This window comes from Helianthus annuus, chromosome 2, assembly GCF_002127325.2.
Source record: "Helianthus annuus cultivar XRQ/B chromosome 2, HanXRQr2.0-SUNRISE, whole genome shotgun sequence".
NCBI classification, from domain to species: Eukaryota; Viridiplantae; Streptophyta; class Magnoliopsida; order Asterales; family Asteraceae; genus Helianthus; species Helianthus annuus.
This window is the reverse complement of record NC_035434.2, coordinates 19,748,375-19,820,463: the sequence shown is the minus strand read 5'-3', so window position 1 is coordinate 19,820,463 and position 72,089 is coordinate 19,748,375. Positions and strand designations below refer to the sequence as shown.

At 33.8% G+C, this 72,089-nt stretch overlaps 2 protein-coding genes and 2 long non-coding RNA genes across 11 annotated transcripts; all 4 read left to right on the top strand.

The window, feature by feature from the left end:
* Positions 1–13,580: 13,580 nt before the first annotated feature.
* On the top strand, positions 13,581–17,918 carry LOC110909801. Of its 8 annotated transcripts, XR_002575638.2 has the most exons (8): positions 13,591–13,892; positions 13,991–14,111; positions 14,335–14,456; positions 15,694–16,119; positions 16,214–16,413; positions 16,545–16,613; positions 17,008–17,271; positions 17,572–17,918. It is a non-coding gene; the product is annotated as an uncharacterized LOC110909801 (long non-coding RNA). The 8 variants fall into 8 exon arrangements; XR_004872198.1 differs by adding an exon at positions 15,170–15,484 and having other exon boundaries at positions 13,581–13,892; positions 15,738–16,119; positions 16,214–17,271; XR_004872191.1 differs by adding an exon at positions 15,170–15,484 and having other exon boundaries at positions 13,582–13,892; positions 16,214–17,271.
* Positions 17,919–20,045: 2,127 nt separating this feature from the next.
* Positions 20,046–22,486, top strand: LOC110909812 (3-beta-hydroxylase-like). The gene is made up of 2 exons (XM_022154566.2): positions 20,046–20,934; positions 21,736–22,486. The coding sequence occupies exons 1-2, from the start codon at positions 20,053–20,055 to the stop codon at positions 22,345–22,347; spliced, it is 1,494 nt and encodes a 497-aa protein (XP_022010258.2). The 5' UTR covers positions 20,046–20,052; the 3' UTR covers positions 22,348–22,486.
* Positions 22,487–47,232: 24,746 nt separating this feature from the next.
* On the top strand, positions 47,233–51,532 carry LOC110909829. The gene is made up of 5 exons (XR_004872185.1): positions 47,233–47,564; positions 47,663–47,783; positions 48,007–49,793; positions 49,888–50,948; positions 51,254–51,532. It is a non-coding gene; the product is annotated as an uncharacterized LOC110909829 (long non-coding RNA).
* Positions 51,533–53,750: 2,218 nt separating this feature from the next.
* LOC110909840 (3-beta-hydroxylase) lies at positions 53,751–56,063 on the top strand. Its single transcript, XM_022154587.2, has 2 exons — positions 53,751–54,639; positions 55,354–56,063. Exons 1-2 carry the CDS (start codon positions 53,758–53,760, stop codon positions 55,963–55,965), a joined length of 1,494 nt encoding a protein of 497 aa, XP_022010279.2. The 5' UTR covers positions 53,751–53,757; the 3' UTR covers positions 55,966–56,063.
* The last annotated feature ends 16,026 nt before the right edge of the window (positions 56,064–72,089 follow it).

Here is a 72,089-nt window from a genome sequence, read left to right as displayed (position 1 = left end):
CGTTAACAGAAAAAATGGATGAAGTTAACCCAGTGGACTAAAATGGCAACTGTGAAACCTTTTTGGACCCACAGGTTAAAAATGAAACCTTTGGACTAAACTGCCAAAATGGCCCAAACCACAGGGACTAAAATGGCATTTAACTCTAATTTAATTTTCTTCTCAAATTAACCTTCCCCTATATATATATAGGGTAGGGTTCGAGAGTGAACACTAGGTTGAGAGTGAACTGTGTGAACTAATCTGGGCCATTGGATTACATCATCTAGAGATTTTTAAACAATGGCAAGATTGTAATTATAATGTTGTAACTTCCCTTTAAAATAATTGACAGAAGAGTATTTGCGTCTTTTCCAAATTGCATTTATTAAACAATATAATCAAAATCCCTAAAATTTCGCTAGTTTCCATATATACAAGATACACAGCTATTAGTGTATACACATGTGTACAGTCTCGCTAGTATTAGTTTATACAAGATACACAAATGTGAGTTTATACACATGTGTACAGTCTCGCTAACTATCAGTTTATACAAGATACACAGCTGTTAATTTATACACATGTGTACAATCTCGCTAACTATCAGTTTATACATTACAACTGTCAGTTTATACACATGTGTATAGTCTTTTATACATCTGTGTATTATATTCAAAAATAGTTACATATGTGTATATTAACAACATATAGTATATTATGCATACACACGAGTAGATTCATATAAAAATTATAAAATTAATGAAAACGAAACATATCACATGTATGCAAAATAAATAACTTCATCACATATTCAAAAAAAAAAAAAGTAAATGCCCAAAAATAATTATAATTTCAATCTCAAAGAAATTTTTCAATATTTATTGAAAATTATAAAAAGTTAAAAACAATATATTATGATATCTATATATACGGATAATAAAAGAAAAACAACATTCAAGTTAAAATTAAAAGAAAATCTATGGATAAAGAAATGATGGAGAAATAATTAAAAATGAAAGAGAGAGAGAGAGAGAGAGTTAATAGATGAGAAAATTAAGGGATTTTAATTAAACATACTTGGCTAATGTCAATCTTGCCCTTTTAATCTAAAAAATGATCAAGGGCCATGATTAGTTCACTCACTTCACTCTCAAGAAGTTGTTCACTCTTGAACCTAATCCTATATATATATATATATATATATATATATATATATATATATATATATATATATATATATATATATATATATAGAGAGAGAGAGAGAGAGAGAGAGAGAGAGAGAGAGTAGGGATCCTAAGAGAAGTCCACCATATTTGAGAAACTTGAGAAGCATTCTGAACCACAAATCTCCCCAAGCTTTTTGTAATATACACATATGTATAGTTTAAAATTGACTATCTATATATATACTATATTATAATGCATAAGAGAGGGGCATTTTAAAGATACCTAAAAAATAAGAACACTTTCACTTTAAATTTATAAATACACCCTTAATATGAGGGTAAGTTGTCTTTTAAACAATAATTATATTTTAGCTCTCCATCTTATTATACTTAAATCCATAAGTTTTAACATAATTATGAGTAACTAGTTACACATTTTCTCCATTCACAACAAACTTATAATTTTTTTACGTATTCTTGTAATATTTTATAAACCATAATGTTAAAAATATAAAATCCAAAAGTACCGTGACGACCTATTCATTTTTGTCGATGTTTTGATAGTTGTGTTGATCAGTATTGACGTCTAGATTAAAAGGTACAAGTAGATGATGGCTTAGTGTACAAGTGACTAAAGCCTAACGTACTTAGTTATTATCGAAGAATGTTTAATAGATACAAAATATCAAGTGATCAAACCCTCATCTTTAACAAATTATAGATAACTAGTTATTAGTTACAGTTTATCCCCTTAAAAAAACTAACACCCAATCCCCACATTTTTTAAACGATCATAACTTTTTGGTACACTAATATATTATTTTTTAAATTACGCCATATAAATGAGTGTTTTATTCTCTTTAATTTGAGTATTGTATTTCCATAGTTTTTTAATTAAAAAATTGATACGTTACGTGATAACAATGTTTAAGGGTGAGTAATAACTGAATTGTTAATCGAAACGGAACCGAAATCAACCAAAAATTGAGTTAACTAAAAACTGATTAACCGAAATCCGAATTAACCAAAAAACTGTTATCGATTTTTTTGTACCCTCAACGAAAACTAACCGAACCAAACCATTCATATTTTCATATATTTCTAGCTTTTATACCTTTAGTCATGTATTTCATATTTATACCCCAATTTTATGTATTTATACCTCCATTTCATGTAAATATACATCTATTTAATTTATTTATACCTAAATTTCATGTATTTCTATTCAAAAGTTTTATCCCAAGTTTGGTTTTGGCTATGAACCAAAATTAAATGAATCAAGCCAAAAACCGTCAATGTAACTGAATAAACCAAACCGATTAACTAAAATAGGTTGGTTAATAAAATAGACTAATCAACGACCTCGATTTCGGTTGAGGATAATAATCTAACCAACTGAACAATGCCCACTGTGGCAACGTTTGTGTTTCCCACAACATCGCGCACGCACCTGTTGGTTATTAACCAAAATCGGTTATCGGTGAGCAATAACTAAATCGTTAACCTAACCAAACTGAAAATAGACAAAACTGAACCGAAAGCAACCAAAAATTGAATTAATTGAAAACCTAAATAACAGGAAATCGGTTATCAATATTTTTGTACTATGGTTTAACCAAATTAACAGAACTGAACCGAATCATTCATATTTTCATATATTTCTAGCTTTTATACCTATGGTTAATATATTTCATATATTTATACCTCAATTTCATATATTTCTAAGCAAAGGTTTTAGCCAAAGTTTGGTTTTTGGTATTAAATGAATCAAACCGAAAACCGTCAATTTAATCGAATAAACCAAAAACCGATTGGTTGATAAAATAGACTAACCGATGACTTTGGCTACGGATTTGGTTGAGGATAATGAACGAACCATGTACAACACGATGAAATAGATTACCCGATTAATTCGCTTTGAATGTATATCTATCACAATAATGCAAAAACAAATATTATATGAATAAGAAAACTACCAAAACGAGTATCGCAATACGATATGTCGCTCCCGACGCCTCGCGCGGGCATCCTTCTAGTATACATATATGTATATTGTCAAATCTTAAATTATACACATATGTATATAGTTAATCTTAAACTATACAAAGGTGTATATTATGAAAACCTTAGGGAAAATATTTGGTCTATAATGCTTCTCAAGAAATTTAATGTGAGAAGAAAAAGAAGAAAGGGCATATTAGTAAAATACTATTTCATTTATAACTTATATCATTAATTTTTAACTCTTTAATTAATTAGTCAACTAATCATTAATTATCCTACATACAATCTACAAAACCTACACATATTAAAATTTTCCTACATATACCCTACACATTATAGAATTTTATCGTACACAGTCGAAATTTATCATACACATCTCGAAATATATCCTACACAACTCGTAATTTATCCTACACAACTAATAATTTATTATACACTTTAAATTAAGTTGTTTTTTTTTAATTTGGAAAAAGTATATATTTTGAAAAGGAGTTACAAATTTAATTTAGTTAGTTATTAAAGGGGAAGAATACAAATTAATGATTTTTGTAAGTTTACCAATATACCCTTATATTAAAATTAAATGCAAATATTAAATGAAGTAAAATGAAGCATTCTTATTGGTTGAAACTTCTTCTTTTTTCTTCTTACAAAAAAATTCTTCTCATTTGAACCCTTCACTATATATATATATAGGGGAAGGTTCAAATGAAAACTACTAGTTATCGCGAAAACTCGAAAACTAACTAAAAAAAACCTAAAAAACATACAATTTTTTTTTTTGCATACCAATTTTCGCTATTTAAATTATATAAAAAAAAATTTCAAAAAAAAAAATTGTAGTACACATGTGTAATAGTACTGCACATGTGAATTATTACACATGTGCACTACAAATTGTTTTTAAAATTTTTTTATATATAAAAACTAGCGATTTTTAATAAAAAAATTGTAAAAAAAATTTTTTTTTGGTGTGTTTTTTAGGCTTTTTTTAGTTAGTTTTTGAGTTTTCGCAATAAAAGTGGTTTTCATTTGAACTTTCCCATATATATATAGGGGAGCGCTAAAATAAAAACCATCTCCAGTTGTAAGAACTATGAGAACCACTTTCTAGCCATTAAGTATTTTTTGTTTTATTATGTCTTTAATATTTTAGTCCAAAAGGGTATTTTAGTAAAATTACTCTATTTTGTCTTTTTGGTTTTATTGTTTTTTATTACTTTTTGTATTATTATATTAGTTTTTATTTTTTAAACATAGTTTTTTTATTAAGCATTTTCAAATTCAGATTTTTTTACAGATTTTTACGTTTTACGTTTTTACACCCGGCTTTTTCGCGCCTCGTTTTTTAACGCGCCGTTTTTACGCCCGACTTTTTCACGCATCGTTTTTTCAACGCGCCGTTTTTACGTTAACATTTTTTACGTTTTACGCGCCGGTTTTTTACGTTAACCTTTTTTTACGTTTTACGCGCCGGTTATTTACGTTAACGTTTTTTACGTTAACGTGTTTTACGTTTTTACGTTTTACGCGCCGTTTTTTACGTTAACGTTTTTTACATTAACATTTTTAAATTCAGGTTTTTTACGTTAACGGTTTTTTACTTTTTACGCGCCGGTTTTGAATTCAACCGTCGTTTTTACGTTTTACGTAAAACTTTTTACGTTTTTTACGTTTTACGTTAAGAAGTTTACAGTTTAACCTTTTTTTAGAAAAACTTTTTTACGCAAAAATGAACGCACCCAGAAATCTCACACTCGGGAGGTGTCTCAGATATGTTATCATCATCGACTAGGGGGGGGGGGAATAAAAAAAACAACAACATCAAAACAAAGTGTATCTCGAAAATAAAACGGGGTTTGGTTCAGATTATCCGATAATCAAAAGGCTGCAAAAATGGGGTTGCAGGTTCAAAAACCTACCCTCCGCCGTCCTTGCCGCGCCATCGTCATCTAAATCTACGTTTTTTTTGCATCATCGCCCGCCCAATCCATCAACGGCAAAACGAGATATCTCGACTAAAATACCAACAGATCAATACCAACAGATCAAACCCACAAAAATTCAAAGAAACCCGCAAAATTTCAAAGAAATACCAACAGATCAATACCAATAAATCTAAACCACAAAGAAAAATATAGAGATCAAAATGGCAGTAGCAACAAAATGACAGTAACAAAAAACCCAAAAGAAAATATCATTCACAACTTTACCAAAAATCATCAAAATCACCATTGAAGCAGATAAATCAACAAGTGGTGACAAAAGGTCCAGTCGTCCAGAAGTTCAGATCTACGAAGAACTAAACGCTATACACCGATCTCTGCACAAAACCCCCCACCGGTCTCCCCACAAAACCACCACCGCCTTCCGCCTCTGCACAACTCCCACCAAACCACCACCCCCACCACCGCCTTCCGCCTCTGTTTGTGGCCACCGGTTCAGATCTGAGCAACCCTAACCCATTTCTAACCACTGCCGCCACACCCGTTCAGATCTGAGCAACCCCCCATAAAGTTTGACGGTGAAACGAAGAGAGAGAAAGTAGAAAGAGGGGGTAGCCGGGTGGTAATAGTGATCAGATGGTGGTGAAGCAAAATACACAGAGTTTACCGGAGTTTTTTTAGCTCCGCCGGACTTGTGGCCGGAGAAGGAGGGGGTACAGGGGGAGGAGGGGCGGCATTAACCAATCACCACCACTATTCACTGAGCCCGGGGTTATCGGTGTGCATGTCCGTCGCCGGAAGCCGCTACAAACAGAGAAGAGGGGGTGGCCAAGGGGAGAGAAGATGGTGGTGAACGAAGCTTGGGAGAGAGAGAAATGGGGGATTCAACTTTTTTTTTAGGGGGGGGGGTGATGATTTATGTCTGTAAGTCAGACTAAAAGGACAATTGACAGGTTTTAAGTAAATAACCAATATACCCTTTGAGGTGGTAAAATCTAATTGGTGGAGAGTGGTTCTCGTGGTTCTTACAACTGGAGGTGGTTCCTATTTTAGCGGCTCCCTATATATATATATATATATATATAGGGTATATATATATATATATATAGGGTAGGGATCATAAGAGAAGTCCACTCTATTTGAGAAACTTGAGAAGCAATCTAGACCGCATATTTTCCCTAAGCAAAAAATTCAAAAAAAAAGGTGAAAAAATGCATTTTTTTTTGAAAAATCGGAGTTTTTTCTTTAAGGTTTTTTTTATATTTTTTTTGGAATTTATACACATGTGTATATTGTTAATATTTTAACTATACATATATGTATATTGTCAATTAGGGAGCCGCTAAAATGAAGACCACCTCCAGTTGTAAGAACCGTGAGAACCACTCTCAACCAATCAGAAAAAGGGGTATTTTAATCATTTACCCCAAATGTCTAATCTTCCCTCTCTCTCTTTATTTAATGTCCCTGACATCTCTAATTTACTCTATTCTCTCTGATCTCCCATTTACTCTCTCCTCTCTCATCTACCATTTTAGATCTGGTTTCCCTTTCTCCCTCTCGTTTGAAGATTGGCGAACCCCATGGAGGTGTTGGCAAACCGGCAGCTGCCGGCGATGAAACTTCCGACACTGGAGCCGGTGATGAAACCTCCAGAAGTGGACCCGCTAGATTTCCGGTCAGAACATCGCCGACAATCAGCGACAATGGAGCCGGTGATGAAAACTCCAGGTCAGGGGGTGTTTGGGTGTGTCCTCTGGTCGGAACATCACCGACAATCGCCGTTGGAATCCGGCGAGTTTGCTTGAAGGGGGGTCGAGAGGGAGTGGGAGTGTGTTGTACATGAAGATGAGGATTTTTTGGGGTGTTTGCCGGTATTCCGGCGCCTGAATCTGGCCGGCGACCAGACGTGCAGGAAGAGAAGAGGGAGTAAGTTATTTGATTTGTTGATTTTTATCAGAATTTGATGAACTCTGTGGGTTTGATATGGTGATTTTTGATTAGTGAAGTATGTTCTTTGATTTTCTGGTGATTTTTGATTTTCTGGTGAATTTTGGCATGTTGTCTTGATTTTCTGGTGAATTTTTATTAGTGAACTATGTGGGTTCCTTGAATATGTGGGTATTTGATTCTGATGGTTTTTTTGAATTTGATGGTTTTTTGATATGTTAGGGTTTTGATGGGTTTTGTTGGTGATTTGTGAATGTGTTGAATGTTGGTGATTTGTGAATGTGTTGAATGTTTGAACAGCGATTTCGAATGTGTTGAATGTTTGGATAGTGATTTCGAATCACAACAGTTTTTGCTGGGTTTTGTTGGTGATTTGTGAATGTGTTGAATGTTTGAACAGTGATTTTTGGTAGATTCGAACAGTGATTTTTGGCTGGGTTTACTGGTGATTTTGAATCTTTGAATATGTGGGTTTTGATATGGTCGATTTGGGCGGCGATGATGAAAAGAAAAAGCGTAAATTTAGATGACGATGGCGCGGCAAGGCCGGCGGAGGGTAGGTTTTTTGAACCTGCAACCCCACTTTTGCAGCATTTTGATTATCGGATAATCTGAGCCAATCCTATTTTTTCGAGATACATTTTGTTTTGATGTTGTTGGTTTCTCCCCCAGTCGATGATGATAACCATATATATCTGAGACACCTCCCAAGTTTGCGATTTTTGGGTGCGTTCGTTTTTGCGTAAAAAAGTTTTTGTAAAAAAAAAAAAATTTAAACCGTAAACTTTTTAACGTAAACCGTAAACTTTTTAACGTAAAACGTAAAAACGTGAAGCGTAAAAAGTTTTACGTAAAACGTAAAAAGTAAAAAGTTTTACGTAAAACGTAAAACGTAAAAACTAAAAAGTTTTAACGTAAAACGTATAAATTTTAACGTAAAACGTACAACGTAAAACGTACAACGTAAAACGTAAACGTAAAAACGTAAAAACGTAAAACGTAAAAACGTAAAACGTAAAAAAAGTAAAACGTAAAAGGTAAAACTTAAAACGTAAAACTTAAATCGTAAAAAATTGAGCTAAAAAATTTTATCCCGTAAACCGTAAATTTTTTTTTTGGAAAAAAAAAACGGGCCGTAAAATACGGAACGTAAAAAACGGCGCGAAAAAAACGGGGCTAAACGGGGCGGAAAAAAATTGGGCAAAACGGGGCGTAAAAAAAATTGGGCGGAGACGGAACATAAAAACGGCGCGCAAAAAACGGCGTGCAAAAAAACGTGTAAAAAACAGCGCGTTAAAACGACGTGTAAAAAACATGTAAAAAACGGCGTGTAAAAAAACGTGTAAAAAACGGCGCGTTAAAAAACATGTAAAAAACGACGCTTTAAAAAACGGCGCGTAAAAAACAAGAGGCATGAATGTGGTGCATAAAAACGCCGCGAAAAAAAAGGGACGTAAAAAACGTCGCGGTAAAATGGGACGCACAAAACCGGCGCGCAAAAAAAATCGCTTTGTTAAAAAAATCTGAATTTAAAAAATGCTTTTAATAAAAAAATTCTTCTTGAAAAATAAAAAGTAATATAATAAAACAAAAAAGTAACAAAAAAATAATAAAGACAAAATAGAGTAATTTTACTATACTACCCTTTTGAATTAAAATATTAAAGACATAATAAGACAAAATCTATTTAATATTAATTTTTGTTACTTTCAATCTCATCCATCCATCCTCTTGATCTAAAGGCTCGAAAGTGGTTCTCTCAGTTGTAACAACTGGAGGTGGTTTTCATTTTAGCGGTCCCCTTGTCAATTATACATATATGTATATAAATGTTTAAAATTGAAAAATAAGTGTTATAAACCTTAAACCTTAAATCCTAAACCCTAAAGCTTAGCCTTAATGCTAAACCCTAAACCCTAAAGCTAAACCCTAATTCTAATCCCTAAAGCTAAACCATAATGCTAAACCATAAAGCTAAACCCTAACTCTAAACCCAAACCATAATGCTAGACCCAAAAGCTAAAGCTAAACCCTAAAGCTAAACCCTTAATGCTAAACTCTAATGCAAACCCTAAAGCTAAAGCTAAACCCAAAAGCTAAAGCTAAACCCTAATGCTAAACTCAAAAGCTAAACCCTAATGCTAAACCCTCAATACTATTGCTAAACCCTAAGGGTAAGAGGTATGGTTGCGGGGACCTCATTCGGGGATGGGGGTCACCGATCGGTGAACCACACCATGGTGATGAAGGTGTTCAGTGAGTGTATTCGGTGTATAGTCACCGATTTGATTGAGTGGTGATTGAATGAAATTTGACCATTAAAAAGTTAAAACTAGCCCTTATAATAAAAATACAACTTTTCCAACCACGAATAGTTAAATTAGGTTTTTTTTTAAAATTTATTTTTATATTTTAGTGTCATGTTATTTATTTTAATTTTATGTAATGTGTTTTTTTTTAATTAAAAGTACCTTTATTTACATTAAATTATGTTTTATTTATTTATGAAATTTCTAGAAATAAAAAATATATAACTCAAACACCCTAGATTGATTGAACCATACCTAGAGATTGAGTGTAAAATGGGAAGTAGACTGCGTAGTTGACATGACATGCTATTATTGGGTAGAGAATGACTCAAACACCCTAGAGTGATTGAAGCATACACTCCACCCTAATGCTAAACCCTAAAGCTTAACCCTAAATACTAATGCTAAACCCTAATGCTAAATCCTAAACACTAATGCTAAACCCTAAATAACACTTATTTTTCAATTTTAAACATGTATATAGATATATGTATATTTGACAATATACACATATGTATAGTTAAAAGAATAACAATATACACATGTGTATAAATCCAAAAAAAAAAAAAAATTAAAAAGAAAAAAAACAAAACCTTAAAGAAAAAAGCTCCGATTCTTCCAAAAAAAAAATTGCATTTTTTTACATTTTTTTTTGCATTTTTTTGCTTAGGGAAAATGTGTGGTCCAGAACTCTTCTCAAGTTTCTCAATTAATCTACTACTTCTCACATGATCCTAATCCTCTCTCTCTCTCTCTCTATATATATATATATAGGGAGCCGCTAGAATGAAAACCACCTCGAGTTGTAAGAACCGCGAGAACTACACCCCATGGAGCGCCGTTCGCCATGATTTTTTTTTTACAAGTAGATGTGTATATTATAAACACAGCCGTAAAAAATCATGGCGAACGGCGCTCCGTGGGGTGTAGTTTTTTACACCACAAGTTTGGTGAAAAAAAAAGAAAAAAGAAAAAAAATTAAAAACACCAAACTTGTGGTGTAAAAAACTACACCCCACGGAGCGCCGTTCGCCATGATTTTTTACGGCTGTGTTTATAATACACACATCTACTTGTAAAAAAAAATCATGACGAACGGCGCTCCGTGGGGTGTAGTTCTCGCGGTTCTTACAACTCGGGGTGGTTTCCATTCTAACAGCCCTATATATATATATATATATATATATATATGTAGGGTAAGGTTTTTGTAAAAAAGACCAAAAGTGTGAGAAAGGTAAGAAAAAATCTCAGCAATTAGATCTAAATTAATTGAAAAGGGTAAACAAGTAATTTTATCATTAATTCAATTAATTAAAAACTTCCCATAACCGCCACCGTAATTATAGTAAGTATATAACACCATTCAGTAAGTATATAACACCATTCAGCAAGTATGTAACACCATTCAACAAGTATATAACACCATTCAGCATTCAGCAAGTATATAACACTATATATATATATATATATACATATATATATATATAGGGTAAGGTTATTGTAAAAAAGACCAAAAGTGTGAGAAAGGTAAGAAAAAATCTCAGCCATTAGATCTAAATTAATTGAAAAGGGTAAACAAGTAATTTTATCATTAATTCAATTAATTAAAAACTTCCCATAACCGCCACCTTAATTATAGTAAGTATATAACACCATTCAGTAAGTATATAACACCATTCAACAAGTATATAACACCATTCAACAAGTATATAACACCATTCAGCATTCAGCAAGTATATAACACCATTCAGCAAGTATATAACACCATTCAGTAAGTATATAAACCATTCAAAAAGTATATAACACCATTCAGCAAGTATATAACACCATTCATTGACTAAACATCTGATTGAAACATATTTTTTTCTCTATATAAGTATAGCAATATGGTACTCATATTAAAGATAAAAAAACGCTCGTTATTATGGTGTAATTTTTTTTTAAAAAAAAGTTACGTACAAAAAGTTATTGACGTTTAAAAAAGACGAGGGAAAGTTACATGTGCATTACCTAATTTCTAGTGGGTTTAAAAGACTATATTGCCCCTAGATATTTCAAATCAGTCCAAATTAATGAAAATATTTTACAATTTGGTCCCTATTGATCTAAACCATTAAATCAAAAGATCTAATGGCTGAGATTCTTTCTTACCCTTCTCACACTTTAGGCCTTTTTCACAGGATCCTCTACCTATATATATATATAGTGAAAGGTTCATTTGAGAAGAAAATTAAATTAAGAAGAAAAAGAACAAAGGGTACAAATGTAAAACATTAAATATTTTTTCTCTCAACTCATTTATTATTATCTTTGACTAATTATTTAGTCATAAACAGTATCATCCTCCACACTTAAATTTTTTATTGCACACATCAAAATTTATCCTACACGTTTTGAAATTTATCCTACACATATTGAAATTTATCCTACACAGCTCGCAATTCATCCTACACACCTCATAATTTATGCTACACTTTAAATTATATATTTTTTTCTTTTTTTGAAAAAAATATGTTTTTTTTTAATAAGTTACAAATTTAATGTAGTTAGCTAATAAAAAGGAAGACTACCAATTAATAATCCATCTAAGTTTATCAATATACCATTACACTAATATTAAATACAAAAATTAAATAAAGTAAAATAAAGCATTCTTATTGGTTGAAATTTCTTCTTTTTTATTCTTACAAAAAATTTCTTCTCATTTGAACTCTCCACTATATATATATATATATATATATATATATATATATATATATATATATATATATATATATATATAGGGGGCTGCTAGAATGAGAACCACCCCGAGTTGTAAGAACCGCGAGAACTACACCCCACGGAGCGCCGTTCGCCATGATTTTTTTTTTTACAAGTAGATGTGTGTATTATAAACACAGCCGTAAAAAATCATGGCGAACGGCGCTCCGTGGGGTGTAGTTTTTTACACCACAAGTTTGGTGTTTTTTAATTTTTTTTCTTTTTTCATTTTTTTTTCACCAAACTTGTTGTGTAAAAAACTACACCCCACGGAGCGCCGTTCGCCATGATTTTTTACGGCTGTGTTTATAATATACACATCTACTTGTAAAAAAAAAATCATGGCGAACGGCGCTCCGTGGGTGTAGTTCTCGCGGTTCTTACAACTCGGGGTGGTTCTCATTCTAGCGGCTCTCTCTCTCTCTCTCTATATATATATATATATATATATATATATATATATATATATGATATTTTCAGAGTTTGTAATGGTATATATAAAATTAATCCTATTACTAATGTTTTCAGAAACATATTTTAAAGAATATTGCGAAACATATGATATAATGCGTGTAAAATGAATCAGTCTTCACATCCAGATATCTAGTCATAATAAATTAATACATGTGGTTCAATCTTCCTGTCTGTAATGTATTTAAAATCTATCAAATATTTTAAATCGATTTGAAAATAATAAACCGTTCTGATAGTACCGTAGTATTAACGATGTTGTTTAGAGTTGTTCGATCGAAATTGACTTATGATACACCGAATGATGGCAAGTTGGATATACTTGGCGGCATACGTGCTTATGTGACACGTATAATTATAGAAGACTAATGCTAATGAAAGCATGATTAATGTACTAAACTAGCCATCAGGACCGGCCCTGAGCAAGTGTTAGGTGGGCGACTGTTCAGGGCCAAAAACATTCGAGAGCCCAGAAATTTTTTAAAATTTTATATTGTATATATGATTTTGACAGTGTTATTGCAGAATTTAGAGAGAGGGAGAAAGTCTCATTTTCTTTGGATGTTAGAACGTAAAGAAAACATACCGGTCGATTTGGTGAAGGAGAAGATGAACATTAGACTATTATTTCTCAACTTATTTATGTTATACAGTCTTAGTCAACCCTTATAACTGAATCACTCATTACCTATAACATAATTTAAAATATTTTAAGAAAACAGATAAGGACTACAAGAGTTGAGTAGGAGTACAAAAAGTTATCTATACTATTATAAAAAGAAGAAGTGATGGATATGAATGTAATTTTACATCACATACAACTGTTGCAAAATGTACAAATAAAAACAATACATTTGAGAGGGATATAATAGTAATTAACATTAATTTTTAAGACACTAGAGGGATATAATAGTAAATTAATCATGCTCCTATAATTAAAATCTAGATTTCATTTCCACGTTTACCCTCTTGACCCTTTCTCTACCTCAAAACTGCTGCTGCTCTTTATTTCTTTAATATTGGACTTTATTTCTTTCAGTAAGGGTCTTTTAATACTGCCCTTATCGACTACCTTGTCAACATTGGAATCCACCTTATTTCATCATCGTGAACACCAAAAAGCCAAACAATGGCAGATGGTGGAGTTTGAAAAGAATAATTGAGACTCTTTGAATGGCGATTGAAGTTCAACTGATACTCAGACCATGTTGCTTGAAAGATCCCAATAATGAGGTTTTTTAATACCGGAAACTGTAGAGGGTTCTTTGTTTCCGGCGGTGGAATGGACGCATCAATCACTGGTGAGTTTCTATTACTTTTCAATTTTTCAGTTTGATTCATCTTCAATCTTATTCGAACCCTAGAATTCGTATCCATGTATATGTAAATCAATATGCAGGGTTTGAAGAGGGGTTATCGCATACATGGTCAGCCTAGGGTTAGGATGAAGATGCAGTGAGATGACGGCACAGGACATCTTAATTTATGCAAAAAAATCTGATTTGTTTCGATTCAGTATGGTGAGTTGAGATTTCGTTCACATTTTCAGTCTAAATTCTTCACTATCAGTATGAAACATATAGCTCGGAACTTCATGTTTTCTTTAATTGGGTTTGATTAAATTTTGTTTTGATTAATCCACTATTTTCATGATTTCATTGTAACACTGTGAATCTGGATAGAGAGTTTTGTACTTGTGGTAGATTGATTTGGTGATTTTAAACTTTGTTTTGATTATTACAGGAGACCACTCCAGTCGATCGATGAGGTATTTGAAACGTTGAAATTACAAATGAGGGATTGACGAGTGAAGAAGGGAATAAGAGGCTTAATGTATTGGCCCTAACAAGCTAGAAGAGAACAAGGTAGACCAATAACTACTATTAAAACATTATATTTGGTCTTTGATTTGGCATCATCATTGATATATAGTGTTTCTTTCTAGGCATATACTTCTGTGTTATACCTCAGAAAGAAAGTTTGAGAACTTCAAAATTCATTTTAAGAGGGAAACCTTAGGGTGCAAACGAGTAGAGCGGCTCGCGAGCTACTCGAGATCAGCTCGAGAAAAAGCTCGAAACGAACCGAGCTTGAGCCTAAAATAAAAGCTCGTTTGTTTATCGAGCCCGAGCTCGAGCCTTACTGTAAACGAGCCGAGCCAAGCTGAGCTTATTTAAACTTGTTTACGAGCCGACCCCGAACCTAAAAATAAGCTTATTTAGTAACGAGCCCGAGCCCGAGCTTCACTTATCGACCTCGCGAGCCTAAAAAGTCTATTATGTATATTTTCTTATTTAATATATTAATTATAAGATAATAAACGAGTCGAACCCAAGTGAGCTCGAGCTTTGAAAACAAAGCTCGAATCTAGCCGAGCTAGAGCTCTCATAAGTTAATCGAGCTCGAGCTTGGTCAAGCTCGAGCTTGGCTCGTTTGCACCCTGAAACCTACATGTTTTCTGTAGAACAGGTAATATTGCACTATATGATATGTGTTTAGGACCTTGTTACAAGATTTGGCTGGAAACTACATATCTATATCTATAGTTGTATTGTTTTTCGTGATCTATCTTATGTAGGCTGTTGTAGAGACAACCCTGGGATTTATAAAAGAAGCACCAGCTACTAGAATTACTTGATTTAATGTGTACCATAAAAAAAGTGTATGATTCGTGTAGAATCGAGGCTTTGATTTAATTTAGGATGTTTTTAAGTTTATTAGTCAATATGTCAAATTATTTCAGCCCTACTGGAAAGTAACCGGTGAGGGACATTCGAAAGGGTATGGGCATGAAGCAAATTTCACAGAACCGGCACACGACAAGCAAGATTTTTTGTGTTTTTACGGCTGGAAATGAAGCTAAAAGTCTAAAACAAATGCAATTGAAATACGGGTTTGTTTTTCTTTTTTAAACACAATTACATTTTAGTAATTTACATTTGAGATTTTTTTGGTAAAGAACACATGAGACCATGATTGGACACGTAGTCGAAATGGGGGTTCATGCTATATTATTGTTGATTATTGATGTTGCTACTTATTTTAAATCTCTTGAAATGCAAAAGATAACAAGAGTCCTTATCTGTCGGGTATTATCTACAGATGGACTGTACAAATGATTCACACCCGAATTTTATTGGTGGCAGTAAGGATGTAGAGTTGCCTATGCAGCAAGTCAAGTCTTCTTTTTTTTTTGGGTAAAGTGCAGCAAGTCAAGTCTTCTAGGATTGCTTCGGCAGTTTCAAGGCAAAAGGTGTAACTATGTATAGTCTGGTGTTAGTTTTGCATCTTTGCTCGCTTGCTGATGGCTCTTTTTCTAACTATTAGTTAAATTTTGTTGGTCATGATGCTGCTGCTGAGTTGGATAAAGCACCACAATGTGAAAGAAGTATCAAGTGATGCACATTTCTTAAATTAACAAGTATAGTGTGCAGATTTAGTTTGTTGTGATGGGCTTCTTTGGAAATTCATGGTGAGCAGTTACCGCCAAACATCCAGAAAGGATATGCATAAGTTGCTCTGAATCAGGTGAGTGGAGTATTACAAGCTGGGTTCTCTTTACACATTGTAGTACGAAAGATATAATAATATTAACTGATGTTAGTGTTATTTAATTAATTAGGTTGTCTCATTTGTTGTTCCACACTCCCATAGCCATCTTCTTGTCCTCACAAACAGATTTCGTATTGGATGCTCTAAATGATTCAAAGACGGGTGTTGTAGGGTTTCTCTTCAGTTAGCAGGCCCTGTTCGTTACACGACGTTTATACAATTGTCGCTCAGCTAAACATTATTAATCAATGAATTGTTTAACGTTACCGGGTCAGCCTCCTTTCCGTTTTCGTATGCCTAGCGCTACACTAATGATGTATTCAATGCACGGTCTTAGTCTTTACCATCGCAACTAACCGCTACAGGCTTTTTTTTTTTTGCTTTGAATACATGGGGTATAGAGAAATCTGCTATAGACGCACATGAATCGGACAAACCTCAAGTTCAAGAAACGATTGAATGTGCTAGGGGTAATCGACATGTTTCAGTAATGCCCACCGGGTGTTTGTTAATATATTTCAATGAATTTAGCCATTATTGTTTTTCAAAAAGCTATGATTAGTTTCTTACATTAGATAGCAAAACATCTAATCTCATAGAATTATAGAATTATGAATAAAATGTTGGGATGCTACAATTTTTGGGCAGGTTAGTTATTTAAAAATACAGAGATTGAAACAAGAAATTTTGTTTTATTCTATCCTATCAAATATGGCAGAAGAATCTTTATTAACAAAGTAATAATCTGCCCAAATTTATGAGAAAATTGAAGCGTACATGAAAAGATAGTGAAAATGCACCTTTCTCATGGGTTTTAAAGTCAATGACTAATCGTGTGACTTTTTTTTTATGTAATTTTTTTAGGTTGAAATCTTTTCATGTTGCAAGGAGATTGTTTAAATATGACACATTACAAGGTGTTCAGAACGAGTCTTGAGGTTAATGAACTAGAAAGAACAAAGAAGGAAGGAAATGAATAATATGTCCTTTGCTTAATAATCTTTGAAATTCAGTTATTTATCATGTATCTTAATTTGTAGTGACTAATGTTTTTTCTTTCTTTTTAATATCTTACCAATGGAAAAAAGTGACAACATGAACTACAATACTCATAGGACGGTATCTCTGGTAATTGCTACTCTACTTCATTTATTTTAGAGGTGGTAACTTCACCTGTTCAGTTAAGAAGCAAGTCAAATGAAAATATATTTTATCGCTTAACTGGTCATATAGCATATACGTAAAATAAACAAGATAAAGTGGGCCAAGTAGTCTAAACTCAACACAAACGTGTAATCTTATAGAAACGTTGACACTAATTATTTACAGAAACTTGCCTTTGCTTAATGTCTTTATTCATTTTATTGATCGTCTTTCTTATTTTTCATTACTAATGCTTTTGTTTCTTTTTATTTTAAAATCTTACAGATGGAAAAAAAAGTGACAGTATGAAGAATTCCAATGCTGCTAAGATGGTACCTCAGATTTAGCTTCCTTATTTTAGAGGTGGTCTTATGTTAACAAATGAGTCAAAACCAGACATTTTAGATGTGGTCATTATTTTAAGAAATGAGTCAAATGAAGTAATATTATATCTTCTAACCAGACAGATGGAAAATTTCTAAACAGACAAGGTCAAAAGGGCCGAAACCTCATTTGTATGCATATCCATGTCCTTTTATCTAGATGATCATTTATATAGTAAAATGGCACAAGTTATGTAAAGTCATTATTTAAAGCTCAAATTGAGAAAGTGATTATACTTTGAGAGGTAATTAGTACTTCTGTTTATGTGGGATAACTTTTTCATTGTAGATTTGATTGAAGCACATTGTTAACTTTTTCCTTACATGTTTCCTTTTTAATTGCAGTATTTTATAATTAACTCTTGAATTTGCTATGTTTGGGGTGGTGTTTGATCTTAAATGTGGTCAAATGGGTTTAAAAAGTATTCGGTAAAAGTTAACCGGGTCAATGGGATATACATGTATTGGGGGTAAATGCACCGTCTCTTTGCTTCCGTGCACCATCGTATTTCAAACATTTTGTTGTGGTATAATTTATATACAAGGTAGCATGCTATTATTTAACTGTCTTCTGTGGCCGTTAAAAACTTAACGTTTAATGTTTGAATTTTTTTCTCGCCTCACATTGTCGACCCCGCCGCAGCGCGCGGGCTTCCCACTAGTAGAATTAAGATAGGGGTGAACGTTTATTTTATTGTACTTTTTATAAATTGGGAACTAACTTACTGTAAATTAATATTTTAGTTTTTAAACTTTCATGGCTATAGGGTATGGGGATCATGGTTGGGACATGATTTGCCACATAGGAACATGAATGGAAGGCTATACCACCCCCTTGATTGATCCACCATGGTTTGCATGGATTAAACCATGACAACCATGACCCTTCTTTCCATTTTTCAACAAATCATTTCCTTTTTCTTTAGTGATTTGGATGGTGATTTGAGTCATGACCACACCCTTAGGGTAGTGGTTTTAGATGATGGATTAAAGATGAGTTACATGGCACTAACATGAAGGATCATGGTGATCATAAGGGTCATGACCACACCTTGGGAACTAAATTACAGTAAATTTATATTTTAGTTTTTAACCTATCATTTATTGATTTTTCTAATTTAATATCTTATTTAATTTTTAATATATTTAATAAGGTTATCTTTTTGTTTACATTTGGATTTATTAATTTTATTTGATCTTTCACTAAATTCTTTTATCCGTCAACAAATTATATAATTTAGCAATAATTTTTGTTATCTCCGTTAGGTTTTATCAAATTTATTTGCTTTTTTTTTCGTATAGTTTTTTTTTTTTTTCCATCTTTTAACATCGGATTTTAAGTTCTTATATTCCGGACCCTTCTATTTAAGTGTTTAACTTTTATATATATTTAAAAAACTATATTATAGGACTGGTAGGGTTCAGTTTTTTATCACGTCTAAGACCATGTGTAGTGGTAACACCTTATAATGCCCCCACCATGGGGTATTATCCGACACGTGACGTCCTAGTCAGCAAGGGGGCATTATAGCAAAAGTGGCGTAGTGGGGCATTATGCCAATAATCCCCATTCAATCATTTCTCATTTTTTTTAAACTTAAATACTTCATTAAATAAAAAAAAATACAATACACGTGGCGTCTTATTTTTTTCTGCTTGGGGCCGACGAGAATGGTTGACATATCTCACCGCTAGTTGACATGCACTCGTAACCGCCTCTTGCTCAAGCTCCTCATCGGTCGAACCATCGCCATCCGCAAAATACTCGTTGTAGTAAAAATTTACCATGGATGAAGAACTAGGAGAATCCATTTTTTATAAAATGGTGGTATTTTTTTAGAGAGTTTTTGAGAGTTTTGGTTGAAAATGAGTGAGATTTGATTGTGTTTGTATATATATATATATATAAAGAAAAAGGTTAAAAAAAATATTATAGCCGTTAACTAGCCGTTAAGGCTTTTGATTGGTTGGTCAACATCTCAACAGCGTTTTAGTAATCACGCCGGGACAATTTTTTTTCAAAAAAAACGCCCCAAAACTCCCCATGTAATGGGAGTTTGGGCGTTATACGGCGTTATTTTGCAATTTTTAAAAAAAAAAACGCCCCAGTACGGGCGGTCTAAGGCCCATTTTTTAACATTAAAGATGGTCCTTCTTGCCATTGTTGACATGTTTCATTGACTCAACCAACCAACTTGTAATATAAAGTTGCACTTTTTGTCCGTAGTAACGACCGGAGTGTTTTATATTATTAATAACTGTTTAATTTAATTTATTAGTGCTCCTATTAAATAGTTCATTAAGTTCAGACGCAGCCGAGTTGAATAAGCCAATACTACAACAAATGTTACATATCATTTCAACTCTCACATTTTATTTCACAATGCCTATAATTATTGTAGCCTTCACCATAATATCAATCTTCATCGTCTTCAAATGGTATTCATCTACTTCAAACCCTAAAAAAAACCGACCACCATCCCCGCTAAAGCTTCCAATCATTGGAAACCTTCATCAACTAGGCTCGAACCCACACCGCTCTCTCCAAACCATAACCAAAAAACACGGTCCACTCGTACTCATTCAACTAGGCAATGTGCCTGCACTTGTAGCGTCATCGGCTGAAACAGCCTGTGAGATCTTGAAAACCCATGATCTAATCTTTGCAAGCAGACCAAAATTAAGTATAACCAACACGCTTACTTACGGATCTAAGAGCATAGCATTTTCCCCGTATGGAGAGTACTGGAGGCAGGTGAGGAGCCTTGCTGTGCTCCAACTTTTGAGTAACAAACGAGTTCAATCGTTTCGACAAGTTAGAGAACAAGAGACCCAAGTTATGATCGATACGATTGCTAAAAGTTGTGGATCGGTGATTGATTTAAGCGAGTTGATAAGTTCATTTACAAATAATGTAATTTGTAGAGTGGCATTAGGGAGAACATATGGAGAACCGGAGTTTATTGATTTGTTGATACGGTTTACTTATCTTGCTGGTTGTTTTTCTATCGGGGACTATATTCCGTGGTTGTCATGGGTGGATCGATTGAGTGGTTTAGTGGCGAGAACTAAACAAGCTGCTCAAGAATTTGATGAGTTTCTTGAGGGTGTTCTTGAAGAACATATAAGTAAGAAAAAGATGGTGGATGGTGATCAAAATGGAAGTGACAAACGCCAAGATCTAGTTGACATCTTACTAGATCTACAAACAGAAAAGACCACCAACTTTATCCTTCATAGGGATGTTATTAAAGCTGCCATCATGGTAAGTTTGCTGAACGTTGCTCTAGTTTGAATCTAAAACTTTCTAGACCATGCATTACTAAATTTGTGATCTTCCTAGATTTGTCTAATTCTAAATATATGGAGTAGGGGTGAGCAGAAAACCGAAATAACCGATAATACTGAACCAAAAAAACTGAACCGAAACAAAAACCGACGATTCAGTTTTCTGGTTTTTAATAACCGAAAATTCCAGTTCGGTTTTCGGATAACCATTTTCAATAACCGAAAAAACCAAATAAACGAAAAAAAACATATATATTGTTTAAGTTTAAGTGTTTAACCCATACTATTAGAAATTATTCATTTTATTCTTGAATATTAAGTATTTATAATAAAAACATTAACATGTTTATTTATATTTGAGATGATTTATCTATCTATCGCTTACAACAAATAACAAAATTTAATATATAAATTACATAATCTTCAAAGTATTATAAAAGAACTTGTCTTAAAAACACTTTGAAGAAACCTAAAAATATATTAAAAGTTAGGTTTATGTAATCATTATTAATTAAATTGTAAACATGTACAAGAAAGATTGTTAAATTTTAAATTATACTTTATATTTTTGAATCTTACATAATTTTGTTTCAAAAACCGAAATAACCGAAAAACCAAACCGAAGAAACCAAAACTTAATGGTTTTAAAAAACCGAAAGCCGACATTTCAGTTTCGGTTTTGCCTGAAAACCAAACCGAACCGAACCGTGCACGTAGGGATATAAACATAACTTTTTTTGTAGTTTAAGAATTGTTTTAAATTTGGTAATTCTTGTAGGACGTATTTGCTGCTGGAACTGATACTACATCCACCGCAATCGAGTGGGCAATTAGTGAGCTAATAAGACATCCAAGAGTTATGAAAACGTTACAAAAAGAGGTCAGAGAAATAGCTAATGGAAAACCCATGATTACCGAGGATGATTTGGAGAAAATGACCTACTTACAAGCTGTCCTCAAAGAGGCTATGCGATTGCATGCACCACTTCCATTACTCATTTCCCGAGAATCAACAAAAGATGTCAAACTTATGGGGTACGACATTTCAGCAGGTACACAAGTATTTGTTAATGCATGGGCGATAGGAAGAGATCCTTCACGATGGGTGGAACCCGTGAAGTTTCATCCAGAGAGGTTTTTAAACAATCCTATCGACTATAAAGGACTTAACTTTGAGTTCATTCCATTTGGTGTGGGAAGGAGAGGGTGTCCAGCTATTCAGTTTGCAACACCTGTTTACGAGCTCGCTATAGCAAACTTAGTGTACAAATATGACTTCGCATTGCCAGAAGAGGTGAACGGTGAAGAACTTGACATGACTGAGATCACTGGCCTTACACTTCGTAGGAAGTCCCCTTTATTGGTTGTGGCAACTCCTCATTTCGGATAGAAGCGAACTTTACAAGTACATGGTTGTAATAATTTTCTAGAATAATGAGAGTTGTCAAACACTCAACCCCTTGTTAATAACTGATTTGTCGCAAAACACTGAAAATAATTATCGAGAAAAGGTTAATAACTTTTATAAATGGTGAAGTCTAGCACACAAGGTGCACTTTTATAAGAAATTCTAAAGTTAGAGTGTGTCAAATTTTCGATATTACAAACTATAAGTTAAATATTGAAATTAAGAAAATTAATAGACGGTTAAGTTATGAAATCAGTCAATTACGCATTTTACGCAATGCAAGAAAATGATTCAATATTGAAAAATTTGTCAAAATCTCCTGGTCGACGAAATTGTTTCCAACTGGGCTAATTGCCTATGACCATTTTTAAGATAATCCAACTAACTAATCGAGACCTTTACTTGCATTAGTTACGGGCCTCGTAACTCCAGTCTTATCCCACTTATGCTCATTTAGGGTATGTTTGGCAAAAGTAGCTGGTGGCTGTAAGCTGGTAGCTAGTAGCTGTAGCTTTTTAGATATATTTGGTGTTTGGCAGAGTAGCTGAAGTTTTTAATAAAATGTATAAAATGACCAAAATAGACATAATTAAAACTTTAAAAAGTTTGTGCATTAAAAAGTTCATTGTTTTTAAAGGTTAAAATAGTCATTTTTCACTAAAAGCTTGTAGCTCTTTCTAAACGCTACTAGTAGGAGCGTTCAACCAAAAGCTTCAAGCTCCTAACCTAAAAGCTTCAAGCTCCTTCAACCAAACAAGACTTTTTATTGAGTAGGAGCTTTTTCTTAGAAGCTTCAAGGTAAAAGCTCATAAAAGCTTCATGCCAAACATACCTTTAATGTTTAGACACTTTCTACCAAATTATCTAATGTTCAGTTGGTCTAAATAGAATTTTGTCAACTTTTGGACCAACTTTTAATCACGATAACTAATTAATTGTATTTTCTCACTACAATAAGATTATAGAAATATATTTTTCTTTGATAAAACCCAATTTGTCAAAGAAAAACAAGTTTTAACGTATGCTTGATGATACACTACCCGACTGGACCCGGAAAACCTAGGATTACTTCCTGCCAGTTCTGCTGTACGTTTACATTTTAATTACGTTATTTATTTCACGTTTGCATGTTCCCACGTTCTACACTTCTACGGTTTGCATTATCCCATTTTCCCATATTTTCATATTTTCATGTTTCCATATTTTGTATTTAAGTTCCTTAGTTGAATGAAAAAGGCAAAGAAGAAAAATTGCATTTAAAGTTTAGGTACTTTTTTTCATTCTTGTTAATTTGGGAGATTCGTTGCCGATCTCGAATCCGGCACGCAACATTGGTGCTTTCATTCCTCGTTCTCACCTTCCATCATGCTCGTCGTGAAAACACAACTGACACCTCTTCCACCGATGAATTGATTGCTTCCCTTGCCGAATCGGTCAACAAATTTGTCACCTCCACAACTGCAACCACCGACCAGATTGTTTCTTGTCAAGAACAACACAAGGCTCATCTAGATATTATCGTCAAGCAATTAGCGGCCAGTATGAGCAAACAAACAACCTAATTGCTACTCTCCTGCGACCCGATCCGAACAAGCCTTGCACCTCCGGGTTAGGCCCGCCACCCCCACCCCCGCCACCACCACCACCACCTCCTGCCAACCACAATCCCAAACCACAGAAGATTACCCTTCCCGTGTTTGATGGTTCAAACCCGTTGGATTGTCTCTTCCAAGCCAATAACTACTTTACCTACTACTCTGTTCCAGACGTTCAACGACTTTACTTAGTTGTGTTCTACTTCACCGGTGATGCACTAAGTTGGTACAAGCATCTCTCCAAGAACAGGTTACTCGGAACTTGGCCAGAATTTTCAAGAGCTTTGGAACTCCGCTTTGGTCCCTCTTCCTACGAATACTATAACACCCACCGCGTAAAATAACAAACCACGGCGGAAACATCTGTGAGTCACGTTATAGAACTATTGTTCACAGCACATGGTACATAAAGTTTTGTATTATTAAGTTAATTGTTTACATTTTCTTGGAAATAAAACAACAAACACAAACAATTGTCTTTCATGTTTTAAGATAAAATAAGGCCCTAGTCCGCCCTATGTGTAGCATGCTCAAAATCAAACGTTAGCTCCTGAAACATATGTGAAAATAAAACATTAGCATAAAAATGCCTGTGAGTAATATAGGTTTTGTGATGAAGATTCATGGCTTTGAATGTTAAAATAAAATGTTTAACTATTTCAAAAGAAGCCACGAACCTTTAATAAAAGTGTTTCTTTTATGAAATCATATGAAAAATCATGTGATTTAAAAGAAATAATGCATGGTTAACTTAATAACCAAAATATGTCATGTCTTGTATAAACCAAAATGCCTTGTATAAATCAATGCTTTGTATAAACCAATGTCTTATATAGTAAACAAAAGGTCTCTGTTTAAACCATATGATAATGTCTTGTATAAATAACCAAAATGTCTTATCTTGTCTTGTATAAAACAAGTGTTTTGAATAAACAAATGTCTTGTTTAATCAGAAAGTTTTGTCTTATAAAACAATTGATTTTATTGTGTAAACATATATATATATATATATAGGTAAAGGGTATTGTACAAATTCCCTTATCGTACATTACGTACGCTATAATCTCAGCCGTCAGATCATCTTCCCGCAATGAAAATCGCATGTTGTTTTTTTTGTAATAATTTCGCATGTGATAATTTTGATAAAATAGCAGGTTGTTTTTTTGTAACAATTTCGCATGTGGTAATTCAATTTCGCATGTGATAATTTTGATGAAATAGCAGGTTGTTTTTTTTAACAATTTTGCATGTGATAATTCAATTTCGCATGTGATAATTTTGATGAAATAGCATGTTGTTTTTTGTAACAATTTCGCATGTGGTAATTTTGATGAAATCGCATGTTAAAAAACCAACATGCGAAATTGTTACAAAAAACAACATGCGATTTTCAATGCGGGAAGATGATCTGACGGTTGAGATTGTAGCGTACGAAAGATCCCGTTTAAAAGAGGGTCTATTTTGATAGATAGAGATAGACAGGAACTAAGCAATAAGAACAGAATACCAAAGGCTTACTCCCATTTCTCTCTACTCTATCTATGAAGGCTATGAAGGAAGCTCACCACTGAGCTCATTAGAACTCAAATCTAAATGAGTCAGCCCTTTCAAGTTCCCAAAACTTGTTGGTACTGGACCAGATAAATTCTTATTACTAGTAAAGTTCAGCTTTACCAAACTGCTCAAACGCCCCAACCTTTCAGGGATGGTGCCAGAAAGCTGATTCTTTCCCAGATACAAGCCTTGAAGCTTAAGCGAATCGCCAAACTCCGGAGGAATGAGACCAGTAAGCAAATTCCCAGATAAATCCAACGTTGTAAGATTTGTCAGGCGAGAGAGTGATCTTGGAATTGATCCAGAAAGCATGTTATTGCTTATCAAAAGATCTACCACGACCACACAGTTCCCCAGGTATGGTCCCAGACAACCTATTGTAAGACAGATCAAAAACTCCACGATGTTGAGCGTAGCTCAGATCAGGTATATTAACCTGAGAAAAAGACAAAGATGACTTGGAAGGAATCGACCCGGATAGATTATTATGAGAAAGAACTAGGCATTGTAGTTGAGCTAAGTCAGCAAGATTCTCTGGTATAGGCCCATTAAGATTGTGATTTCCAAGGTCCAATGTGTATTCAAAGGTCCTTTCAACTACTATTACAACTCGTACAACCTTGAGTAATCTGTGTATCTCAACTAGTGAAATAAGTTACTTGCCTAGTGCTACTCCTCCTCCACAGAAGACTTGCTAGAATAGCTTGCATGGAGAGCTACCACCTTTCTCTCTTGACTTTGCTTCGGGTAAACTAACTTTCTTTAGTCTCTATCCTTCTACTAGCCGACTAGGAGTTAGAAAAGCCTGACTTCACGCTTACAGGGTACTAAGATTCACTGCTTTTCTCCTCTAGCCACAGACATACTTGACTACCACAGACCTCCTTTACTACTTGAACTATCAAGCCAATTAGTAACACAGGCTCCTTGTCTGGCTGGGAAGGATCTATACACCAATATCTCGAGAGGAAGTACTGCACTGCCTGGACAGCTAAAGGATGAACTCTAAAGTTTCCCATTGGATAAGATAGAGCTAATTCTGTATTACCCTCAAATAAAGGGGATTTTTCTACATCAAGAGAAGGTGGTTTAAAGAATAATGCCAGCTGGGACAGATCTTATTTGAAAGAAAGTTAGCAACCGTTGGCTTGTAGGACTGTGCTACTGGACTGGGTTGGCTACTCTCTGTGATCCCAGCTCATCGATCGGGTGGATCTATATGCTCCGGGGTGGTGAGACGAGGTGTAGTGTACGATAAGCGCATTTGTACGATAACCAGCCCATATATATATATATATATGGATTGTTGGCGAATACATTCAAGCCTTGTCAACTATCGGATAAACCCTTACAAGGACAAAGGTTTAAGGTTTATCAAATATTCATCGGATTCTGTCATTACCTAAGGTCACTTCCAAACAAACCTTGGAAGCGGGAATGGGTTTGTCAAGCCTATGGTACCATAACATACTATCGGTCGGCGTGATCAATGTTAAGAAATGTATCATTCTCGAGTTCAACACACCAAAATGTCTAATACAATGTAAGCATGTCGTGTAATGTTTTGAAACCATGTAAAATGTCTTTGAAACCATGTACTAGGTATAAACGGTAAATATACCATGTATAATGCTTTGAAACCATCTACTAGGTATATTAGGTAAATATACCATGCATAATGTTTTGAAACTATGTACTATGTCTTTGAAACCATATATAATGTCTTTGAAATCATGTACTATGTCTTTGAAATCATGTATAATGTCTTTGAAATCATGCACTATGTATACTAGGTAATTAAACCATGTATAATATCATGAAAGAGTAAATTGTCATTTTGCTCCCTAAGGTTTGATCACTTTTACCACTTTAGTCCAAAACTCAAACCTTTGGAATCTGCGTCCCTGTGGTTTCAGTTTTATTGCCATTTTCATCAAAAAGTAAAATCAGCTCAGATTTTTCAAATAAAATCCTGGTTTTTTGTCCTTTTCCTTAGGGGCAAAATGGTCATTATATGTTTTATTATTACAAATTATTAATTATAATAACAAAATTTGACAAACTCATCATATCTTGTCCTTTTCCTCGAGAACAAGAACAGGAAGCTAATAGCTGCATCCACTTCCACAAACTCATCAAATCTATCTGAGAAAAAATTAGAAGAAGAAATCATCAATCAATGAGTGAATCAAGCAAATCTTCCTATTAAATCCTGAAATTTACAAACAAAATTGACAACAAAACCATAACATTGAACCGAAATTCATCAGCCGGAAACAAACTGATTACAATAATTCAACATTTCACTCACTGAATTCCTCTTCGGAATATCTTTATAATTCCATTTTACCATAAAAAGACTACTGAAATAAAAACTGTTTTAGAGAGAAGATGGAGACAACATGAACATGAAGCTCAAAACTGCATCCACTTCCACAATATCCACTGTTTGTATAATCTATCTACAAAAAAAAAAAAAAAAAAAAAACATAAGAAATCATCAAAATCATCAATCAACGATTGAATCAAGCAAATCTTCAGATTAAAATCCTGAAATTTACAAACAAAATTGAGAACGAAATGATAACATAAAACAAAAATTCATCAACCGGATCGAATGTAATCTGCAACTATACAACAAATTCAACATTTCACTCACCGAATTCTCATAAATCTGGTGACTAGATACAAGATTAAAAATTTGGAAACTTGATTTCATAGCTCTGGATGAAGATTTAACAGAGCAAAACTTCCAGAGAAATCGCGACACACCATTCCTTGAGCAGGAAAACAAAATTGAGGTTTAGGCTAAACAACGACTTTAGTCTCTAGGGTTTTTATCTCATTAACAATGGTGCATACCACCATTATCGATCTTCACTTGCAGGAGAATGGGGTTGAAGAGGAGCTAGATTAGGGTTTGCATTTGGGGAAGATGATGGGGAAGTGTGCTTTTATATGGTCAAACAACAAGTTATTTAATTTTATTATTTTAATTAATAATCTGTGATAATAAAACTTATAATGACCATTTTGCCCCGAATGAAAAGGACAAAAAATCAGGATTTTATTTGACAAATCTGAGCTGATTTTACTTTTGGATGAAAATGGAAATAAAACTGAAACCACAGGGACCCAGATTCAAAAGGTTTGAGTTTTGGACTAAAATGGAAAAAGTGACCAAACCTCAGGGACCAAAATGGTAGTTTACTCTATCATGAAAACATTAAAGTAGTGATAGGCACATATGAATCACCCCAAAACATTTGAAAAACGTAAAAGAGTGGACTATGTACTCACTTGGGATTGCGTATATATCTTGTTCAAAAGATCAAACAAAGCTCAAAGGTTCAAGAATTCAATTGTTTCCTTGTATCGGATAACTATGTTAGTCGGACAGGACTTTAATTGGAGGATTGGATAGAATGAGGTCTTATAAACCAAACGAGTGTTGGGTCTCGTATAATATGGTTCAATAAGCTTAACATTCTGATTTGAAAGAGATCCTAAGTGCTTTTTACCCGTTATGACTCGTTAAAGTGGTTTACGCCACTTTAACGGGTTATAACGGGTCAAAAGCACTTAGGATCTCTTTATAAGCGTAACTATAAGATCAGATGGTTAAATATGTCCTATGATGAGTCTTATATGCTGAAACAAGTTTGATTATGTTATATCGTCAGGTTAGATGTCAAAACTTTGGTTACATATGCTTAAAATCATTTTATGCACAAAAACTGTGTTTTGGTCAATTTAAAATACATAAAAATCGACTCACATATAACTAACCAAGCCTTATGACCATAAGGTATAACCTCAGAGGATTATTCCCTATAAAACTATGGTCATAAAAATGCGCTTGGTCGAATCATAAGATTGACCAAACGGGTCAAATTCGAAAGTCAAAACGGTGGTCAAACCGCTCAACTTGACTAAAATAAAAGCACTAAACTAGAAATGACGAGTTAGACATGTTGGAACATGTCTAATTATGTTATAAAACTGATTTGGTGTCAAAACTTTAAGTTTTAAAACCCGAAAACAGTTTCGTCATAAAATGCACTTTTGCGCATTTTTTACTTTTAATTAAAAAAACTTTGACTCGTCACTTCGCCTACTAAACGTGGTAATCAGAAGGTGCAACCGTAAGGGATTATTACCTTCGTGATTATGATCATGTTGCAAAGTTCAATTGAACTTTGACTTGACCAAAAATGGTCAGAACCGAAAGTCAAACAAAAAGTCAAACTGTTTGACTTTTAGCTCAAACTTGCTAAAATAAAAGAAATAGACTAGGAGAGAGCACTTACTTGTGTTGAAGAACACTTAAGAACTCAGTAGGAGGCTTCCAAATGACTGGAAACAAGCTCCAAGAGAGTGGGAGGAAGAAAATGGAAATAAGCAAGTTGAATGTGAAATGTTCTTGGCTATTTATAGTGTTCAAATGCTCATAAGATCAAGCCAAGTGTCCCTTGATGTGTCATGATCAAAGGAGTATCATCGGTTTTTGTTTTACGCCCAATGTTCTTTTTTTTACTTTTGGTCGGTCGGTTTTCAAATGTTTTAAATCGTAACGAAAGGTCGAATGTAAAAAAGATATACGGTCGGTTTCAAATGTTTTAAACCGTAATGAACGGTCGGTTTCAAATGTTTCAAATGTTGTTTTTACAGTCAGTGTTCTTTTTTTACATATGTTGAAAATCGTTTTTGCGTAGGTTTGTTGAATGTAAAAAGTTTTTTTTTTGCATACTGTGTTAAATGTAAAAAATATTTTTTTTTCATACGTTAAAAAAAATTACTTGTGACTTTACAGTTGATATTTAAAAAAAACTACATTTAGACATTTAAAAAAACATTTTACATTCTACACTATGCGCTAGTTTTTTTGATATTCGACAACAGGTTATATGATATATGATGATAAAAAGTATTTTTGTAAAAGTCGACGTAAGAGTTTTTTTACATTCGATGTAAAAAATATCTTTTTACATTCGATGTAATTTTTTTTTTGCACAAGTCGATGTAAAAAATATTTTACGTTCGATGTAAAATATATATTTTTTTACATCGAATGTAAAAAATATTTTGTAAAAATGTTTTACACTATAAATACGATGTAAAACAATGTAAAAAATATTTTAACACTAGAAATACAATGCAAAAACGATTTATGTTTTTGTGTTCATGTGGGAAACAACGACATAAATTTTTGTATAAAGACGGAGGTAAAATACATATACATTTTTGCCCTATCTAAGAAATTCCTTTTTATATTTGTGCTCATTGGTGTTGCTGTGTCTTTGGCAAACGAGGACGATGAAGATCAAGATTGGCTCTGTTTTTTTATTTTTTGGCAAAATTAGGGAAGCAATGCAAAAAGATAAGACGTTAACGAGTTATATTTTTTAAATAAAATTTACATCCGAGGTGTTAAAAAAGTTTTACAACCGCGGCTTAAAAAAGTTTACAACATTGGTGTAAAAGAGGTTTAATTTTTTTTTTAACAAGGGCGTAAAAAAATTTGCAACCGGGGCGTAAAAAAAGTTTACAATCGAGGGCGTAAAAAAGTTTTCAACCGCGCCTTGAAAAAAGTTTACAACTGTAGTGTAAAAAAGGTTTAAATTTTTTTAACAGTGGCGTAAAAAAGTTTACAGCCAAGGCGTAAAAAAAGTTTACAACCGTGGGCATAAAAAAGGTTTTCAACCACGGCTTAAAAAAGTTTACAATCGTAGTGTAAAAAAGGTTTACATTTTTTTAACATATTTGTAAAAAAGTTTACAATCGGGTCGTAAAAATTTTTTTGCAACCAGTGCGTACGAAAAGTTTACAATCGGCGGCGTAAGAAAAAGTTTACAACTGGGGCGTAAAAGAGTTTAAAATATTTTAACAGGGGCGTAAAAAATATTACAACTAAGACGAATGTTTTTAAAAATATTTTTACATTCGCTACCGAATGTAAAAAAAATTTGCGCATAGTGTCGAAAGTAAAAAATTTATTTTTACATGCGGCAGAAAATTATTTTTTACGCCCCTGAACGCCCACTCGAGCTCCTCTAAAACGTCACTTTTGTGGAATGTAAACGCTATATTTGGAGTAAATGATATTTAATTTGCTATAGAATGATAATTCGTGATTTTTACAAGTTTTGTGTGGTGTTGGTGCAGATCTCAGACGATGGAGGTGCAAACTATCATTTACAAGAAACGAAAAACGACGACTTCGCTTTATTTGTTTTAGTTTATTTTACATTTTTGGTGATTTATTGCAATGTAAATATTTACTGCATGTTTATAAATTTTTTTATTAAAAAACAATCTCATTAATTAAAACACAGTAATTAATTAGACCAATCATTAATGGCCATAGTAAAAAGACCAATTAGCTCTTATCTTACTAAAAACAAAAATCTCATTAGTTAAAGCATAATTATTACCCTGCTTTGTTTTCTTTTAATCACATCCATCAATACACATTTGATCAATGGTTAATATTGATTTATACGGTTTTCACAACTTAAGGTGGTTCTCATTTTACCAAATCTCTATATATACATATTAAAAGGTATTGGGGTCATGAGTAGTATCTCTTTTTGTTATTTAGTGATTTTCACTTTTACATCCTATTAGTTTACTCAATTTATATTTTACATTCTAAACTTTAATATAATTATCAAAGAACCCCTAAACTCCAATAAACGTTTCTTTCGACTTTGTTTTTATGTTTTCCTTTTTTGGTTGTTATACCGGGTGTCAGTATCGTATCGATATGACAACGAAACAAACTGATGTCGACCAAACTCTCGCCACAACGCACATGTAATTTACTAGTTATATAGTTTAAAATGTTTTTTTTGGCGGCTGAAATTGATATATATTTGACCATTTGGGTCCACTTTAATAAGATTATGACGTATTCATCATTCAAGAGTTTAAAATATTTTATTGTTTGTTAATTTTGTGTTAGGTGATGATGGAGATAAGAAAGAATCATTAATTTTCTTTAGGTGATGATGAGATCTGAATGTTTGGATAAAATAAATAAAAAAAGATATATTAATTAAAATCATATAATTGTCAAATAAATAAAAAAAGATATATTAAATTAAAATCATATAATTGTGTTGCGACAAATAGTTTTCAGGTTGTGATTTTATATATATATATTAAAACGTGTTAGTTGGGGTGGATTCTTTTTTGTTATTTAGTGATTTTCACTTTCCCACCCTCTTAGTTTACTTAATTCACTTTTTACATTTTAAACTTTAATAAAATTATCAAACAACCCCTAAACTCTAATAATCGTTTCTTTCGACTTTTTTTTATGTTTCCTCTTTTGTTTGTTATACCGGGTACCGGTATCGTATCGATACCGCAATGAACTAAACTAATGTCGATCAAACTCCTGCCGCAACGTACATGTAATTTTACTAGGTATATAGTTTAAAACATTTTTTGGACGGATGAAATTGATGTATATTTGGCCATTTGGGTCCACTTTAAAGAGATTATGAGGTATTCATCATTGAAAAGTTTAAAAAAATTTATTGGTTGTTAATTTTATGTTGGGTGATAATGGAGATCTCAAAGCATTGATCAAATAAATAAAAAAAGATATATAAAAAATCATATAATTAAAAGGGGTAAAATGATCAAGTCACTAAAAGTGGGTATATATATATATATATATATATATATATATATCGAAAAGTTCAAAAGAAAAGAATTTATTTTAGAATAAAAAAAAGAAATTTCAACCAATAAAAATGTTTCATTTAATTTTTGTATTTAATATTAGTGTAAGGGTATATTGGTAAACTTAGATGGTTATTAATTGGTTGTCCTCCTTTTTAATATCTAAATATATTAAATTTGTAATTTATTTAAAAAAACATATTTTTCAAAAAAAAGAAAAAATATATAATTTAAAGTGTAGCATAAATTACGAGGTGTGTAGGATGAATTGCGAGCTGTATAGGATAAATTTCAATATGTGTAGGATAAATTTCAAAACGTGTAGGATAAATTTTGATGTGTGTAAGCAAAAATTTAAGTGTGGAGGATGATAGTGTTTATAACTAATTAATTAGTCAAAGATAATAATAGATGAGTTGAGAGAAAAACTATTTAAAGTTTTACATTTGTACCCTTTGTTCTTTTTTCTTCTTAATTTAATGAGTTAAATGCCATTTTAGTCCCTGAGGTTTGGGCCATTTTGCCAGTTTAGTCCAAAGGTTTCATTTTTAACCTGGGTGTCCAAAAAGGTTTCACATTTGCCATTTTACTTAGATAACTTCATCCATTTTTTCTGTTAACGAGAAGGCCAATTCGGTCATTTTGTATGTAATTCTGTTAACTAAAAGGGCAATTTAGCCATTTAAAATGACCGAATTGGCCTTCTCGTTAACAGAAAAAATGGATGAAGTTAACCCAGTGGACTGAAATGGCAACTGTGAAACCTTTTTGGACCCACAGGTTAAAAATGAAACATTTGGACTAAACTGCCAAAATGGCCCAAACCACAGGGACTAAAATGGCATTTAACTCTAATTTAATTTTCTTCTCAAATTAACCTTCCCCTATATATATAGGGTAGGGTTCGAGAGTGAACACTAGGTTGAGAGTGAACCGTGTGAACTAATCTGGGCCATTGGATTACATCATCTAGAGATTTTTAAACAATGGCAAGATTGTAATTATAATGTTGTAACTTCCCTTTAAAATAATTGACAGAAGAGTATTTGCGTCTTTTTTAAATTGCATTTATTAAACAATATAATCAAAATCCCTAAAATTTCGCTAGTTTCCATATATACAAGATACACAGCTATTAGTGTATACACATGTGTACAGTCTCGCTAGTATTAGTTTATACAAGATACACAGATGTTAGTTTATACACATGTGTACAGTCTCGCTAACTATCAGTTTATACAAGATACACAGCTGTTAATTTATACACATGTGTACAATCTCGCTAACTATCAGTTTATACATTACAATTGTCAGTTTATACACATGTGTATAGTCTTTTATACATCTGTGTATTATATTCAAAAATAGTTACATATGTGTATATTAACAACATATAGTATATTATGCATACACACGAGTAGATTCATATAAAAATTATAAAATTAATGAAAATGAAACATATCACATGTATGCAAAATAAATAACTTCATCACATATTCAAAAAAAAGTAAATGCCCAAAAATAATTATAATTTCAATCTCAAAGAAATTTTTCAATATTTATTGAAAATTATAAAAAGTTAAAAACAATATATTATGATATCTATATATACGGATAATAAAAGAAAAACAACATTCAAGTTAAAATAAAAAAAAAATCTATGGATAAAGAAATGATGGAGAAATAATTAAAAATGAAAGAGAGAGAGAGAGAGAGAGAGAGAGTTAATAGATGAGAAAATTAAGGGATTTTAATTAAACATACTTGGCTAATGTCAATCTTGCCCTTTTAATCTAAAAAATGATCAAGGGCCATGATTAGTTCACTCACTTCACTCTCAAGAAGTTGTTCTCTCTTGAACCTAATCCTATATATATATATATAGAGAGAGAGAGAGAGAGAGAGAGAGTATGGATCCTAAGAGAAGTCCACCATATTTGAGAAACTTGAGAAGCATTCTGAACCACAAATCTCCCCAAGCTTTTTGTAATATACACACATGTATAGTTTAAAATTGACTATCTATATATATACTATATTATAATGCATAAGAGAGGGGCATTTTAAAGATACCTAAAAAATAAGAACACTTTCACTTTAAATTTATAAATACACCCTTAATATGAGGGTAAGTTGTCTTTTAAACAATAATTATATTTTAGCTCTCCATCTTATTATACTTAAATCCATAAGTTTTAACATAATTATGAGTAATTAGTTACACATTTTCTCCATTCACAACAAACTTATAATTTTTTTACGTATTCTTGTCATATTTTATAAACCATAATGTTAAAAATATAAAATCCAAAAGTACCGTGACGACCTATTCATTTTTGTCAATGTTTCGATAGTTGTGTTGATCAGTATTGACGTCTAGATTAAAAGGTACAAGTAGATGATGGCTTAGTGTACAAGTGATTAAAGCCTAACGTACTTAGTTATTATCGAAGAATGTTTAATAGATACAAAATATCAAGTGATCAAACCCTCATCTTTAACAAATTATAGATAACTAGTTATTAGTTACAGTTTATCCCCTTAAAAAAACTAACACCCAATCCCCACAATTTTTAAACGATCATAACTTTTTGGTACACTAATATATTATTTTTTAAATTACGCCATATAAATGAGTGTTTTATTCTCTTTAATTTGAGTATTGTATTTCCATAGTTTTTTAATTAAAAAATTGATACGTTACGTGATAACAATGTTTAAGGGTGAGTAATAACTGAATTGTTAATCGAAACGGAACCGAAATCAACCAAAAATTGAGTTAACTGAAAACTGATTAACCGAAATCCGAATTAACCAAAAAACTGTTATCGATTTTTTTGTACCCTCAACCAAAACTAACCGAACCAAACCATTCATATTTTCATATATTTCTAGCTTTTATACCTTTAGTCATGTATTTCATATTTATACCCCAATTTTATGTATTTATACCTCCATTTCATGTAAATATACATCTATTTAATTTATTTATACCTAAATTTCATGTATTTCTATTCAAAAGTTTTATCCCAAGTTTGGTTTTGGCTATGAACCAAAATTAAATGAATCAAGCCAAAAACCGTCAATGTAACTGAATAAACCAAACCGATTAACTAAAATGGGTTGGTTAATAAAATAGACTAATCAACGACCTCGATTTCGGTTGAGGATAATAATCTAACCAACTGAACAATGCCCACTGTGGCAACGTTTGTGTTTCCCACAACATCGCGCACGCACCTGTTGGTTATTAACCAAAATCGGTTATCGGTGAGCAATAACTAAATCGTTAACCTAACCAAACCGAAAATAGACAAAACTGAACCGAAAGCAACCAAAAATTGAATTAATTGAAAACCTAAATAACAGGAAATCGGTTATCAATATTTTTGTACTATGGTTTAACCAAATTAACAGAACTGAACCGAATCATTCATATTTTCATATATTTCTAGCTTTTATACCTATGGTTAATATATTTCATATATTTATACCTCAATTTCATATATTTCTAAGCAAAGGTTTTAGCCAAAGTTTGGTTTTTGGTATTAAATGAATCAAACCGAAAACCGTCAATTTAATCGAATAAACGAAAAACCGATTGGTTGATAAAATAGACTAACCGATGACTTTGGCTACGGATTTGGTTGAGGATAATGAACGAACCATGTACAACACGATGAAATAGATTACCCGATTAATTCGCTTTGAATGTATATCTATCACAATAATGCAAAAACAAATATTATATGAATAAGAAAACTACCAAAACGAGTATCGCAATACGATATGTCGCTCCCGACGCCTCGCGCGGGCATCCTTCTAGTATACATATATGTATATTGTCAAATATTAAATTATACACATATGTATATTGTTAATCTTAAACTATACAAAGGTGTATATTATGAAAACCTTAGGGAAAATATTTGGTCTATAATCCTTCTCAAGAAATTTAATGTGAGAAGAAAAAGAAGAAAGGGCATATTAGTAAAATACTATTTCATTTATAACTTATAGCATTAATTTTTAACTCTTTAATTAATTAGTCAACTAATCATTAATTATCCTACATACAATCTACAAAACCTACACATATTAAAATTTTCCTACATATACCCTACACATTATAGAATTTTATCGTACACAGTCGAAATTTATCATACACATCTCGAAATATATCCTACACAACTCGTAATTTATCCTACACAACTAGTAATTTATTATACACTTTAAATTAAGTTGTTTTTTTTAATTTGGAAAAAGTATATATTTTGAAAAGGAGTTACAAATTTAATTTAGTTAGTTATTAAAGGGGAAAAATACAAATTAATGATTTTTGTAAGTTTACCAATATACCCTTATATTAAAATTAAATGCAAATATTAAATGAAGTAAAATGAAGCATTCTTATTGGTTGAAACTTCTTCTTTTTTCTTCTTACAAAAAAATTCTTCTCATTTGAACCCTCCACTATATATATATAGGGGAAGGTTCAAATGAAAACCACTAGTTATCGCGAAAACTCGAAAACTAACTAAAAAAACCTAAAAAATATACAAATTTTTTTTTTGCATACCAATTTTCGCTATTTAAATTATATAAAAAAATTTTCAAAAAAAAAAAAAATTGTAGTGCACATGTGTAATAGTACTGCACATGTGAATTATTACACATGTGCACTACAAATTGTTTTTAAAATTTTTTTATATATAAAAACTAGCGATTTTTAATAAAAAAATTGTAAAAAATTTTTTTTTTGGTGTGTTTTTTAGGCTTTTTTTAGTTAGTTTTTGAGTTTTCGCAATAAAAGTGGTTTTCATTTGAACTTTCCCATATATATATATATATATATATATATATATATATATATATATATATAGGGGAGCGCTAAAATAAAAACCACCTCCAGTTGTAAGAACTATGAGAACCACTTTCTAGCCATTAAGTATTTTTTGTTTTATTATGTCTTTAATATTTTAGTCCAAAAGGGTATTTTAGTAAAATTACTCTATTTTGTCTTTTTGGTTTTAGTGTTTTTTATTACTTTTTGTATTATTATATTAGTTTTTTATTTTTTAAACATAGTTTTTTTATTAAGCATTTTCAAATTCAGATTTTTTTACAGATTTTTACGTTTTACGTTTTTACGCCCGGCTTTTTCGCGCCGTTTTTACGCCCGACTTTTTCACGCATCGTTTTTTCAACGCGCCGTTTTTACGTTAACATTTTTTACGTTTTACGCGCCGGTTTTTTACGTTAACCTTTTTTTTACGTTTTACGCGCCGGTTATTTACGTTAACGTTTTTTACGTTAACGTGTTTTACGTTTTTACGTTTTACGCGCCGGTTTTTTACGTTAACGTTTTTTACATTAACATTTTTAAATTCAGGTTTTTTACGTTAACGGTTTTTTACTTTTTACGCGCCGGTTTTGAATTCAATCGTCGTTTTTACGTTTTACGTAAAACTTTTTACGTTTTTTACGTTTTACGTTAAGAAGTTTACAGTTTAACCTTTTTTTAGAAAAACTTTTTTACGCAAAAATGAACGCACCCAGAAATCTCACACTTGGGAGGTGTCTCAGATATGTTATCATCATCGACTAGGGGGGGGGAATAAAAAAAACAACAACATCAAAACAAAGTGTATCTCGAAAATAAAACGGGGTTTGGTTCAGATTATCCGATAATCAAAAGGCTGCAAAAATGGGGTTGCAGGTTCAAAAACCTACCCTCCGCCGTCCTTGCCGCGCCATCGTCATCTAAATCTACGTTTTTTTTTGCATCATCGCCCGCCCAATCCATCAACGGCAAAACGAGATATCTCGACTAAAATACCAACAGATCAATACCAACAGATCAAACCCACAAAAATTCAAAGAAACCTGCAAAATTTCAAAGAAATACCAACAGATCAATACCAATAAATCTAAACCACAAAGAAAAATATAGAGATCAAAATGGCAGTAGCAACAAAATGACAGTAACAAAAAACCCAAAAGAAAATATCATTCACAACTTTACCAAAAATCATCAAAATCACCATTGAAGCAGATAAATCAACAAGTGGTGACAAAAGGTCCAGTCGTCCAGAAGTTCAGATCTACGAAGAACTAAACGCTATACACCGATCTCTGCACAAAACCCCCCACCAGTCTCCCCACAAAACCACCACCGCCTTCCGCCTCTGCACAACTCCCACCAAACCACCACCCCCACCACCGCCTTTCGCCTCTGTATGTGGCCACCGGTTCAGATCTGAGCAACCCTAACCCATTTCTAACCACTGCCGCCACACCCGTTCAGATCTGAGCAACCCCCCATAAAGTTTGACGGTGAAACGAAGAGAGAGAAAGTAGAAAGAGGGGGTAGCCGGGTGGTAGTAGTGATCAGATGGTGGTGAAGCAAAATACACAGAGTTTACCGGAGTTTTTTTTAGCTCCGCCGGACTTGTGGCCGGAGAAGGAGGGGGTACAGGGGGAGGAGGGGCGGCATTAACCAATCACCACCACTATTCACTGAGCCCGGGGTTATCGGTGTGCATGTCCGTCGCCGGAAGCCGCTACAAACAGAGAAGAGGGGGTGGCCAAGGGGAGAGAAGATGGTGGTGAACGAAGCTTGGGAGAGAGAGAAATGGGGGATTCAACTTTTTTTTAGGGGGGGGGGGTGATGATTTATGTCTGTAAATCAGACTAAAAGGACAATTGACAGGTTTTAAGTAAATAACCAATATACCCTTTGAGGTGGTAAAATCTAATTGGTGGAGAGTGGTTCTCGTGGTTCTTACAACTGGAGGTGGTTCCTATTTTAGCGGCTCCCTATATATATATAGGGTAGGGATCATAAGAGAAGTCCACTCTATTTGAGAAACTTGAGAAGCAATCTAGACCGCATATTTTCCCTAAGCAAAAAATTCAAAAAAAAAGGTGAAAAAATGCATTTTTTTTTTTGAAAAATCGGAGTTTTTTCTTTAAGGTTTTATTTTTTTATATTTTTTTTTGGAATTTATACACATGTGTATATTGTTAATATTTTTAACTATACATATATGTATATTGTCAATTAGGGAGCCGCTAAAATGAAAACCACCTCCAGTTGTAAGAACCGTGAGAACCACTCTCAACCAATCAGAAAAAGGGGTATTTTAATCATTTACCCCAAATGTCTAATCTTCCCTCTCTCTCTTTATTTAATGTCCCTGACATCTCTAATTTACTCTATTCTCTCTGATCTCCCATTTACTCTCTCCTCTCTCATCTACCATTTTAGATCTGGTTTCCCTTTCTCCCTCTCGTTTGAAGATTGGCGAACCCCATGGAGGTGTTGGCAAACCGGCAGCTGCCGGCGATGAAACTTCCGACACCGGAGCCGGTGATGAAACCTCCAGAAGTGGACCCGCTAGATTTCCGGTCAGAACATCGCCGACAATCAGCGACAATGGAGCCGGTGATGAAAACTCCAGGTCAGGGGGTGTTTGGGTGTGTCCTCTGGTCGGAACATCACCGACAATCGCCGCTGGAATCCGGCGAGTTTGCTTGAAGGGGGGTCGAGAGGGAGTGGGAGTGTGTTGTACATGAAGATGAGGATTTTTGGGGTGTTTGCCGGTATTCCGGCGCCTGAATCTGGCCGGCGACCAGACGTGCAGGAAGAGAAGAGGGAGTAAGTTATTTGATTTGTTGATTTTTATCAGAATTTGATGAACTCTGTGGGTTTGATATGGTGATTTTTGATTAGTGAAGTATGTTCTTTGATTTTCTGGTGATTTTTGATTTTCTGGTGAATTTTGGCATGTTGTCTTGATTTTCTGGTGAATTTTTATTAGTGAACTATGTGGGTTCCTTGAATATGTGGGTATTTGATTCTGATGGTTTTTTTTGAATTTGATGGTTTTTTGATATGTTAGGGTTTTGATGGGTTTTGTTGGTGATTTGTGAATGTGTTGAATGTTGGTGATTTGTGAATGTGTTGAATGTTTGAACAACGATTTCGAATGTGTTGAATGTTTGGATAGTGATTTCGAATCACAACAGTTTTTGCTGGGTTTTGTTGGTGATTTGTGAATGTGTTGAATGTTTGAACAGTGATTTTTGGTTGATTCGAACAGTGATTTTTGGCTGGGTTTACTGGTGATTTTGAATCTTTGAATATGTGGGTTTTGATATGGTCGATTTGGGCGGCGATGATGAAAAGAAAAGGCGTAAATTTAGATGACGATGGCGCGGCAAGGCCGGCGGAGGGTAGGTTTTTTGAACCTGCAACCCCACTTTTGCAGCATTTTGATTATCGGATAATCTGAGCCAATCCTTTTTTTTCGAGATACATTTTGTTTTGATGTTGTTGGTTTCCCCCCAGTCGATGATGATAACCATATATCCGAGACACCTCCCAAGTTTGCGATTTTTGGGTGCGTTCGTTTTTGCGTAAAAAAGTTTTTGTAAAAAAAAAAAATTAAACCGTAAACTTTTTAACGTAAACCGTAAACTTTTTAACGTAAAACGTAAAAACATGAAGCGTAAAAAGTTTTACGTAAAACGTAAAACGTAAAAAGTAAAAAGTTTTACGTAAAACGTAAAACGTAAAAACTAAAAAGTTTTAACGTAAAACGTAAAACGTATAAATTTTAACGTAAAACGTACAACGTAAAACGTAAAAACGTAAAACGTAAAACGTAAAAACGTAAAACGTAAAACGTAAAAAAAGTAAAACGTAAAACGTAAAATGTAAAACTTAAAACGTAAAACTTAAATCGTAAAAAATTGAGCTAAAAAATTTTATCCCGTAAACCGTAATTTTTTTTTTTTGGAAAAAAAAAACGGGCCGTAAAATACGGCGCGAAAAAAACGGGGCTAAACGGGGCGGAAAAAAATTGGGCAAAACGGGGCGTAAAAAAAATTGGGCGGAGACAGAACATAAAAACGGCGCGCAAAAAACGGCATGCAAAAAAACGTGTAAAAAACGGCGCGTTAAAACGACGTGTAAAAACATGTAAAAAACGGCGTGTAAAAAAACGTGTAAAAAACGGCGCGTTAAAAAACATGTAAAAAACGACGCTTTAAAAAACGGCGCGTAAAAAACAAGAGGCATGAATGTGGTGCATAAAAACGCCGCGAAAAAAAGGGACGTAAAAAACGTCGCGGTAAAATGGGACGCACAAAACCGGCGCGCAAAAAAAATCGCTTTGTTAAAAAGATCTGAATTTAAAAAATGCTTTTAATAAAAAAATTTTCTTGAAAAATAAAAAGTAATATAATAAAACAAAAAAGTAACAAAAAAATAATAAAGACAAAATAGAGTAATTTTACTATACTACCCCTTTGAATTAAAATATTAAAGACATAATAAGACAAAATCTATTTAATATTAATTTTTGTTACTTTCAATCTCATCCATCCATCCTCTTGATCTAAAGGCTCGAAAGTGGTTCTCTCAGTTGTAACAACTGGAGGTGGTTTTCATTTTAGCGGTCCCCTTGTCAATTATACATATATGTATATAAATGTTTAAAATTGAAAAATAAGTGTTATAAACCTTAAACCTTAAATCCTAAACCCTAAAGCTTAGCCTTAATGCTAAACCCTAAACCCTAAAGCTAAACCCTAATTCTAATCCCTAAAGCTAAACCATAATGCTAAACCATAAAGCTAAACCCTAACTCTAATCCCTAAAGCTAAACCCTAATGCTAGACCCAAAAGCTAAAGCTAAACCCTAAAGCTAAACCCTTAATGCTAAACTCTAATGCAAACCCTAAAGCTAAAGCTAAACCCAAAAGCTAAAGCTAAACCCTAATGCTAAACTCAAAAGCTAAACCCTAATGCTAAACCTTCAATACTATTGCTAAACCCTAAGGGTAAGAGGTATGGTTGCGGGGACCTCATTCGGGGATGGGGGTCACCGATCGGTGAACCACACCATGGTGATGAAGGTGTTCAGTGAGTGTATTCGGTGTATAGTCACCGATTTGATTGAGTGGTGATTGAATGAAATTTGACCATTAAAAAGTTAAAACTAGCCCTTATAATAAAAATACAACTTTTCCAACGACGAATAGTTAAATTAGGTTTTTTTTTAAATTTATTTTTATATTTTAGTGTCATGTTATTTATTTTAATTTTATATAATGTGTTTTTTTTAATTAAAAGTACCTTTATTTACATTAAATTATGTTTTATTTATTTATGAATAATTTCTAGAAATAAAAAATATATAACTCAAACACCCTAGATTGATTGAACCATACCTAGAGATTGAGTGTAAAATGGGAAGTAGACTGCGTAGTTGACATGCCATGCTATTATTGGGTAGAGAATGACTCAAAGACCCTAGAGTGATTGAACCATACACTCCACCCTAATGCTAAACCCTAAAGCTTAACCCTAAATACTAATGCTAAACCCTAATGCTAAATCCTAAACACTAATGCTAAACCCTAAATAACACTTATTTTTCAATTTTAAACATGTATATAGATATATGTATATTTGACAATATACACATATGTATAGTTAAAAGAATAACAATATACACATGTGTATAAATCCAAAAAAAAAAAAAATAAAAAGAAAAAAAAACAAAACCTTAAAGAAAAAAGCTCCGATTCTTCCAAAAAAAAAATTGCATTTTTTTACATTTTTTTTTGCATTTTTTTGCTTAGGGAAAATGTGTGGTCCAGAACTCTTCTCAAGTTTCTCAATTAATCTACTACTTCTCACATGATCCTAATCCCTCTCTCTCTCTCTCTATATATATATATATATATAGGACAAAGATCCGTTAGGAACCATCCTTTATTGCGAGAACCGCGAGAACCTGTGTGAACGCAAATAGTAATACCTAAAAAAATCTAAAAAACACCCAAAATTTTTTTTTATTTTTTTACTATTTTTTATATAAAAATCGCTACTTTTAGTATCAAAAAAAAATTTTTTTTTGGCTACTAAAACTAGCGATTTGAACATAAAAAATAGTAAAAAAATAAAAAAAAATTTAGATTTTTTTAATTTTTTTTAGATTTTTAGGTTTTTTGGGGGTTTAGTTTTTAGCATTTTAGCTTGGGGGGGGGGTGGGGGGGTTTAGTTTTTTGGGGGGTGGGGGAGGGGGGTTTAGGTTTTGAGGGGGGGGGGGGTGGGGGGGGTTAGGTTTTTTGGGGGAGGGGGTTAGGTTTTTATTTTTGGGGGGGGGGGGGGGTGTAGGGGTTTAGGTTTTTGGGGGGTGGTGGTTAGGTTTTTTTTAGCTATTTTAGGTTGTGTTCACATTGGTTCTCGCGGTTCTCGCAATAAAGGTGGTTCTCGCATGAACCTTACCCTATATATATATATATATATATATATATATATATATATATATATATATATATATTTATATATATAGGGAGCCGCTAGAATGAAAACCACCTCGAGTTGTAAGAACCGCGGGAACTACACCCCACGGAGCGCCGTTCGCCATGATTTTTTTTACAAGTAGATGTGTATATTATAAACACAGTCGTAAAAAATCATGGCGAACGGCGCTCCGTGGGGTGTAGTTTTTTACACCACAAGTTTGGTGAAAAAAAAAGAAAAAAGAAAAAAAATTAAAAACATCAAACTTGTGGTGTAAAAAACTACACCCCACGGAGCGCCGTTCGCCAGGATTTTTTACGGCTGTGTTTATAATACACACATCTACTTGTAAAAAAAAATCATGGCGAACGGCGCTCCGTGGGGTGTAGTTCTCGCGGTTCTTACAACTCGGGGTGGTTTTCATTCTAACAGCCCTATATATATATATATATATATATATATATATATATATATATATATATATATATATATATATATGTAGGGTAAGGTTATTGTAAAAAAGACCAAAAGTGTGAGAAAGGTAAGAAAAAATCTCAGCCATTAGATCTAAATTAATTGAAAAGGGTAAACAAGTAATTTTATCATTAATTCAATTAATTAAAAACTTCCCATAACCGCCACCGTAATTATAGTAAGTATATAACACCATTCAACAAGTATATAACACCATTCAGCAAGTATATAACACCATTCAGCATTCAGCAAGTATATAACACCATTCAGCAAGTATATAACACCATTCAGTAAGTATATAAACCATTCAGCAAGTATATAACACCATTCAGCAAGTATATAACACCATTCATTGACTAAACATCTGATTGAAACATATTTTTTTCTCTATATAAGTATAGCAATATGGTACTCATATTAAAGATAAAAAAACGCTCGTTATTATGGTGTAATTTTTTTAAAAAAAAAGTTACGTACAAAAAGTTATTGACGTTTAAAAAAGACGAGGGAAAGTTACATGTGCATTACCTAATTTCTAGTGGGTTTAAAAGACTATATTGCCCCTACATATTTCAAATCAGTCCAAATTAATGAAAATATTTTACAATTTGGTCCCTATTGATCTCAACCATTAGATCAAAAGATCTAATGGCTGAGATTCTTTCTTACCCTTCTCACACTTTAGGCCTTTTTTACAGGATCCTCTACCTATATATATATAGTGAAAGGTTCATTTGAGAAGAAAATTAAATTAAGAAGAAAAAGAACAAAGGGTACAAATGTAAAACATTAAATAGTTTTTCTCTCAACTCATTTATTATTATCTTTGACTAATTATTTAGTCATAAACAGTATCATCCTCCACACTTAAATTTTTTATTGCACACATCAAAATTTATCCTACACGTTTTGAAATTTATCCTACACATATTGAAATTTATCCTACACAGCTCGCAATTCATCCTACACACCTCATAATTTATGCTACACTTTAAATTATATATTTTTTTCTTTTTTTGAAAAAAATATGTTTTTTTAATAAGTTACAAATTTAATGTAGTTAGCTAATAAAAAAGAAGACTACCAATTAATAATCCATCTAAGTTTATCAATATACCATTACACTAATATTAAATACAAAAATTAAACAAAGTAAAATAAAGCATTCTTATTGGTTGAAATTTCTTCTTTTTTATTCTTACAAAAAATTTCTTCTCATTTGAACTCTCCACTATATATATATATATATATATATATATATGATATTTTCAGAGTTTGTAATGGTATATATAAAATTAATCCTATTACTAATGTTTTTAGAAACATATTTTAAAGAATATTGCGAAACATATGATATAATGCGTGTAAAATGAATCAGTCTTCACATCCAGATATCTAGTCATAATAAATTAATACATGTGGTTCAATCTTCCTGTCTGTAATGTATTTAAAATCTATCAAATATTTTAAATCGATTTGAAAATAATAAACCGTTCTGATAGTACCGTAGTATTAACGATGTTGTTTAGAGTTGTTCGATCGAAATTGACTTATGATACACCGAATGATGGCAAGTTGGATATACTTGGCGGCATACGTGGTTATGTGACACGTATAATTATAGAAGACTAATGCTAATGAAAGCATGATTAATGTACTAAACTAGCCATCAGGACCGGCCCTGAGCAAGTGTTAGGTGGGCGACTGTTCAGGGCCAAAAACATTCGAGAGCCCAGAAATTTTTTAAAATTTTATATTGTATATATGATTTTGACAGTGTTATTGCAGAATTTAGAGAGAGGGAGAAAGTCTCATTTTCTTTGGATGTTAGAACGTAAAGAAAACATACCGGTCGATTTGGTGAAGGAGAAGATGAACATTAGACTATTATTTCTCAACTTATTTATGTTATACAGTCTTAGTCAACCCTTATAACTGAATCACTCATTACCTATAACATAATTTAAAATATTTTAAGAAAACAGATAAGGACTACAAGAGTTGAGTAGGAGTACAAAAAGTTATCTATACTATTATAAAAAGAAGAAGTGATGGATATGAATGTAATTTTACATCACATACAACTGTTGCAAAATGTACAAATAAAAACAACACATTTGAGAGGGATATAATAGTAATTAACATTAATTTTTAAGACACTAGAGGGATATAATAGTAAATTAATCATGCTCCTATAATTAAAATCTAGATTTCATTTCCACGTTTACCCTCTTGACCCTTTCTCTACCTCAAAACTGCTGCTGCTCTTTATTTCTTTAATATTGGACTTTATTTCTTTCAGTAAGGGTCTTTTAATACTGCCCTTATCGACTACCTTGTCAACATTGGAATCCACCTTATTTCATCATCGTGAACACCAAAAAGCCAAACAATGGCAGATGGTGGAGTTTGAAAAGAATAATTGAGACTCTTTGAATGGCGATTGAAGTTCAACTGATACTCAGACCATGTTGCTTGAAAGATCCCAATAATGAGGTTTTTTAATACCGGAAACTGTAGAGGGTTCTTTGTTTCCGGCGGTGGAATGGACGCATCAATCACTGGTGAGTTTCTATTACTTTTCAATTTTTCAGTTTGATTCATCTTCAATCTTATTCGAACCCTAGAATTCGTATCCATGTATATGTAAATCAATATGCAGGGTTTGAAGAGGGGTTATCGCATACATGGTCAGCCTAGGGTTAGGATGAAGATGCAGTGAGATGACGGCACAGGACATCTTAATTTATGCAAAAAAATCTGATTTGTTTCGATTCAGTATGGTGAGTTGAGATTTCGTTCACATTTTCAGTCTAAATTCTTCACTATCAGTATGAAACATATAGCTCGGAATTTCATGTTTTCTTTAATTGGGTTTGATTAAATTTTGTTTTGATTAATCCACTATTTTCATGATTTCATTGTAACACTGTGAATCTGGATAGAGAGTTTTGTACTTGTGGTAGATTGATTTGGTGATTTTAAACTTTGTTTTGATTATTACAGGAGACCACTCCAGTCGATCGATGAGGTATTTGAAACGTTGAAATTACAAATGAGGGATTGACGAGTGAAGAAGGGAATAAGAGGCTTAATGTATTGGCCCTAACAAGCTAGAAGAGAACAAGGTAGACCAATAACTACTATTAAAACATTATATTTGGTCTTTGATTTGGCATCATCATTGATATATAGTGTTTCTTTCTAGGCATATACTTCTGTGTTATACCTCAGAAAGAAAGTTTGAGAACTTCAAAATTCATTTTAAGAGGGAAACCTTAGGGTGCAAACGAGTAGAGCGGCTCGCGAGCTACTCGAGATCAGCTCGAGAAAAAGCTCGAAACGAACCGAGCTTGAGCCTAAAATAAAAGCTCGTTTGTTTATCGAGCCCGAGCTCGAGCCTTACTGTAAACGAGCCGAGCCAAGCTGAGCTTATTTAAACTTGTTTACGAGCCGACCCCGAACCTAAAAATAAGCTTATTTAGTAACGAGCCCGAGCCCGAGCTTCACTTATCGACCTCGCGAGCCTAAAAAGTCTATTATGTATATTTTCTTATTTAATATATTAATTATAAGATAATAAACGAGTCGAACCCAAGCGAGCTCGAGCTTTGAAAACAAAGCTCGAATCTAGCCGAGCTAGAGCTCTCATAAGTTAATCGAGCTCGAGCTTGGTCAAGCTCGGGCTCGGCTCGTTTGCACCCCGAAACCTACATGTTTTCTGTAGAACAGGTAATATTGCACTATATGATATGTGTTTAGGACCTTGTTACAAGATTTGGCTGGAAACTACATATCTATATCTATAGTTGTATTGTTTTTCGTGATCTATCTTATGTAGGATGTTGCAGAGACAACCCTGGGATTTATAAAAGAAGCACCAACTACTAGAATTACTGGATTTAATGTGTACCATAAAAAAAGTGTATGATTCGTGTAGAATCGAGGCTTTGATTTAATTTAGGATGTTTTTAAGTTTATTAGTCAATATGTCAAATTATTTCAGCCCTACTGGAAAGTAACCGGTGAGGGACATTCGAAAGGGTATGGGCATGAAGCAAATTTCACAGAACCGGCACACGACAAGCAAGATTTTTTGTGTTTTTACGGCTGGAAATGAAGCTAAAAGTCTAAAACAAATGCAATTGAAATACTGGTTTGTTTTTCTTTTTTAAACACAATTACATTTTAGTAATTTACATTTGAGATTTTTTTGGTAAAGAACACATGAGACCATGATTGGACACGTAGTCGAAATGGGGGTTCATGCTATATTATTGTTGATTATTGATGTTGCTACTTATTTTAAATTTCTTGAAATGCAAAAGATAACAAGAGTCCTTATCTGTCGGATATTATCTACAGATGGACTGTACAAATGATTCACACCCGAATTTTATTGGTGGCAGTAAGGATGTAGAGTTGCCTATGCAGCAAGTCAAGTCTTCTTTTTTTTTTTTGGGTAAAGTGCAGCAAGTCAAGTCTTCTAGGATTGCTTCGGCAGTTTCAAGGCAAAAGGTGTAACTATGTATAGTCTGGTGTTAGTTTTGCATCTTTGCTCGCTTGCTGATGGCTCTTTTTCTAACTATTAGTTAATTTTTGTTGGTCATGATGCTGCTGCTGAGTTGGATAAAGCACCACAATGTGAAAGAAGTATCAAGTGATGCACATTTCTTAAATTAACAAGTATAGTGTGCAGATTTAGTTTGTTGTGATGGGCTTCTTTGGAAATTCATGGTGAGCAGTTACCGCCAAACATCCAGAAAGGATATGCATAAGTTGCTCTGAATCAGGTGAGTGGAGTATTACAAGCTGGGTTCTCTTTACACATTGTAGTACGAAAGATATAATAATATTAACTGATGTTAGTGTTATTTAATTAATTAGGTTGTCTCATTTGTTGTTCCACACTCCCATAGCCATCTTCTTGTCCTCATAAACAGATTTCGTATTGGATGCTCTAAATGATTCAAAGACTGGTGTTGTAGGGTTTCTCTTCAGTTAGCAGGCCTTGTTCGTTACACGACGTTTATACAATTGTCGCTCAGCTAAACATTATTAATCAATGAATTGTTTAACGTTACCGGGTCAGCCTCCTTTCCGTTTTCGTATGCCTAGCGCTACACTAATGATGTATTCAATGCACGGTCTTAGTCTTTACCATCGCAACTAACCGCTACAGGCTTTTTTTTTTTTTTTTGCTTTGAATACATGGGGTATAGAGAAATCTGCTATAGACGCACATGAATCGGACAAACCTCAAGTTCAAGAAACGATTGAATGTGCTAGGGGTAATCGACATGTTTCAGTAATGCCCACCGGGTGTTTGTTAATATATTTCAATGAATTTAGCCATTATTGTTTTTCAAAAAGCTATGATTAGTTTCTTACATTAGATAGCAAAACATCTAATCTCATAGAATTATAGAATTATGAATAAAATATTGGGATGCTACAATTTTTGGGTAGGTTAGTTATTTAAAAATACAGAGATTGAAACAAGAAATTTTGTTTTATTCTATCCTATCAAATATGGTAGAAGAATCTTTATTAACAAAGTAATAATCTGCCCAAATTTATGAGAAAATTGAAGCGTACATGAAAAGATAGTGAAAATGCACCTTTCTCATGGGTTTTAAAGTCAATGACTAATCGTGTGACTTTTTTTTTATGTAATTTTTTTAGGTTGAAATCTTTTCATGTTGCAAGGAGATTGTTTAAATATGACACATTACAAGGTGTTCAGAACGAGTCTTGAGGTTAATGAACTAGAAAGAACAAAGAAGGAAGGAAATGAATAATATGTCCTTTGCTTAATAATCTCTGAAATTCAGTTATTTATCATGTATCTTAATTTGTAGTGACTAATGTTTTTCTTTCTTTTTAATATCTTACCAATGGAAAAAAGTGACAACATGAACTACAATACTCATAGGACGGTATCTCTGGTAATTGCTACTCTACTTCATTTATTTTAGAGGTGGTAACTTCACCTGTTCAGTTAAGAAGCAAGTCAAATGAAAATATATTTTATCGCTTAGCTTAACTGGTCATATAGCATATACGTAAAATAAACAAGATAAAGTGGGCCAAGTAGTCTAAACTCAACACAAACGTGTAATCTGATAGAAACGTTGACACTAATTATTTACAGAAACTTGCCTTTGCTTAATGTCTTTATTCATTTTATTGATCGTCTTTCTTATTTTTCATTACTAATGCTTTTGTTTCTTTTTATTTTAAAATCTTACAGATGGAAAAAAAAGTGACAGTATGAAGAATTCCAATGCTGCTAAGATGGTAACTCAGATTTAGCTTCCTTATTTTAGAGGTGATCTTATGTTAACAAATGAGTCAAAACCAGACATTTTAGATGTGGTCATTATTTTAAGAAATGAGTCAAATGAAGTAATATTATATCTTCTAACCAGACAGATGGAAAATTTCTAAACAGACAAGGTCAAAAGGGCCGAAACCTCATTTGTATGCATATCCATGTCCTTTTATCTAGATGATCATTTATATAGTAAAATGGCACAAGTTGTGTAAAGTCATTATTTAAATCTCAAATTGAGAAAGTCATTATACTTTGAGAGGTAATTAGTACTTCTGTTTATGTGGGATAACTTTTTCATTGTAGATTTGATTGAAGCACATTGTTAACTTTTTCCTTACATGTTTCCTTTTTAATTGCAGTATTTTATAATTAACTCTTGAATTTGCTATGTTTGGGGTGGTGTTTGATCTTAAATGTGGTCAAATGGGTTTAAAAAGTATTCGGTAAAAGTTAACCGGGTCAATGGGATATACATGTATTGGGGGTAAATGCACCGTCTCTTTGCTTCCGTGCACCATCGTATTTCAAACATTTTGTTGTGGTATAATTTATATACAAGGTAGCATGCTATTATTTAACTGTCTTCTGTGGCCGTGAAAAACTTAACGTTTAATGTTTGAATTTTTTTCTCGCCTCACATTGTCGACCCCGCCGCAACGCGCGGGCTTCCCACTAGTAGAATTAAGATAGGGGTGAACGTTTATTTTATTGTACTTTTTATAAATTGGGAACTAACTTACTGTAAATTAATATTTTAGTTTTTAAACTTTCATGACTATAGGGTATGGGGATCATGGTTGGGACATGATTTGCCACATAGGAACATGAATGGAAGGCTATACCACCCCCTTGATTGATCCACCATGGTTTGCATGGATTAAACCATGGCAACCATGACCCTTCTTTCCATTTTTTAACAAATCATTTCCTTTTTCTTTAGTGATTTGGATGGTGATTTGGGTCATGACCACATCCTTAGGGTAGTGGTTTTGGATGGTGGATTAAAGATGAGTTACATGGCACTAACATGAAGGATCATGGTGATCATAAGGGTCATGACCACACCCTATAGCCTTAGTGATTTTTCTAATTTTGGGAACTAAATTACAGTAAATTTATATTTTAGTTTTTAACCTATCATTTATTGATTTTTCTAATTTAATATCTTATTTAATTTTTAATATATTTAATAAGGTTATCTTTTTGTTTACATTTGGATTTATTAATTTTATTTGATCTTTCACTAAATTCTTTTATCCGTCAACAAATTATATAATTTAGCAATAATTTTTGTTATCTCCGTTAGGTTTTATCAAATTTATTTGCTTTTTTTTTCGTATAGTTTTTTTTTTTTTTCCATCTTTTAACATCGGATTTTAAGTTCTTATATTCCGGACCCTTCTATTTAAGTGTTTAACTTTTATATATATTTAAAAAACTATATTATAGGACTGGTAGGGTTCAGTTTTTTATCACGTCTAAGACCATGTGTAGTGGTAACACCTTATAATGCCCCCACCATGGGGTATTATCCGACACGTGACGTCCTAGTCAGCAAGGGGGCATTATAGCAAAAGTGGCGTAGTGGGGCATTATGCCAATAATCCCCATTCAATCATTTCTCATTTTTTTTAAACTTAAATACTTCATTAAATAAAAAAAAATACAATACACGTGGCGTCTTATTTTTTTCTGCTTGGGGCCGACGAGAATGGTTGACATATCTCACCGCTAGTTGACATGCACTCGTAACCGCCTCTTGCTCAAGCTCCTCATCGGTCGAACCATCGCCATCCGCAAAATACTCGTTGTAGTAAAAATTTACCATGGATGAAGAACTAGGAGAATCCATTTTTTATAAAATGGTGGTATTTTTTTAGAGAGTTTTTGAGAGTTTTGGTTGAAAATGAGTGAGATTTGATTGTGTTTGTATATATATATATAAGGAAAAAGGTTAAAAAAAATATTATAGCCGTTAACTAGCCGTTAAGGATTTTGATTGGTTGGTCAACATCTCAACAGCGTTTTAATAATCACGCCGGGACAATTTTTTTTAAAAAAAAAACGCCCCAAAACTCCCCATGTAATGGGAGTTTGGGCGTTATGCGGCGTTATTTTGCAAATTTTTTTTAAAAAAACGCCCCAGTACGGGCGGTCTAAGGCCCATTTTTTAACATTAAAGATGGTCCTTCTTGCCATTGTTGACATGTTTCATTGACTCAACCAACCAACTTGTAATATAAAGTTGCACTTTTTGTCCGTAGTAACGACCGGAGTGTTTTATATTATTAATAACTGTTTAATTTAATTTATTAGTGCTCCTATTAAATAGTTCATTAAGTTCAGACGCAGCCGAGTTAAATAAGCCAATACTACAACAAATGTTACATATCATTTCAACTCTCACATTTTATTTCACAATGCCTATAATTATTGTAGCCTTCACCATAATATCAATCTTCATCGTCTTCAAATGGTATTCATCTACTTCAAACCCTAAAAAAAACCGACCACCATCCCCGCTAAAGCTTCCAATCATTGGAAACCTTCATCAACTAGGCTCGAACCCACACCGCTCTCTCCAAACCATAACCAAAAAACACGGTCCACTCGTACTCATTCAACTAGGCAATGTGCCTGCACTTGTAGCGTCATCGGCTGAAACAGCCTGTGAGATCTTGAAAACCCATGATCTAATCTTTGCAAGCAGACCAAAATTAAGTATAACCAACACGCTTACTTACGGATCTAAGAGCATAGCATTTTCCCCGTATGGAGAGTACTGGAGGCAGGTGAGGAGCCTTGCTGTGCTCCAACTTTTGAGTAACAAACGAGTTCAATCGTTTCGACAAGTTAGAGAACAAGAGACTCAAGTTATGATCGATACGATTGCTAAAAGTTGTGGATCGGTGATTGATTTAAGCGAGTTGATAAGTTCATTTACAAATAATGTAATTTGTAGAGTGGCATTAGGGAGAACATGTGGAGAACCGGAGTTTATTGACTTGTTGATACGGTTTACTTATCTTGCTGGTTGTTTTTCGATCGGGGACTATATTCCGTGGTTGTCATGGGTGGATCGATTGAGTGGTTTAGTGGCAAGAACTAAACAAGCTGCTCAAGAATTTGATGAGTTTCTTGAGGGTGTTCTTGAAGAACATATAAGTAAGAAAAAGATGGTGGATGGTGATCAAAATGGAAGTGACAAACGCCAAGATCTAGTTGACATCTTACTAGATCTACAAACAGAAAAGACCACCAACTTTATCCTTCATAGGGATGTTATTAAAGCTGCCATCATGGTTAGTTTGCTAAACGTTGCTCTAGTTTGAATTTAAAACTTTCTAGACCATGCATTACTTAATTTGTGATCTTACTAGATTTGTCTAATTCTAAATATGTATAGTAGGGGTGAGCAGAAAACCGAAATAACCGATAAAACTGAACCAAAAAAACCTTACCGAAACAAAAACCGACGGTTCAGTTTTCGGGTTTTTAATAACCGAAAATTTCGGTTCGGTTTTCGGATAACCATTTTCAATAACCGGAAAAAAAAACTGAACCGAAACGAAATAAACATATATTTTGTTTTCGTTTAAGTGTTTAACCTATACTATGAGAAATTATTCATTTTATTCTTGAATATTAAGTATTTATAATAAAAACATTAACATGTTTATTTATAACTGAGATGATCTATCGCTTACAACAAATAACAAAATTTAATATATAAATTACATAATCTTCAAAGTATTTTAAAACAACATGTCTTAAAAAAACTTTGGAGAAACATAAAAATACATTAAAATGTTAGGTTTATGTGAGCATTATTAATTAAAATGTAAACATATATAAGAAAGCTTGTTAAATTTTAAATTATAACTTTTATTTTTTAATCTTACATAATTTTGTTTCAGAACCGAAAACCAAATCGAACCGTGCACGTAGGGACATAAACATAATTTGTTTTTCTTTTTGTAGTTTAAGAATTGTTTTAAATTTGGTAATTCTTGTAGGACGTATTTGCTGCTGGAACTGATACTACATCCACTGCAATCGAGTGGGCAATTAGTGAGCTAATAAGACATCCAAGAGTTATGAAAACGTTACAAAGAGAAGTCAGAGAAATAGCTAATGGAAAACCCATGATTACCGAGGATGATTTGGAGAAAATGACCTACTTACAAGCTGTCCTCAAAGAGGCTATGCGATTGCATGCACCACTTCCATTACTCATTTCCCGAGAATCAACAAAAGATGTCAAAGTTATGGGGTACGACATTTCAGCAGGTACACAAGTATTTGTTAATGCATGGGCGATAGGAAGAGATCCTTCACGATGGGTGGAACCTGAGAAGTTTCATCCAGAGAGGTTTTTAAACAATCCTATCGACTATAAAGGGCTTAACTTTGAGTTCATTCCATTTGGTGTGGGAAGGAGAGGCTGTCCAGCTATTCAGTTTGCAACACCGGTTTACGAGCTCGCTATAGCAAACTTAGTGTACAAATATGACTTCGCGTTGCCAGAAGAGGTGAACGGTGAAGAACTTGACATGACTGAGATCACTGGCCTTACACTTCGAAGGAAGTCCCCTTTACTGGTTGTGGCAACTCCACATTTCGGATAGAAGCGAATATGTAATAGGATCACAAAGTTACTTTACAAGTGCATCGTTGTAATAATTTTCTTGAATAATGAGAGTTGTCACTCAACCCCTTGGTTCTACATTACACTCAAATCCTCATATACCTATGACTATTTTTAATATAATCCACTCCAACTCATCGTGACCTTTACTTGCATTGGTTATGGGCCTCATATCTCCAATTTTATCCCAACTTATGCTCATTTAATGTTTAGACCCTTTCTATCGTACTCCCTCATGTTGAGTTGGTCTGAACAGAAGATTTTTAACTTTTGGACCAACTTCTAATCACCATAACTAATTAATTGTATTTTCTCACTACAATAAGATTATAGAAATATTGTTTCTTTGATAAAACCCAATTTGTTAAAAAAAACAAGTTTTAACATATGCTTGACGCTCAACAAACAAAACGAAAACCCGATTTTTGACAAATCCTTGTTTTATTGCATCTTTTATCTATTATCTATTACAATATACAAATAATTAACTGGTCAGACACTTGTCATGTTCTTGTGCAGCCATGTGTTAGAGTTTTCCCATGTAGCATCTTATAATGCAACCATTTGATGGTTTTGGATACGTGTCACTCCCTCATTCAATTTCATCACCTAAAGTTGACTGTTTGACTCTTCCAAATGCAAAAAAACGCATGGGATCCAAAAGTTTAAAAAAAAACCATTTATCAAAATTCGGATCCTTTATATAACCCTAATTTTATGAAACACTCGTTCAATCCTTTCATTTATTGATCTTCTTCTCTACACCATCGTATCATAAACCCTAACCTCCATCAGTTCGCCCTCAAAACCCTAGCGGCACATACTCTTCTTTTTTAGCAACTCAACAATGGTGATTCTCAACTTACCTTTTTCACCATCCATTATGTAGGTTTGAGGTCTCACTTTCATCAGAAAACTAATGTTTTGTTGTAATTCTTCTCTACTTGCAGACATTAAGGTACCGCTTTTACATCAAGGTACAATTTTTCTCGTCTTTCAGTGTTTATCTATTGTATTTTAATATTTTTGTTAATTGGTTAGACACCTTTTGTTTAATTTCGGGGTTTCAATTCCAATCTAAAGCAAAATGATCAATTCTTTTTTTATTAGTTTGTTATTGTGTGAGACGTTCAACTGAGTTGGTGTTTCTAGAACACTCTCCACATTTGAATATTGTTTTTTTGTTGTTCGTTGAGGGTTTAATTTTTTTTTTTACAATGTATTGAACATCACCCAGATGACGATAGAGTAAAGAGCCCAAGTAACATTATATTTTTTTTCGGAATTAAGGCTTTGTTATTTTTGTCAGATTTGTTTTGTTTAAGGTTCCTAGAATGAGAAGAAGAGTGTCTATGGTGATTAGGGTTGGTTTTAGTAGATTTGAAGAGACAACATGATTTCTTACTATATGAAGTTTACAATTTCAAGTGCTGATTATAAGGCTGTAAACGAACCGAACGTTCAGCGAACAGTTCCTGAACCGTTCGGCGGGAAGTTCGTTTATGTTTGTTCGTTTAATAAACGAACGAACATGAACAAGAAATTTTGTTCGATTAGTTAAATGAACGAACATGAACAGAGGTCTCGTTCGTTCGATTGTGTTCGTGAACGTTGGGTAAGGTGTTCGTGAACGTGTTTGTAAACATTCGTTGATTTGCGTTCGTTTATGTTAATATGTTTGTGTTTTAATTGAAGATCTTTGTACTTTCTTATATTTTATTTGTACTTTTTATATTATTAAACTTTTATTTATTTTATTTCCCTGACACTTAAACTAGGAAACCCACTTTCATCTTGTTTATGTATCATTTCCCTTTTATTTCTCATTATTTACATCCACGAATACGATCGACCTCCGTTCCACAATAAGGGATTCAAGTTCGAGTGCTACTCTCTGGGCCATCTATCTTTATCCTTCGTCGTGTTCGCCAAATTTATTTGTGTTCGTGAACTGTTCGCGAACACGCACATTTCCTTAATGAACGAACACGAACACAAAATCTCGTTCGGTAAGTGTTCATGAACCGTTCGTGAACACATTTATTTCCTTAACAAACGAACACGAACAAGGCCTTGTTCGTGTTCGTTCGGTTCATTTGCAGCCCACTTGATTATGTTGTTTCTTTTGTTTTTCGATGCAACGTCTCACATTTTATCTCTTTTTGTTAGGTGCCAAAACATATTAATGAATGATTGTGAATTTGGACTTTATTTCAGCTAACGGTATTGTTTTTATTTCCATGGTTAGTATTGTTTTCTTGTCTTGATCAAAGATTTACGATCTAGACTCTGTTGTAATTGTTGGAATGAGTCTCTCAAACACATCAGTTACTAGAAATTTTTGTATCTCGAAATCAAAATTAGTTATAATATTGTTTTTCATATTTCTGTGTAGGAAATCGATAATGATTTCAGCTCCATTTCAGCAATTTGCAAGTCGTATTCCCAATGACTATTAGTTTTTGGAAGCAACATATTGTTAGTCAATGTGAGTCTAAGTATTAGACAGATTTATATTAATTGTAGTTGAGGGTATTATGTGTAAGTTTGTTATCTATATAATCTCTTGTAATTCTCTTTAATCAATACAACACATTATCACCAAGATTATCTTGGTATTGGAGCTTTCTAGTTCCTGGCCTTTCCTTTCCCATTCTGGCAGTTTCTTTCTTGGAGAATGATCACTTTCTTTTCCAGCCAAACAATGGCTCTCATGGTTGCCTTCTCTGTAGCAGCAGACAAAACTGCTCACAACTCACACAAATTTAGATTTACCCTCTCTCCTACAAACTATGGGTATTGGAAAGCAATGATCCAACCCTTTCTTGTTACCAACAACTTAATTGGTTATGTTAACGGAACAATACCTTTCCCACCGGAGTTCATAACACGAGCAGCCTCATCAGATAAGGATGCCACCAGTACAAAAAAAATGCCATTTATTGGCACACATAAAATGCCACAAAAAACCAAAAAAGTGCCACTAATGCTATCTACTTGAATGGGCGGCACACAAAAAAAGTGCCACTAGAAGCGATGACGCTAAAGTCTTTTAGTGGCAATTTTTTGGTCTGCCACAACAAACTTTTAGGCTTTTAGTAGCACTTTTTTATCTGTCACTACAAACTTTTAAACTTTTAGTGGCACTTTTTTGTTTGCCGCTACATACTTTTTAATACACTTTTTAATGACATGTTTTTCAACAAAAATCACATCAAATTAAATGCTGGTATAGTCATTTATCATATTAATTTTGATTAATTAAAATTATCGTTTATTTAAAATATAGAATAAAGATAAAAACTAGAAAATGTAAAAGATCATAATATCATCACTTCAATTAAAAGTTCTTATCACTTCAATTAAAAGTTTGATCGTCTTCCAAACATTCCAAGTGTTTACAAACAAATGTCTACTAAGCAATATAACTAATAAGTTGTACAATATTGTTGAATAATCTTGCACATGCTCTAGTTTAGTCATAGCAGCGTCACTGCTCAGGAATCGGGCCATCAAGAGTACCCACAAGCCAATCCTAAACACCCAATTTGGATCGCAAATGATGCCCATGTTCGGATGCTATTGTTGTCCACCATCTCAGAAGCCTCCATCCAACACGTTCAAGGTACTTCTTCTCGTGACCTTTGGATTTCTCTTGCGGATGCTTATGCACCACACACCTCCTCAAGAGAATACAGTCTTAAAACATAATTGCTGAAAATTCAAATGAAAGGAGATGAAACATTATCAACCTACCTTACCCGGGCCCACGAATATGCGAGTGCCCTTGCAAATATCGGTGAACCAATGAAGGAAAAGGACATCGTCATGCTCGTGATATCTGTGACAACTGGCACAAAACCGGTAATTTCCGTACACTTTAATTTTTTTTTAATGACGGCAATTATGTGCTTAAATGTCAACATTGTCTGATACATACTAAATAAGTGAATTCATACATGTTTTATACTACAAGATATTGCTTTATGCATTAACAAGAGCGTTGCGTCAGAAATACTAGTAAACTCACCGGTAAGACACAATATGCCAACAACTCTGCAGAAAGCAGTCAGACACTAGAATTGGGGCCTTGGTGTAGGTCCAACGTTAAGAATACATTAAAACCTAAGAGTACATACGAAGGTTAACATATAAACATTCCGGTAGCTAAAATACGCACTAAAAAGCACTCGAAACGCACTTTAAATGCAAAATTCTGCATAATTCAGCTATAATAAGCTTTTAATACAAAAATATTATGCAGAATTCATGTTTATTTGTCCAGAATACCTTCCTAAGTGTTGGGAATTAAAAGGGTTACAAAAGGATACATAAAGGACACTAAACGGTGCAATTTAGCACTTTAACGAACCGGTATTTAACCGAACAACCGGACATTACCCGGAACATCAAAATATTACTAGAAATATTATTTTAATATTTCTAAACTAGTTATGGTCCCCGAACACCATAACACCCCTTATAATGTAATAACACATCAAGTCCCTAAAAATCACATATGAAAGCCAACTTGTGTATATATTAGAGTTGGAAATTACGCTTTGCCCCCCCCCCCCCCCCCCCCCCCCCCCCCCGCATATTGATTCACGATAACAAGGGGTGGACCCACTTTTGATTTGTGAAATCTTACTAAATCACCCAATATCTTACCAAGATATTCAATTGATTTTCTTGGATTTGTTTTGATTATATTAGGATATTGTAAGATCTTGCAAGTTACGCATTACCCCCCCCCCCCATATGCAAGTAATAGGCCAAAGCCATGGCCCCACAAGATTTACATAATCTTTCTATATCCCATTAGATATTATTTGAATTTACTTTGATTTTATTTAGATATTAAAAGATCACACAAGATATGGTAGATCTTGCAAGTGTATTATAAGTATAACCATCACCATTTCACCACACAACACCTCCTCCTCCCTTCGTCCTCCTTTGTTTTCGGCTCACAACCACCCAACATACACCACCCATTTTCATTCAACTTCCAAGCATTTCAAGGCTTACATAAGGTGCTAGAAGGTCACTAACGAGGCTCGGTGCTCACGGAACATGAAGAACCTTCTTCGTTTGCTTTTATCCACCACATTTTCACCATAGTTCTTCCCTAGCTTTAAGCTAGTTGTAAGCATCTTGAACACTCTTATTTACTTCTATTTTTAGTGGTTAAAAGACTTATTATGTTGAAAATCTTATGAACACTAAAGAACATGAACTTGAAACTTGAACATGAACTTTGCATATGATGATATTTTGATGAAATGATGTTGTTTAGTGGAAGTATAGTGTTTGCTTGTTGATTACTAGGATTATTGATGTTGATCATGGCATGAAACTTGCTAGATTGTGATTAAACACATGATCTAGCAAGTTAGGAGATCATTATGTAACAACATGAAATAATCATCTTGTTGTTAAGACATGAACTTGATGAATGAATGATTTCTTGGAAAAATATTAAACAAAGCAAGCTAGTAATCTTGTGAATCTAAGATTCATGAGTGGTTTTCCAAAAGAACCAAGTTTAAAATGTGATTTTTAAAAAGATCTTGGTTTTTACTCAAATCTACACTATTTTTAGTAGAAAAACAAGTGTATGAACACTTATAAAACAAGAAAAATACAAGAGAAGTATTTTTAGAAAAATCATTTCACAAGTTGTAAATGACTAAATCTTTTAGTAAAGTAATATACAAAAAAATAACCATGTTTATAAGGGTAACTAAACCTACTAAATAACATGGTAAGTTACTACAAGATGTTACAAAAACTTCAAGTTCATGATATAGTGTGATTTACATGATTTTGGCACTTGTTAAGTGTTGCTTAAGTTGTTGATTTGTTGATGATGATTTAAAAGAAAATAAACACATGTTTTGAAAACATGGGAAACCTCCATTTTTAGGGGAAACTCTGTCAAAATTTCTATAAAATTTTGACACTTCGAAAAATATAAGTTTTGAGAAACTTATTCCCTAAAAATGTATCTAAAAACATTTACCAAGGTGTACCTAATTTTTGTGTTAAGAAATGACGATTTCTTCAAGATTAAAATTGATACTAAGTATGTATATTTTTGAGGAAGAATATATGTATTTATTGGTCACCAAATTTTGTGCTAAGTGTATGTAGTATGTATTATACGTGATAGTGTATTAGGACTTGAAAATACACTAAATATTCTTGAGAAGTAAAAACACAAAAATACACATACAACATACAAGATACATAATTCGGGTGCAAAATACAAGGAACTTATATTTATTTTTGAGAAAATAATATAAGTAAGACACTTAGTTAAAAATATAAATTATTTTTAACACAAGGAAAACATATACAAAAGATAGTGACTTGTACATGTGCGATACAAGTCTAGTGACTAACGTTAAGAAAACACGTATAGGTCACGGCGTTAATTAAGCAAATCCGGTGAAGTTTTACGCAAGGAACGCAAAGTTGTGAGTTCATGCTCCCCCTTTTCTTTAACTGTTTTTGGTTTTATAACTTCGGGGTTGAAATACATGTCACAAATGTTACAATGTTTACAAATGGTATGATGGAGTACAAAAACATTCAAGTGAAACATTCTAGATCATGTCCCGAATAGGGTACCATAAGCACCATTAATCAACGTATACATTCAGACCGCGGAACGAAAGGTTAGATCTAATGAGTTTCAGGCAACCCCACTATTGGCCTACTTCTACCAACGAGTGCTTCTGTGTCTCAGTCAAAGTCGACGAAAATGCCTAGGTTTGGTGGCTTCCTATGTCGTGACACATGTTAGTGGCCTTGCAAACCACTAGCGATCTCAAACATTCATAATATTCAGTTACAGATACATTCTACTTGATACATTCAAACATTCATAGTAATCAGTCACATATACGTTTTACAAGTTACATTCAAACATTCATACATTCTACAAGTTGCATATCAAGTTTTCATTCAAGTACTTAAACATTCAAAAACAATCACTGCATTAATTCACACCAACATTATGTTGACGTTTTTCCAAAACTCATATGTATTTCAGGTAACTAAAGTGGATGTGCGCGTGGTCTCACTCATGCTCTTGGATGTCGTCTATGTTTACTTTTAAATAAAGTTGTAGACTTTCAGATAATATGTTGTCTCGTGATGTAAACACTTAAACTATGTTTTCCGTCATGTAATGTTAATAGTTATTTTTACGAGCATGTAGTATGTTTACCTTTCGTATGCAATGAGAACCTTTCATGGTCACACCTCGTGCTTCCGCCGCAGAAAGGGGTGTGATAGATTGGTATCAGAGCTGCGATTGTAGTGAACCAAGATTCCTTCTCGAGTCTAGTTTACAATCTCTAGGATCCTATCACGAAAACAATTTTTCAAAAGTTTTCATTGCATAAAACTTTCCGCGACATACACTACCTGAAACTGTTTACAAAGAGTCAAGAAAAGACACTACGAGACTTAGGGTGCACTGGAGTAGCACTTATCTGTGATTAAGAATTACTTGCAATTATGTGTGATAATTGATATATACATATACTAGAAATAGAATGTCACAAGTATACGTGACTTTACCTGAAAACAATTTCCTATCTGAAGGAAGTGATTTGAGGATGAAACGAACTGTGCGGACTGTGCAAGGAGTTACGTAATTATGGATGCATACATAATTATGGAAGTCAGTGCACAGAAACCACAACAAGTCTTGTCACGTATAGCTTCCCACAGCACAAGAAAAGGGCAAACGTGAACACCCCTCCCCCAGACTATTAAATACTCTATGGGAGTAGTAATGTAGGGTATAAAGACAAGAACCGCCAATGTGAAGTAAGGTGTGTTGGTGCACTACATCTGCTGATTACGTCTTGTATCGAGTCATTATCTTAGAACGTTAGATCTAGGCACGTAATTCGATAAATTATGAGATTGTATAAGTTTATAGTGTTTGGATCGCTCATAGGTACATGGTGATAGTGGACCGCTCGTATGACACTATCTTGGATCGCTTATGTGTCAACTTTCTGGACCGCTTTTATGACATGTATATGGACCGCTTATTGGGCCTGTCCAATAAGCGGTTCCAGTAGCCTATAAATACCTTATGAGCGGATTCATTTGTAACGGTTCCTGATTTTCGTACCGAGGTGCTGCCGGATCGAAAACAGGTTGTACTCATCGTCAAATCAATAGAAAAGGAGTTTAAAGTAATATACAAGCTATTCCTACGTCATTTACTTGTTTTCCGCACCTGTACTTGACGAAAACACCTCTGAACGACTCGTTCGGGTCACCAAACGATCCTACAAGTGGTATCAGAGCTTCAGGAGGAGGAGTTCTACAGGAAATAGCTGAAAATTGTCGAAAATTCTGTCTTCTACTCATTCTTTTTCAGTTTCAGATATTTTTCACGGTCTAAACTTGCTGAAAATCTCAGGGATTGTGCGCGATGGTATAAAGACAAACCCTTGAAAGTTTGGGGTTGAAATTCAAAGAAATAGTGGGTTAAATCGTTGTCCGAAGTTGGATCGCTTTTCTGGAACAACTCTGGATCGCTTATTGGACCTAGCTTGAACCGCTCATTCGATCGATCTGACTTGAACCGCTCGAAATTAATTTCTGTGAACCGCTCATCTATACGAGTTTAGGACCGCTTATACGGTCGGATGACTTGAACCGCTCGAACAGCACACTGTTGAACCGCTTATCCTACATATCTTGAACCGCTCGAATAGCATTTTATTTGGACCGCGTTTGTGATCAAATTTCACTTGGATCGCTTATTCGACATATTCTTTGGACCGCTTTTCTGTCAGCTGCATTGAATATTGTGCTAAATCATCATGAATTCTGAGTTTTACAACGCCTTTGCTACATCGACTACTCCAGCCGCGATTGCTCAAGCTATGAACCTGGAAAATGAGACTGGAACCACCCAGAAACCCCCGAAACTGATGAGTATTGAATAATACTATGGGTGGAAAGATCGCTTTGAAAACTGGGTTCAGGCAAATCATCTCAGATCGTGGGAATGCATATTGGAAAAGTACACATTGCCTCGAACAGAATTGCAAGTCATTAAACAGATATCTGAATTCTCAGAACAAGAACGTGCAATGTACAGAGCAGAGAAAATGATCATAAGTTTGTTACAGCAGGCAATTAAAGAAGATATATTCATTCTGCTACAACACGACAAAACTGCAAAGTCGATTTGGGATGCTCTTAAAGTGAAATTCGAGGGTAGTGAAAGTATGATCAAAAGCAAGAAGGCATTGCTTAAAAAGGAATTTGATTTGTTTAGCAGTTTGCCGGGAGAGGATACTAAAAAGCTAATTGAGAGATACTGCCACTTAGTGCGTTCGTTATCGATGTTGGGAGTTGAAAAAGGTCGTGAGGAATGGGTTGATAAATTGGCTGACGCGTTACCTCAGAAAGAGTGGGGAACGTATTTGATGATACTAAAAAACACGGGTGTTTATGACAAACTTACAATTGGTCAGTTTATTGAGAAAATTGAGAGTCAGGATCTTGAACAGCAAAAGATCGCGAGGATGAATAATCCTAGTGGTCAACAAGATGTTAAAATGTACTATAAAGGTAGTATTCCAGTTTCTGAAGCTGAAAGAAGTCCGAAAATTCAAATCGCTTTCAGTGCTGGTGATTCATCTGAGAAAGCTGATCAGGGTTCGAACAAGAGTAGCAGCGGGTTTTCATCATTTCCGAGTGTAAATCCAAAAGAGACTAACACAAGCTTTCAGTCTCAGAGTACAAAAACCGGAAATGGATACATAATTCAGTGCAACATAGCTCTCAATCTTCCAGAAGGTCAAATCTTCTCTGAAGACACTGCTAAAGATCACATGGCACTTCTGGGTTCAATTCTGTTATCTTATGAAGGTCTTGTTGCTGGTCGGATCAGAAATCCTATGCTCACCAAAGAGGATTACGATCAAATAGATGCTGAGGAAATGGAACTTATGGATATCAAATGGTGTCTTGCTAGAGTTCTTCGTCGGGCTGAGAAATTCAAAACCATTACCGGGAGAAATGACTTTCTTGATGCACATGTTTCTACTTTAGGTTTTGATAAATCTAAAGTTACTTGTTTTCGATGCAGGGAGAAGGGCCATTTCAAGCGAGAGTGCAAAGGAAGAGAAGCTAGCGGAGCACAAAATCCATTCGGGAAAGATGATTACTATCGCAAAGCAATTTATCAACAAGTTAGTCAATCCCAAGAACCTCAGACAGCTCATGGGAGAAAGATTGAAGATTCCAAAAGAGCTTGTGTTGTAGATTTCAGCTGGAGTGATTACATATCATCTGAAGCAACAGCAGAACGTGTTATTGATCAAGATGATGAGAAACTACCAGAAGGTTTCAGTTGGGATATGTTCGTGGATGAAAAGGGAGGTTTTAAAGCTTTCATTGCAAAGATCGTCCGAGAGCCAAATTTGTTTGCTACTTGGATGAGATCTATTGGAGAGAATGTATCAAGTGGAGATGAAAAATCTGTGTCATCTGATGAAAGTTCAGATAGTACTGATAGAGTCTCAGAACACTCTGGGGATGTTTCAGATAATTCAGATGAAACTGTTCAAGAACAGGATGTTGTATTTGATAAAACACCATCTGATTCTAGTATATCTGATGATGATTCTGAAAAATCTGTACATTTTGATCAATCACCAGATCATAGTAGCAGTGATGATGAGGAAGAGAAACATATAAATACTGCAAAATCTCATATGTCTCCTGAAAGTTTTCATTTTTATTTTGCAGAAAAAATGGAGAAGCTAAAAGAGAAACAAGCTGCTAAAGAACAACAATCTGAATCTGAAAGTGATGTTCAGAATTCTGAAAATGTGGCTGAGAAGATTGGTGAGGTTGTGAAAGAAGTAGAAAAGGTGATTGAAGTAGAAAAAGTGATTGAAGTAGAAAAAGTGGTTGAAGTTATTAAAACAATCGAAGTTGAGAAGATTATTGAAGTCGTCAAGCCATGTGAGAAGTGTTTGGAAGCCTGCAAAGAGTGTGCAGCAAAAGACGACATCATAGCTGAGTACGAGAAAAAGAAAGAGCAGTTATTGTTCAATCTTAATTATGTGAAGGAATCGTATGATGTGTTGAACAAAACAGTAACTGGTCTCCAAAAGACAAACACAGAAAGAGAACAGGCGCTGACGATGATGAATGCAACTTTAATGTCGAAGCAAAAAGCTATAAATTTCTACATTGAAGAAAGTGCAAAATGGAAGCAAGAGTTGGAAACTGAAAAGATTGAAAATGAGAGGATTAGGAGGTTATTGTTGAGCTATTCTACCTCTGATTATGTTATTGATCGTGTTTACCCAACTGTTGCAGGTATGGAAGCTTTTCTAGCTGAGAAGCCGAAAGAAAAGAAAGATTGTGGTAAGAAACCGACCGTTAGCTATAACAAGTGTCCGCCTCCAATTTGGGATGGGTATTCACCTAGGAAACCAAATGAGGAACAACTTGCAAAAGCAGTCAATATACAGCTTAAAACCGACACAACTGACGTATTACCAGAAAACATTGATGTGACGTTTACCTCATCCGATACTGATCATGAGTCTGAATTAGTCAAAAAGGTGGTCGATCAAGTGTTGGATACTGATGAGGAGACAGAGTCAAAATCGGAGTCTGAAAAGCCAAGTTCGTCTGTCAAAAGTCAAAATTCTTCGGTTAAACGGTCTTATAGTAAAGAATTTTTGTTATCAAAGGCAGATTTGGATGATGAAACATTCGAAGTTGTTTATACTTTGAATGGTTCTGACAAATTATATTACAACAAAGAGTTTCCGATAATGAGTATCAAAACAGAATTAATCAACAAAACTTTTAAACTAATAGAGGTTAATATTCCTGAATTAAAAGTTTTGAAAAATTTTGATAAACCTAAAAATTATACTTCCAGAGTTCAACAACGTCTAAACAAGAAAAAAGGTTATAATTCTGGTCCTAGTTTTCAAAAGAAACCTAACCAAAATCTTAGCTACAAAAAGAAAGGTTTAGGTTTTGTTCCATAAGAAAATCATAAAAATGAGAAAAATTCTAATTCAAACACTGAATTTGTGACAGGTGGAAGCTCGGAAGATGAACAGTAGAAACCATTTTGGAAACAAACTAACAAAGAGTTTCTTGCTGAGAAGAGAAAGAATGGAACTGGAGTATTTCATCCAAGAAATACTCAAACCTGTTTGAAATGCAATGAAGCTGGTCACATTGCATCGGATTGTTCGAAAGATATCAAAACAAAACAGGGAGCTTCTCAGAAGATGAAAGACAAAGTTGTGGAAAAATCTGAAAAATTCAAAATTTTTAAAAATTCGAAAAATGAAGTTGGAGAATGTTCAAAGAAAAAGACAAAATTTTACAAAAGACAAGGAAATGACAACCAAGTGTGGGTTGCTAAAAAGGTAGAAGAAAAAGTCGGCGATGAATCTGGTTCCACAAAGCCAGAAGAGCCACAAGTTATGGAGAAAAGTTCAGAAAATGATGATGTTCTTCCATCATTGAAGTTTGAGGAGGTTAAAAAGAAAATTGGAAAAATTGAAATTTCAAATCAATTTTATGATGATGAAAAAGAATTTGATGTCGAGAAAACATTCAACGAGAATGTTAAGAAGATATTTGGGAAAATGTTGAGTGGAAAAGCTAAAGGGGTAAAAGATTTTTACGCAACTAAAAAGGCGACATACAACCCTACAGCTGAAGAGTTGAAAGCCCTCAAGTCTGAGAAGACTTGGAGGGAAGTTTGCTTCCCAGAATAGTCAAAGGACTATGTCGGAGATCCCAAGTTTATATCGTGGATCAGGAATCGACATCATTCTAGTTTTTGATGTATTTGTTTGAATGATTGTGATTAATGTTTGAATGTTTTGCAGGTAAAAGGACTATGCCGGAGCTTCCAGGTGGTTAATTGCGAAGCAGGAATCGGCATTTTGATTGATATAATGGTGATGTAGATGTAATATTCCTACACGTGGTAGTTTTTGGGTATCTACAAGTGGTAATCTTGATCCCACAAGTGGTATTTGTGGTTAAATCTTGAAAAGTTTGTATACTTTGAAGTGAGTACATTTACAAGTGGTACAGAAGGTTTTTAAAGGCAAATGGTAAATCAGGGACATTAAGTTGTACTTGATTTACTATATATGGCAAAAGATAGACAAGACGATGAACCACATCCCCGTTTTTAAAATTGATAAACCTACAAGTGGTTGTTATCAACACAAATTCATTTTCCGGAAAAATCATTTTGATTAAAACAAACTTAAGTGTTTTGAAATCTAAATGAGAAAATGGTTTGTGATAAGGGGAGTTCAGATTGTTTATGCCTAGTGATTGGCGATTTGATGTGATTCAGTGTCAGTTGTCAAGTTTCTGTACAGTTTGTTTTTGCATTTTATGTTTCTAGTAGGTCAAGTGTCTTGAAGTTTTCAAATTTTCTTTAAAATGCGTTTGCATTTTAGGGGGAGTAGGGAAATTTCAGAAAATCCAAAAATATTTGAAAATTTGAAAAAGCCAAAAACATGATAAAATTCAAAAATGAGTTTTGTTGCGAAAAAGAGGAAATGATAGTACATCAGTGGACTATCACGGCACGCTAAAGAAATGTAAAGTTAAAACGTGTTAAACAATCTTACTGCGGATGTGTCAGTAGATTTTCACACATTTAGTAAATTGAAACGAGATATAAACCTAAATTCAAACTTGCTTAATTTGTGGGTATCTATTCTTGGATATATGGGTAACCCCCGAAATCTTGTTTGAAAGGTCCCATATTCTGAGATACTAGGTCTTTATACTCAGTGATATCTGGGGTATTATCTCGGGACTTCTGCTGTATGGAAATACTGACCTAGTCCCCGGATAATACTTTCTGCAAATGCTTGAAAAAGCGCCGCCCTCAGCATGCTGATGAAACAATAAAATTGATAGTCGCTGCTGTTGAAATGCAAAAAGATCCTCAAAAGGGGACCCACCAAAAGTCGAGCCGTCATCTCTCTGCTGAACGGAAGTTCTGACCTGAGCTCTCACGGTTTCGCATCTAACCCCTTTACAGATATCAGCTGTGGTATACTCACCTGTAAGACTGAATATTTGGGATCTGGATACGGGAGTATATTCAAGTGGAGTGATACACAATTAAGTTTAAGTCTCTAAAACATTAATATCGTATCTCGTATCGATTGAAAATTGTGTTGAAAATTTAAGAGGACAAACATACTGACAATCTAGGTAAATTGTTTAAAACTTATAATGAAATCAAGCTTAACGGTGTTCGTGATTTGTCTTAAAACTGATATGATCCTCTTGCACGAACTCACAAAAATATTGTTTGTAAATATTTCATTCTTTGCATTTTATTTTCTCATATTGAAAATCCAAAAAGATTTTGTGTGTGTTTTAGCATAATTTTTGAAAAAGTCAAAAAGATTTTCGACAACTGATATTGGAAATCTGATTTTCAAATTCCGAATGCTAAACATGATGAACAGAATTTGAGGGGGAGTGTTTGTGTAATTCTAACTGTTTTCGTTAAATCTAGCCTTCTTCAAGTGGTTCATCATAGATTGTTTTTGAGGAGTCAAATGCTGGTGCATAGTTGTTGAAATCAATTTGTAAAAGAAATTTACTTTGAGGTAGAGTCTATGCAGGAAAGCCAGGCGTTGATCCTGAAGATGTTACTGAAGATGAGAATACCAGTAAATCGAGAGGGGGAGTCTGTAGATAGAGAAAGAAAAGCTCGAAGACTGATCAAGACTGAAGATGTGAAGATACAGCATGGTGTGACTCGATAGTCGACTCCATCAACATCTGAGGGGGAGTCTGTTGGTGCACTACATCTGCTGATTACGTCTTGTATCGAGTCATTATCTTAGAACATTAGATTTAGGCACGTAATACGAGAAATTATGAGATTGTATAGGTTTATAGTGTTTGGATCGCTCATAGGTACATGGTGATAGTGGACCGCTCGTATGACACTATCTTGGATCGCTTATGTGTCAACTTTCTGGACCGCTTTTATGACATGTATATGGACCGCTTATTGGGCCTGTCCAATAAGCGGTTCCATTTGCCTATAAATACCTTATGAGCGGATTCATTTGTAACGGTTCCTGATTTTCGTACCGAGGTGCTGCCGGATCGAAAACAGGTTGTACTCATCGTCAAATCAATAGAAAAGGAGTTTAAAGTAATATACAAGCTATTCCTACGTCATTTACTTGTTTTCCGCACCTGTACTTGACGAAAACACCTCTGAACGACTCGTTCGGGTCACCAAACGATCCTACAAGGTGTTTACCTAATTATGCATGCTTGTTGCTGTATGAATTGATTTATGCATTGGGCGGATTGTTTGATGTCACTTATGTGGTATATGCTTGTGTATACATATATATACTATGACTGTCTCGTATGACGATATCAAACAAGTGTCTAACCCTATTGTGTTGTGTTCTGTCAGATAATGGCACCCAGAAGAGCTGTGAACGCTCGTGATCAACCCCCTCCTCCCCCACTGCCAAGAACTGCTGAAGAGCTTAATGCTCTACTGGAAGAAAGGATCTCCGCCGCTATCGCCCAGTACAAGGCGAACCGCACTGAAGACAGTGGAGGACCAAGCAATGCTAGACGTAACGGACATGGAGATTCGTCTGGAGGAACACAGCTCAAGGCTGCACCTTCAAGCAGTTCCTCTACTGCAAACTACTGAACTACGATGGCACTGGAGGTGCAGTGGCATTTATGCGTTGGACGGAAAAGACTGAAGCCACTATCCGCATGAGCAAGTGTACCGCGGATCAGCAAGTCACTTTTGCTACTGGGTTGTTTGCTGATGAAGCTCTGACTTGGTGGAACTTGCAAGTCCAAACTCTGGGTGATTATGCCGCTTATGGCATGTCTTGGGATGAACTGAAGGAGATGATGAGAGAGAAGTATTGCTCTCGTGCTGCACTCCAGAGGTTGGAGACTGAGTTTTGGCATCTGACATGGAAGGGGCAGATATCACTGGTTATACTCGAAGGTTCCATGACTTATTTAGAGTGCTTCCATACA

Excerpts from the sequence above, each read along its gene's own strand:
- LOC110909812 (XM_022154566.2), top strand. The coding sequence starts at position 20,053 with ATGCCTATAATTATTGTAGCCTTCACCATAATATCAATCTTCATCGTC. Across the intron at positions 20,935-21,735 it reads TTATTAAAGCTGCCATCATG|GACGTATTTGCTGCTGGAAC; the intron begins GTAAGTTTGCTG and ends TAATTCTTGTAG.
- LOC110909840 (XM_022154587.2), top strand. The coding sequence starts at position 53,758 with ATGCCTATAATTATTGTAGCCTTCACCATAATATCAATCTTCATCGTC. Across the intron at positions 54,640-55,353 it reads TTATTAAAGCTGCCATCATG|GACGTATTTGCTGCTGGAAC; the intron begins GTTAGTTTGCTA and ends TAATTCTTGTAG.